Here is a 72,089-nt window from a genome sequence, read left to right as displayed (position 1 = left end):
GAGTCTGAGACAGGCACCCTCCTCAGTCAATTTAAGACTCCGCTTTGCCTAAGTACCCTTTTCAAACTTTGTTTCAAAAGGTAATTCATAAGGAGTGTTCACACCTGACTAACAGCGTGGGGTTGCTGTCTTCATGGACCCTTGAAATGTAATCACTCAGAACTATAAAATAGCTTCTACTGAGGAGAGTGGATTTGCCTGAGGGGAGATGATTTGCACACCAGGGTCAACTATCAACACCCCAAGGCAGCATGGGCTTAAACCCTCCAAAAGTAGCTGTGATGTCCCCTGTTGGCAATCTATTGAGTGGCTGAAAGAGGTATCTACTAAATCTGTGAGCACAAATGCTTCTGCATTTATCCGCAGAGAGGTTAGGAAGCAGCCACTCAAAGAAAAGCAAAGGTGCTGTTCCAACTGACCCCTTCCCAATCATATAAGCCTGTGCAAAAAGAAGACTTACAATTTACAGACTGTGTGTAGATGTGTATAACAGTGAAAACTGTCTTTAACAAACCTACCAAAAACTAGCTACAAGTGCTAACTTCCTAGAAAAATCTAGGTCTTTCTGACTTCAGAGAGAGGTTTTACATCATGGAAGGCATTGCTTGCTCCACTGCCTGCATCAGCTTGCAGGGACCGACAGAGCTGGTACAGAGCCGATGCAGACTGCTACTGAACCAGGAGGCATATTCTACACACTCAATTTGGAAAACAATTCTGTGAGAAGGACCATTCCACAGAAAAATAAATTTCTGCTGCCCCCCAAAGATAGACACCTACCCGGAGCATGCTTTAAACTCTGTATTGAAGGAGGCTGAGCAGCAAATCAAGATACAAATCCACATTTAGCCAACAGGGAGATAAAGGGCAGTCAACTTACCCAGGACTTTCTGGGCTGACTTCCACACCATATGCCAACCTCTGTGATCAGGCAACCTCCAAGTCTGCTGTGAGGAGAAAATAGATCTCTTCAGGGAAAAAAAAAATATACGAGGTGCTTAGTTACTGTGGCATGAGGCCCGTACAGGGAGGTCAGCTGCAGAAATCTCAGTATTTCTGATGCCTATGCGTTTTAAACAATTCTGTTTGAAAAACAAACTCATTAAGCAGTCGTGTACTCCCAAGCTGTCCTGCAAGGCTGAAGATGCATGGCCAAGGCCTTCATATCGTAGGATGACTCTACTGTTCCGAAATACACAGGTTTATTTTTGTAACTGTACTGAGCACTGACTGTAACACAAAAAATGCTTCTATGATTAATAGTATTTCAGATAATATCATATATTAAAAATAGAACATATTGAGAAAGACAAGAGGAACTCTGCTATGTGATTCATTCCTACATTTCTTCATTCAAATGTTACAAGCAGTTTTAAGCAGTAAAGATGACAATGAGGAACGAGACTGAACAGTACCAGCCTCAAGTATGTCATAGTCTTACTGAAGAAGGTAAAATCTGGTCTTGAAGAGCAAACAAGCTTCAGCCTTAGCTAAAGTACAGCTACTTTCTTTCCATTACCAATTTTGAAAACACTAAAGGATTTCCCCCTTGGCTTCTCCAGGTGGCCTACTCCAGATAATTGTGTTCATATTGAAATTGAGTTCCAGTGGGGAAAACCCTACAAGCTGTGAAAAAGCCTCTGACATCATTGTACTATTTTCAAAACTTTTTCTCCACCACAACTTTTCAGTTTTCTCCACAACTTCTCAGTAAATTACTCCGGTTTCACAACAGCTATTTAGCAGGATATAAACTGAGTTAATCCTGTACACAAAGTCTTTTTTCTAGTGGTTTTCCAAAGCCATTGATTACAGTATTTTCTTTATCATTAAAACTGAATGCATTGCTATCTCCAAAAGGTTTAAGCGTAAGGGATAATAAATAAGAGTAATTTCCCTGATTTTACATAACAGTGATGACTTGAAAGGATTACAACATGATTTGTTGTTTAGTAGGTATTACAAAACACATTTAAATTGTGTTATAATCAATGGAAATCTTTCCTTTGGGCTTAAATTGGCTCCATATCAAGACACATACACATAGATTCTCTCCTCCTCTCCAGTACATCAGAAGTTGCTCAGGTAAAAAAATGTGAGCCCTGTTACACTAGTTGCTGTAGCTTCCTGGTTTAAAGATAGGAGATGGAAATGGTATGACTCAAAGCAGTACAGCACTGTAAAGTCATACATACCTGCTCCCTGGGAAAAGGGCACACAGAACTGGAGAAAATGTGCATATCCTTTACAGACAAACTGGTTTAGAAGAGCTGCTATCAGGCTGCAAAACCAGGCATTCAAAACAGCCCGTGGCAGAACTGGGAGCGCTTGCGCATCCTCACAGCGGGCTTCACCAGCTCGGTGCCGCGATGTTCGCACGGCTGCTCTGCACCCTGAGCGGGGCTGGCTCCATCAGCTCCGAGGTCTCTGCCCGCTCCTCCCTGCTCTTCCAGCTCACGGCTTGGACCTCCTGGTGCACACAACTACCGCGAAAGTAAAGGCTGCACAGTCAGGCTACCTTCACAAGGCTCCTTCTTTATACGGGCACCGCTTGAACTGACTTGGCAGCTCTTTCACCAGCCCAGCAGGCAAGAAAAAGCAGTTATATGAAATGTCCTGACACCCCAAATTAGCTGTCCTCTGTTCTGACTTTGTTCCTCACATCTGTCTCTTCATGTTTTTATCCTCTTTCCACTTATCTCCTACAGCCAAAATGCCTCAAGTTTGCTTTACCTCTCTCTGGCCAAGACATCCACTATAGCATCATGATCAGAAAGTCCTGATACACTAATTCTATGTCTTTCTCTGAGAGGAGAAAATTACTGGATTTCCTTATTGGGTATTTCACACAATAAATAGCCAAGTATGATACTAGGACACCTTAGTCACTAGGATTAACTCCCTGTGTACCAGTGAAAGAGCAGCTCCATCCCACACCCATCTAGGAGGAAAGCTTCCCAGACTCCACTCTAAATTCCAAAATCCAAGAACAGCTAAATAAGTGTAATACCTATTTTGTGTTCCCCTTATACCAGGGGTGTCAAACTCATTTTCACCCGGGGGCCACATGAGCCTCGTGGTTGCCTTCACAGAATCACAGAATGTTAGGGATTGGAAGGGACCTCGAAAGATCATCTAGTCCAATCCCCCTGCCAGAGCAGGAACACCTAGGTGAGGTTACACAGGAAGGCATCCAGGCGGGTTTTGAATGTCTCCAGAGAAGGAGACTCCACAACCTCCCTGGGCAGCCTGTTCCAGTGCTCTGTCACCCTCACTGAGAAGAAGTTTCTTCTCATATTTAAGTGGAACCTCTTGTGTTCCAGCTTGAACACATTACCCCTTGTCTTACTGTTGGTTGTCACCGAGAAGAGCCTGGCTCCATCCTTGTGTGACACTCACCCTTTACATATTTATAAACATTGATGAGGTCACCCCTCAGTCTCCTCTTCTCCAAGCTAAAGAGACCCAGCTCCCTCAGCCTTGCCTCATAAGGGAGATGCTCCACTCCCTTCATCATCTTTGTGGCCCTGCGCTGGACTCTCTCCAGCAGTTCCCTATCCTTCTTGAACTGAGGGGCCCAGAACTAGACACAATATTCCAGGTGAGGTCTCACCAGGGCAGAGTAGAGGGGAAGGAGAACCTCTCTCGACCTACTAACCACCCCCCTTCTAATACACCCCAGGATGCCATTGGCCTTCTTGGCCACAAGGGCACAGTGCTGGCTCATGGTCATCCTGCTGTCCACCAGGACCCCCAGGTCCCTTTCCCCTACACTGCTCTAATAGGTCATTCCCCAACCTGTACTGGAACCTGGGGTTGTTCCTGCCCAGGTGCAAGACTCTACATTTTCCCTTGTTATATTTCATTAAATTTTTCTCTAGCCTGTCCAGATCTCGCTGGATGGCAGCACAGCCCTCTGGCGTGTCAGCCACTCCTCCCAGCTTGGTGTCATCAGCAGACTTGCTGATAGTACACTCAATTCCCTCATCCAAGTCATTGATGAATATATTGAACAGTATTGGTCCCAGAACTGACCCTTGAGGCACTCCACTAGATACAGGCCTCCAACCAGACTCTGCCCCATTGATCACGACTCTCTGGCTTCTCTCCTTCAGCCAGTTTGCAGTCCACCTCACTACCCGATCATCCAGTCCACACTTCCTCAGTTTTGCCGTGAGGATGCTGTGGGAGACGGTGTCAAATGCTTTGCTGAAGTCAAGGTAGACCACATCCACTGCTCTGCCATCGTCAATCCACCTTGTTACTCTTCATAAAAGGCTATGAGGTTGGTCAAACATGACTTCCCCTTGGTGAAGCCATGTTGACTGTCCCTGATGACCCTCTTATCCTTGATATGTCTTAAGATGGCACCAAGGATAAGGTGTTCCATCACTTTCCCAGGGATGGAGGTGAGGCTGACCCGTCTATAGTTGCCCAGGTCCTCCTTCTTGCCCTTTCTGAAGACTGGAGTGACATTTGCTTTCCTCCAGTCCTCAGGCACCTCTCCTGTTTCCCAAGACTTGGCAAAGATGATGGAGAGCGGTCCAGCAATGACTTCAGCCAGCTCCTTCAGCACCCGCGGGTGCATCCCATCTGGACCCATGGATTTATGGATGTCCAGATTGCTTAACTGGTCCCTAACCCAGTCCTCATCAACTGAGGCAAACTCCTCCATTGCCCTGCCTTCCTCTGGGGCCTCAGGGGTACGGGGCTCCTCAGGACAGCCTCCGGCAGAGTAGACAGAGACAAAGAAGGCATTCAGTAATTCTGCCTTCTCTGTATCTTCTGTCACCAGGGCACCCACCCCGTTCATCAGTGGGCCTACATTGCCTCTGGTGTTAGTTTTATCTGCCATGTATTTGAAGAAGCTCTTCCTGTTGTCCTTGACTCCTCTCGCCAGGTTTGACTCTAAGGAGGCCTTAGCTTTCCTAGTTGCCTCCCTACATCCTCTGACAACAGCCTTATATTCTTCCCAAGTGGCCAGCCCCTCCTTCCATGATTTGTAAACCCTTCTCTTCCACTTGAGTTTGCCCAGCAAATGTAGGAGTAGTAACATTTATACAATCCTAAAATTACATTCGGCCCTTTGAAGGCAACTGCGAGGCTGATGTGGCTCCAGGTGAAAACGAGTTTGACACCCCTGTCGTATACTTTTAGCCTCTCTTTGCATCTTCTTATCATATATCTAGAACTCCAAATGGTTCTTCCCAGTCTTTACTGTATCAGTCCTCATAAACAGATAACAGCAAAGGAGGTATACAGTTGTGAGATTTTTCCCCTCCTCTAAGAAAAACTGTGATAGAGAAATGTGGTTTCATTGTACAGAATGTGACTGGTCATTTCATGCCAGAAATGACCACTTTATATTCATTAACCACAAGACAATGATGCCTCAAGGTTAGCATCCAAGGTCTAGGAGCTTAAAACTCAGGTGACACCAAATGCATGAGCTGCAGAAAAGACCACACTCAGTTAAGAACCGTTTGACATGCTGCCTACGTCTGCAGGGCAGGAATGATGGCATTATGTCCAAATCCTCTGATAACATCCACATCTGAAACTGAAATCCTCCATTTAAATGATAAGACAGTGATGAAAGTTATAGACTGAATAACAAAGTGGCACCCACAATCTCAGTCTTAAACTCTGAGCTGGTGGGAGAGGGACCTGAATGCTAAAGGGACAAGGACAGTATCTATCACTTTTATATCCTGCATTTGTGACATAGAGGAAAGATACTACATCTGAACAAATATTACAGAATGATCCTGATCTCTGAATACTTTGTGACTGAAAGGATCGAGCGTAATACATTCACAGAGCTGAAGGCCACAGAGAGCAATAATTAACCCATTTTAAAAGTGATTAATGCTCACCTATCTAGTCTTGTACTGGAAACAGTATCTTGTACTTGCTAAAGTACACTTTCCAAAGAGGCAACGTGAACATCAGGATGGGGAAAAGCTGCGGGGGTTTTGTTATGTTGTTACACAGAGCTCCTAGTTCAAAATCTGTGCTTTATTTGCTGTCTCCACCAGTGTAATTTTAGCTTCCAGCTACAAGATCATGTCACATGCTTGCCTAGACCTCATTACTCTCTCTCCTTGAAGGAACTTGTGCACTGTAAAGCTGTCACCTCTTGATTCTCATTGCTGACAAAATAAACTGAGATACTTGAGTATTGTTTCAACACCAGATTCCCAAGCCCTCCAAAAAAATTCACTCTTGCTACCTTTTATGTTTCCTTTTTAGCTTTCCAAAAATCTTTTGAAAAAGGCAGACTTCAGAAGATTCTGTAACACTCTCACTGTGGCCAGACATGGCATAGGTCACAAACTATTACCTAATTAGTAAATTAGTCACAAGTATAATTTATATTTCACCATTCCTAAGGTAAAAACAACTCCTGCTTCCTTGATATGCTCTTTCTCCCTCCTTCCTTACCTGCTTTGAAAGAGGTTCTAATTTCTGAACTCTGGTGGTTTTTTGAGACTAGCACTTCACTCCACCAAAGCCTATTTATGCCTTTAATTATAACTTACTAAACCCAAAAAATTCCTAATTTTCAAAAGTGTTAAGACACACAAGTTTGACACCTGTTTCACATCTGTTTGTGTTTCTTAGCCACTTCCACTCCCATCTTTCAATTTCTCTATAACAGAACAAACTTTGCTCTTCATCAGCCAATGGTATTACTCTGGACTTATATTCATATCAATGAACTGTACTGGGTGCTGAAAAAGCTCCTGAGCTTTCATGATTTCACTCCTGAGGACAGTTTTATTCTAGATCTCAAATTTAAACTTCTTTTTGTGAATATTGTATTGAAAAAAAAGCCATTTTTATTTCATTAGCTGGGATGTTCTGAATTACAACGATAACTACTGGATGTAATAAAGCACTCAATAATCTTGATTACAGCATCTATTGAGACTCATTATGTCTCAAAATAAAGTCTTAGCCCTCATCGTAGTATTTTACAGCTCTATAAATCTTGACGTTAACAAAAGCAGTAGTCAATGGGCTTGACTGAGCCCTTGATTGCATGGATCCACAGTATGACTGAAATTAAAAGAAAGCTGAATAACTCTGGAAAAAAACAGACAGCACAATGGGACAATATCCTCACACTGATATTTGGAAGACAGAAGTCATACTGATCTTTGGTTATTCCCTTTTGGTGATGTGCATCAAAAGCAGTTGCATGTCTGGATTTTGAATACTGGTCTGAATGAGCAGCAAAAAAAATTAGATGATCATGTGAAGTTCATAAGTTGAATTCTACCACTGAGGAGTGAATTTTCCCATTACAGCAAAATTCTATGGTTTACAACATTTCCAGTGTCCAGCTCATCCTTCTCTTTTCATATGCGAATACCACCTCCGTCCTGAGGTATGGGGGTGGCAGGGGAGAGGGTGAAAACTGTCCTTTCCAAAATCTCCCTCATAAGCCTAGGAACTGAAACTGGTAGACCTCATGCAACAGAAGGAAGCAAAGACATAAGATCACTGAGAAGAGGGACTTTGGAGAAGCAGCTGACCTCCCTCAAGGCCAAAAGCTCCTTGCCATTTTCTACTGACTTTGCTAATGAGGACAAAGCAATTGAGATATAAGAGCTCATTTATAATGTCATCTGCCAGGTCAGTCTGAGACGAAGAGTGCACAGCAAAAGCACTTTTCTGTTCAATGAATCACGTTGTGGGTTTTGAATATGGAATGTGAATGAGCTTGTTGCTGAGGGAGAGCAACGGGCGGGAGCCTGAAGTGTCAACAAATGGAAAAGTAGGTATGAAAAATGAGGTTGTTTGTGAGCCCAGTGAATGGAGGATGAATGGTCAGCAGCATGAGAACGAACAAAAGTGAGAGATCACTTGGCAAAGAAGTGGTATCATTTTCTACAAAAAGCTGAAATGAATAGCTGAAGAGCAATCTACTATCTCTTCTCCCCAGCAATTACAAACTAAGTGGCCTTGAATTATTAAGTTGTAGAAACCTGCATCCAAGGCCAATATTACTATGGGAAGAGAGTGCCACTGCCACCATCTTGGGCTAGCCAAGGTGAAGCAGCCTGATGGGCAGATATGAAGAAGCTCGGTGGTTTCTGAAAATAGGATCCATTTAACACTTCCCAGCCAGAGCACCAAAACAATGAGGCTTTCTTGCTGCTGACAGACAGAAACAATCAGTCAGAGATAAAGGAACAAGCATGAACAAAGCAAACATTTATTTCCGCAAAGAAAGCTATTTTTAAATGTGGAATTCAACATAAGTGGCATACAGCCAGATTTCCTTAGATGAGGGCACGAACAAATGTGTGCACAAAAGTAGCCACTCTGATCCTGGAGGAATTTCCCCTGAACTTCACTAAAAGCAGAAATGAACCCTAAAGGCTAATTCTGTGGCCTGAATTTTTCACATTCTCTGAGCAGCTGCATTGATTTGACCTGTGAAGTATGATGCTGCTGGAGGTGAGAAATGATATCATCATCCGGCCCAGAGGACTTTGTGAACCCATCCGACTCTGAAAGAATCAAAGATAAAAACATTTTCTGAGTTCTGACTGTGCAACTGATTCTCGTAAAGCTGTCAGTGCAGAAGACTGACAGACACTGGTTGGAAGGTCACAAAAATCAATACACAGAAAGTCGACTCACGGAAAAGCTAATAGGAGAGTAACTACCCTTTGGCTCCAAACAGAATATAAAGGTACGCATCCCTGATGGTTTCTGGGTGGCAGCTTCTCTGCTGCTTTGAAAGGCCAGAGCGGTGGCTTTGTTTTTCTGCATCCAGCTTATTTTTGCAATCAGTGCAATCCGCAGACACCGTAATAAGAACAGTTCTTAAATCTGGAAGTAAGCACTCTCTTTTTTACAAGTAAGGAATGAGAGAGGTGCCATCTGATTCTTGAGCTTTCTGGATGGACTGTGAGCACTGCTCCTCTGTGCAAACTACAAATGGAGCAGGTGCCTGTGGCTGAAAACAAGCCATGCAGCTCTGGCAGGGGCAAAACCAGACCGGCTGCACGCTGAGATAAGCCCTGTGGTACAGCAGAACTCTGGAGAAGCCCCAATGTTCGTCCACTCCCACTCCACAGCTGCAAACGCTTTCAGGACTCTGCCCAAAAACTTCCAAGGACCAAACACAGCTACACAGCACTTTTCCAGTTGACAGCCTCTGTTCTGGGAAACGTCAGTGGAAGGAAGCCCATCCTCTAGCTTACAGGTGTTTTTGAGTCTGGAGCTGGACCGTTTTGCATGGTGGCCAAAACTCCATGGGCAGGATTACCCTGGAAATTATATTTTCTTCTCCTGCATGAGGTAGCAACCATAAGCATAGAAAAATGAATTGTTGCACAGCAACTGAGGGGAAAAATATGAAAGACCTGCAGAGAGGATAATGAAAGGTATGACACATAACTTGCTGTACTGTAGGAAATCTCAGCAATTCAGCTTAGGTTACAGGCACATGTGCTTAATGAAAGGGGCATTTACTCTGCTGCCATTTTCCCAGCAATATCCCTGCCTCCAAGCCCCACAAGCCCAATTTCTTTTACCCAGTAAGACCCCAGCATATGGCCTCCAACTGGATGTTTTGCACATTTTCAGGATTCAGCTCCAAGTCATGCAACTTACCTGAGTGTACGAATTATTCCTCTGCAGTGTTTCTTGTGCTCTTGGTGGGTATGGACTGCAAGTGTGAAAATGTGCTCTAGTAGCAGCTATACTTTGGAGAAGCTTGAGAGAAAAAAAGTCCAAGAAGTGTTGCAGCAAAAGAGGAAGGTCACATTAATCAAGAGAACAACAAGAAATGGGAAAGAGCCTCATTTGCATTTAGCTGGCAGTGAAAACACACTAGAAACTTCCTCATTTGCTGTGTTAACTGGGTAACAAGTTCAGGAGTGTTCACTTGTGTTTGTTTCTCTCAAATACTTAGTGAAAAGAATAGCAGCAAAAGCAACCATCTTAATAGTGCAGGGACAAACGTATTTTTTTGAGAAAAAAAAAGAAATCAGCAAAAAGAAACCAGATCTATATGATCTCCATTGAGCCACACTGAGCCACAGTTCACCATACTTCTTTCACGTGCCTCTAAGTAATTTCCCTGATGACTGCTGAGCGAAAAAGTTGAGAATACATTGAGGAGCTCACAGATAGTATGTGGTATACTATGATGTCCATCCAGCTTTATTATAAAGCATTCCTTCAGTTTTTCAAATGCACATATTACATCAATGTATAATACATATAGATTTGCATAGGATGTTCACATTAAATTATTCACAAGATTAAAGATAAGGACATGTTCTTTTAGCATTAGAGCGCTGGTATCAAGTAATTTGGAGTTACATCACATAACATTTAACTGTATTTGCACATACATGAAAGAGTGAAAGAGCAGCGAAAACACTCCTTGCAAAACTGGAAAGCTCCATGTTGAGGTGAGGTGCATTGAAGAGTCAAATCTTGCACCTTATTTTATATGAAAGGTTTTTGCAAGCTTTTCCCTATGAGTTTTTTTTTATAACCTTACAAAAACATATTCTATGCTCCTGAGGCTTCTCAGGAATGCCACGTAAAATTTTACAACATGTATATGCACACACACATGCATACACATGTATCTATACACATGTACATTTATAAAATATTTCAGCTTGTGCTATTTCTGAATTTACACATAGATTTTGGATAAATGTGAAAGAACACCTGACTGCTTTTTTTTTTTATTATTTCATACAAATATTTTCAAGGAATCATTGTTGTTAACAAACTTATCCAATTCTGACATAATACCAACATCATACTTGCTGTCTGACTAAAACCATACAGGCATACAAGAGGAACAGTTCACTAACACTGAAAACTATGTTACCAAAGTAAAGGACAAAACCATGTTTGTCTGAAATTTTTACTTCAGTTTGCCTTTGAACTTATCAACCATTAAATAATTTCCACATCAACAAAAGATTTCTTTTAATTACATTAATATACAGTTTTGATTTTGGTACATTAATATGCAATTCAAATTTGTCATGGTTCTCATATAAACCATATTCTGAAGTGTCTGTCTGCATTAAGTAATGCATGACCATATTTTAAACAAGTTTTAAGCAGTTTATTTTGAATTCGGCCATGTATTCTCAAATGATCAAGGTCAGAGCCTTCATTTAAAAACAAGGCTTGAACATATTTTTAAGAAGGTATTTTAAGATACTTGCTGCACAAGGTCTGCAGGAGGTATAATCTGGAGGGCTGGTAGTTTGGGTTTTGGTTTGTTTGTTGGTTTGGGGTTTCTTTTTTGGTTTTGTGGGGGTTTTTGTTTGGGTTTTTTTGTGTGTCTTTTTGTTTTGTTTTTTCTTGCACAATTATCCTGTGCTACATCTCAAAAAATACAGCATTACAGAACATAAAGGTAGCAGGGATTTTTAGGGCATCTAGCCTGATTCCATCTCATTTCCCAGTTTCATGCAAATATCCTGGTGCTACAGGTATGCATCACTCCTCCATAAGCCAAATTATGGGGTACCTGTAGAAGGCAGGAAAGAGGTATCATCTCTGCCTGACGGCTCTCCAGTGCCTTAACCTGTTCGGCCAATGTGTGCAGGTGACCCCAGCAGCTGAACTTCTCTGCCCATAAAAAGATGAAACACCCACCTGACCCTGGAGGGAAATTTTCTTGCTGCCCTCAGCTTTGTTGATTACCACCTGAAGCATGTGAGCAGGGCACAGTCATCAGGCATCTCAGATGATGCTCAGTGCCAGCAGCAACCTGCTACATTCAATATTCTGCCTACGAGCACTGAAAAAGGCCATGTGTTTATTGCTGAGGTCAAAAAGCAGTGCTGCTATTAGTTTCCCTACTGTGCCCAGGTGCCTCATACACTAAGGTAGTCACCTCCCAGCCTCCAAATGGGTCAGCTGAGGAAGTTTAAATCCTCCCCCACCCCTCAGAACTGGCTCTTGACAAAAGCAAACTAATCATTTTTTTAGGGCAGCAGATCATCAACCACACGAAGACACCTACAGCCTGATTTTTTCTACTTTGCTCCTGCTGGACACCTGGTAAACCAAGCCAGATGCTGGGGAGGATGAGGACAGGATCCTGACACAAGGGCTGCTGCAACAGCAGTTGTCTCCACCCTCCCGCTGCTTCAGCTGCAGCTCGCCCAACGCTCCAGCCCTGCTCCTTTTGCCCAAACACTCTGTTGGCAGACATAGGACTTCCCAGTTCTGGGAGAAAAGATAAACAAGGGCCTCCCTTGTGTGGCGTGGCAGGAGGCTAATGCAGAAGGAAGAGAGGTTGTCCTTGAACCCAATGCTGAAACAGCCTCTGGGGAAGAGCACATCAGTGAGAGCAGCCTGGGCTGGTAGGGGAGCTGTGAGACAGGACAAGGCTGATGGGGACTGACCAAGGGGCAGGTGTGGTTTCACCTACGGAGGGGGGTAAAGCTGGAGCAGCCCTGCCAGCAGCTGCTGCCCCAGCAAAAGGAGCCACCACAGAAGCCCTGGGACAGGAGAGGACTCAGTCCTGCTGGGCTGCCACCACTCTGCAATGCAGCCTTGGGACTGGGTGTCTGCCTGCAGCAACCCATGCCAAAGGGGATTTAGCAGTGCACAAGTGTTTTGATTTCAACAAGGTCGCTTTTAATACATCCCAGGGGAACCTGGCCTTGTTTCAGGCTATGTTTTGCTTATTCTAGTTCTTCCTGGAGAGGGAACTCCTAACTAAGGCATTGTGAACTTGTTTTCTTGTCTAGGTACATTAGTACTTCAAACCCAGCCGAAGACAATAATAAGTTAAGTATAGCCTTAAGATTTAACAGCTGAACTCCACCCAAGTGCTTTTGTTTTTCCTGCGCTACTCAGACCTTATCCATACCTTGGTCTCTGTGTAGACTTCTCCCCTATCGATATTTGAATAAACACATAAAAAAGAAAAAGCAAACAAAACAAACATAATTGGAGACAAGAATCTCAGGGCGTAAGTAGAGGAAAACACTTACTTTTAGATAAGTGTTTAGCACAGTGTGTTAATCTGCTGTTCAGTGATACTTACTCATGCTGAGAGTATTTTACTCACCATTAGTCCCAGTGTTTCAAACCTCTCCTTACAAGGCATCTTGCTTCTTCATGATTTATCCACCCACCGCGTAGAGCCACCACAAAAAGCTGCACGAGTTACATTGTTCCCCTTATGCAGGCATGACTGAGACTGGTCAAAAGTGATACATTAGTGCAATTACTGTCCCCATCTGTGCCTGTGACCAATTAATTAGGCTGGGGACATGGCTAAGCTGAACAGTAGCTTGGGAGCTGCTTGCACACCACAGACAATTGTCCTAGCTTTCTAACTAGGGCAGCAATGGATAAAAAACATTGGTTTGTTCATTTGTGTATTTTGATTCCCCTGAATATGTCCTAAATGACAGATTTTTTAAAAACTTATTCCTACATACAGGTAGGATGCAGAGGTGGCCCACAGACACTGAAGGAGACATCTCACTTTTTGAACTGTGGGGATTCTGGTCTGTCCTGAGCACATCAGACTTGAAAACAGCACTGAGCATTCAGATGCCTCAGCAGCAAGAGCTGTATATAAGGCTGATGAAAGGTTCAAATCAATTAGCACAAGTTAGGAGACTTGATATTGTTGTAAAAGCGTCCAAGTGAAAACCACTGTGTACTCATTGTCAGCCATACCGCTGTATTTATTCTACTAACACATTTTTCAGACGTGGCAGGGTACACAGCCAACACCCTCCTATTCAGTAAGATCTCCTGAAGGATTAATTTAACCCCTTGCATTTTGAATTCAGCCCCTGCCCTCCAACTGTTGCTCTACAGCTCTCAGCCCATGACAGGTGATAGAAACACACAGAGGATGAAAAAAAAAAAAAAAAAGTTATAACCCCAGATCAGGATGGCACCAGCAATAACCTTCATAGACTAAACCCAGCTCAGTGTGTGTATTCATCTAATGCTGACAGCAAAGCAAACCAGCTGGTCAGTACTATGCCTTCCAGTTTGGAGTTTAAAAGCTCATTTGCAGCCACATATCTGGCCTGTTGGCTTCTCTGGTGTGCTATAGAGACCCTTATGCTACATCTTCAAATGTGGATCATGTGGCCAAAAATACCAACAAAACATCACAGCCTTACCGCTCCCACCATAAAGTCAACTACTTGCAAGCATGCCCGCTCAAAGGAGCAGAGGCAACTCACTCCAGCACAGCCACAAGGGAAATAAATAACAGGCTCTTAGATAAGTAAATTGTCACAATATCGTCATCATCGTCAAGCCCACCAAAAGAAGAAAACAAAGCAAGGAACAGCATCAAGATTAGGAAGGCAGTATTCAGGGATTAAACACACACAGCTATATACTCACCTGGCTGAAGCTTAAAAATGCCACAGATAATAAGCAGCAGGCAGCGAATCAGTCCTTCAGATAGCAGGAGAAACTTTTGAAAAGCAGCCATTAATTTGGCTACTGTGATGAATACCTCTGTGGTGAAAGCAACAACTCACTTCACTGCTTCACAGATCCATTGCCTAGGAGGCCATGAGGAACACCATAATAATTTAACCTGTCTTCCTGCATAAGACTTCAGCTACCAGCAATCCTTTATAATGTCTTCAGCTGGCAGCAAAGGGGTGGTTTTGATGAGACAAAATCTTTCACACCTTTGTGTGCAGTTGTTGCCTCACTCGTCCTGGGGAGCCTCCTCCCACCTTCTCGCACGGGCAACAGAGAGAGGGCCTAGCAGCAGAATGGTCCCGTTTTGCTTTCCTTACCGACTCAGAAAAGTGCAGCAACATCACACCAAGAGGTGCCATCAGCAGAGTGAACCCACGCTGCACGGTCTCCCCATGCACCCCACGCAACGCCTGATACCCAAAGGGCTGAGCAGGTTACTGCTGGGTGGATGCTCATCCATGCTGCGGTACCGTATGCGACTGTCACGTTGTGGATGCAGCAGTGTAGCCACCACTGCAGGATTCAGGGGAGTCTGGATTTCCTAATGGTTATCTGACCCCCAGGTAAGCCTAGGTCAGTCTCTTTATTTCTTCCTTCTCATTCTCCATCTATCTGAAGCAGTGGCTGCTGAAACACAATTTCTGCTCCCCAGGTGTGTTTTCAGTGCTTAGCACTCTTTAAGGTAGTCAACCTGATAACATAAAAAAGGCTTTTTTTTTTTTTCAGTGAGTAAACTCACTGAAGCAATGCCTCAAGTCTTTGAAGAAATTTCCCTTACTTGAGATTTACAACCCTAAAAACATCAAATTCCCTTTTTTTCAGTTTCGCTCAGAAGCCCAACCTGGCATTACTGAATTTAAAGACACTGGAAATGTCCATTACACCTGTCTGTTGATGGCATAGGGGAAGATAAACCATTGCTATTTGAGAATGTTTCCATCTAGCCTGGAAATTAAGAGCTCTAGTGGATCCTGAAATTTCCTTGTCTGTTAGGCTGGGATCTACTGAATATCAGTATTTCATGCCACATTAGAAGTCTCCCTCGGGCCTTTTCTCCCTTAACCACTCAAATTTTGCACTGGTGAAATTGCCTCTTTTGATCGCGGCCTGTTCTGTTTGGCTAAGAGCTTTCCTGACTCCCAATAAAATTCCCTCTCTCCTCCACAGATCACATCTCCCTTACTCTCTCAGTACTCCAACTAAGTGACATAACCAAGGCAAATTCAGAGCAATTGTCATCTGCCTGTATCTAGTTTTGATGTCAGCTACTCTTATTGCAGGCTGGAAGAAGAAGAGCTTGTGGGCACAAAACCTCATGGGTTTTCCTCAGATTATCACTTCACCTGAAAAACCTAATTATACTCTTAGTTCATCCCAGCCAAAACAACCATATTTACTAAGCTATCATGAATGATGTAGCCTTGCTTTGGATATTAGAAAAACAATAAAACACGTAAACTTCAGGGATTTCCCTTCTTTGATGTTGCTCCTATACAGTTCTGCCAATTGGTACTTGTCCCACCACAGTGAAACCGAGTGACTCAAGCTTAATTGATTAAAGTCACTAAATGCAAAGTGCTGTCATAAAAGTTGTGTCGTGGCACTACTAATGGAGAGATTCAGCGTCTTGCAACTGCAAAACTCCACTTGCACTAGGCTGTATACAGACAAGCCGTACCACCATAATTCATCACTCAAGACTGAAATACGTATATATATATATAATGCTAGAGGAGACAGCATTTTAAAGAAAAGGAATTACATTAAAAGAAACATAAATAAAAGTTCCTGTGCACTGCTGTCTCACTGTTCACTGCAAGCTCCAATTTAAATTGGTTTTCTGTTTGAGTCATTTATTGGGGAGCATCTCCCATGTGGATTTCCTAATTTCTAATAAGATTCGAGTCCACACTGTAGCTTTTTCAAACACTGAGCACATAAAGGATCTGTCTCTCTCTTCCCTCTAGTCTTCTACCCAAACATCATCAAAACAGAAATTTAATTATCTTTTAGATGGTTATCACCATGTTAAAATTGGTTTGAAAGGTCAGTGGAAAGGTACACACAGACTTACAGCGTGAGTGTGCATGTCTCATATCCATAGGAAAACAGGCTTAGAATTGGAAGATTTACAAAGAAAATAAGCTGCACTTTTGCTCATAGCAATACACTCATTTGAAACATTAGATTGCTGAATACAAAAAATTATGTGGATCTATTTGTCCTTGCCCTGGGTGTTGTAAATCCTCTGAGCTCCTCTGAAGTAATTTGAGTTACATTAATACCAGTAACCCATTAATTTCGTGTTTATAAGGATGTGTGTCACTTAAGGAGGTAAGAGAGTATCTCTAGACCTACACACAAGCGTAGGCTTGTGTGTGCATGAGCCCACGTATGCTCAGTTACGCCAGAGCATTCACAGGGAGATGTCACAGCAGCTCCCGTCCCAAGTGACTGAGATTTCTGCCCAACTTAAGGCTAAAGTTGGATCAAATTTGCAGCGGTAGAGTTGCCCAGGGAAAGAAGGGGGGTGCAACCCATTCATTTTTCTCCCTCTCTTTCACAAGCTCATGAAAGCAGCTTTCTGATGGACCACTTGAAAGTCACCTCCACCCATCTGAAACTTGGCTGAGGATCTCAGTCCTCTTTTATTACTGTGCAACCCTATTAAAGCTCTCAGTGGAACTGATGAGTGAAAGTCCCAGCCAATTTTACTTTTTGAATTAAAAAAGAAAAGCACACACTAGTCTATTGAAAATCATTTTGAAGAATTTTAATCATAGCAAATGTGCCTGAACAGTTCTCATAATATCAGCACTTCCACATATATAAAGGACAAGACTCCAGAGAATGGCCTGCCAAAATACTATGTATTAAAACAGAGGGCAAAGGGGTGGTTAAAAATTCAGTAGTGTTTGAGATGCCTTCTGGGACAGACAAAGCAAGCAAAAAATGCTTCTCCAGACATTCAGATTTATTGACACCACTTTGATTTCACCTTTATAAAGTCAATATTTGGCAAAGTTTTGACATGGCAGACCAGCAGCTCACGGATCTGTAGGGGCTGGTTAACCCTTCACAAGAAAATAAGGGGGAAATTGTCTATAACCAAGTTATATGTGTTCTTGCTTCTGAAACACGCCAAGGACTTCAGTTCACAGCCACTGAACAGTGCCAGCCTGCTTGTTTAGCTAGAATATAATTAACGAGGGGTGGGGAGGGAGCCCAGGGAGGGCAAGGGACCATGTAAAACAGAGTGTAAAACAAGGAGCAGAGAGGGTGGTAGAGCTGTAGGAGAGTCATGTACTACCTGCGTGCCCGAGGCTAGACTCAACCTTCCTGGATTCTGGTACAACTATTAATGAGCCCGAAAGTCCAGAGGGGGAGGGAAGAGGACATTGCCACTACCAGGCAGGAGGAGGTATTTCTGCCTTCGATTCTTAAAACAAGAGCCAAACCCTCGTTCAGCTCTTGTTTTAATTAACACACTAAGTGCATGAGTACGTATACACATCTTCAGCATTGGCAGTGAGAGAGAACTAGCTCATGCTTGAAAGCTGTCCTGAGGACACTTCAGCTGACAGAGCCTGTTCAGTATTTATCCTTTGCCTTTTTTGTTTTAACACCCGTCAAAGTTTATTTGAATTCACCAAAAACATCCATCCAACCGTCCCCACTCCTTCCTATCTCTCCTAGTAATACAGAAACCTCTGCTAATAGGGGCAGTGCAAAGACAGGCGCTGTGGGATGGGCTTCTCAGGCCTGCTTTAGATTACAGCTCCACTTGCCATGCCTTTGGAGCGATTAGGGATGCCGTAGCTGAAGTAATCTAAACTGATATCAACTGCAAGTAGCTCAAAATACACGCTGGGAAGCTGACAGGCAGCTCCCCTGGAGAACGTGTGCGTGTGCGCAGCGTTGGTCGCGCCCCCCTCACTGCCGCCCCTGCTCTGGAGCACAGGCCGCGGCTGCTCCCTCTTCGCGCTCCAGCAACCACCCACCACATCTGCCCACTCCTGGGGCTCAAAAACGTTTTTATTCTCAAAGGTCCTCTATTAATACTTAGCAAGGTTTAGTCTCCGAAACAGGGAGCCTGTTGGGATTCATTTGGAGCATAGCTGAAATTCAGGGGGACCTCTGCTTTCTCCTGACAGAGTTGAAATAGATACGGAACAGATGGTATAAACGTGGCCTGAATTAGGAACAGCTTTACTCTTCTTTCTTTCTTTTTTTTTTTTTTTTTAGTGCCTGTTTCTGTTTTACCAAAACAATTATAAGCAAAACGAGGCCGGGGGAGGAAGTGGAAGAACAAGAAATGCTTTCTTAGAGCCTACTACAAACAGCACCTGAGCAGCAGGCCTGCCAGGGGGCAGCCTGCTCTGGGACTGCCCCTGCCCTGAAGCTGCAGAGAAGGAGAGGTTCTCCAGTTAACGTTTGTGACGACTTAGAAAACTGAAGGAATCTTATGGAAAGGGTCTCACGTTTCTTCTAAACCTTAAAAGTCGTATCCGCAGCAGAGGAGCCGTAAGCCCCCAGGCTCTAGCCAAGAGATGCTCTGTTGGACCACTCCAGCAAGGAGAGTACTCGCAGTGTGTCCTTGTGGGCCCGTTGTTCCAACCAAAGTTTGTGGTGGGTCATGTCCATGTTTCACCCAATTCAACACCCACCCCAGGCCACCTCCTCCCCTTGGAAATGCAGGGGGGGTGGACTGTGCCAGGCCGATTTAACCCAATCCCCATCTTTCTTTGGCAAAAGTCGGGTCACTGACCCAATCACGGATTTAACAATCTCTTAAGGAAACAATAATTTGCCCTCAAAATTGGTAAATATCTCCTTATCAAAGGCTGCTTGCTTTAGATCTATAAAATGAGAACTGGCACTGCGTATAGCACATATGACAGAGATCCTCAGAGGCCAAGCCCAGTAACAGCTTTAAATGAGGCATAAGACCCGAGTTTGATCTCAGAGAACTGACAGTCACAACTAATTACATGTACAGTGCTCCATGTGCTCGACATCCAGAAAGTCCAGGCTCTGCACATTTCAGCAGGTATTTTAAACTTAATAGGCAGCACATGACATTTCATTAAGATTTTGGTGCCATTGCAGTTTTCAGCTGTTAGGAGGTTTATGAGGTATTACAAACCAGAAGCACATATGTACATTTTGAAACTCGGCAGACCTAATCCAAGCCATGAATATGGATTTTCTTCTTCCTTATCTCCCTCTCCCACCAAAGAAAGTGGAATCGCAAAATAAATGTCACAAATACTCTGAACAAAACAAAACGAACAAACAAAAAAAGCTGTTAATGATGATCTTATCTTAAAAATCAAAAATCAGATTGTGGGAATGATTTCTGATCTCTGAGTTGTTTTCTCTCGTTTTGATACTGCTTTTTTAAAAAAATTAGGGCTATAGTAAAGAAACAATAATCCAAAATACTAATTTAGAGAGGAACTATGATAATAAGAGCAGACAAAGTAGTATCGCAAACAAGGATCTGTATTAAGCCCTGGAGATATTCTTGTTTCTTTGAAGACTTGTTACCATTTTCATCACTGAAAATGCAGTACAATTTTGCAGTCGCTAGTATATACAAAGGTAAGTTCCTCCTCGCAAATCTGCAGCGAAACAGGATGGCCAGAAAACAGGGCAAAGGAAAAGAAACAAGAGATGAGAAGCTCATAAGGAGGCAGTACAAAGTGCTTTTTAGGCTTCTTGTTATAAAACATGAAAGAAAGAACCCAAACCCAAAGACATCAGCAATAACAAACACAGACAGTATCTAGGGTATTAAAAAATATCCTCATTTATGCACTACTTCTGACAACATTTCTCTCGATCCCAGGGGTTTGCTGGAGTTGCTGCATGCTCGTTCTGCTTGGATGGGTGCCGGAAGACATTCAGAGTTACAATTCTTTGTTTATCACAAAACCACACTCCTTGCTGGTAACATTTTACAACTCTTATCACGCTGTTCAATCCAGCTACAACTGTCCAAATCTTGTCTTCTCTAAACCAGAGGAGGTCAGAAAGGAAAAGAACACTCTGTGTATCCGTTGCAGTTAGTCAGTTTAGCAAATATAATCATTAAGCAGGGATTCAGTTTTATCAGCCTGTAGGTTTAGCAAATCCCTCAGCATTTCAACATAGCAGGAAAGAAGCGATCAGAATTCGATTTATTTCTCCCGACTTTTTAAATCATCATCGCTCTGGATTTCTAGAGTGGGTTTTGGTGTGGGTTTGAACTGTAAGCTTTTTTATTTTTTTTTCCACCATGAGTTAAGAATTCTCAGCTATGTACAATGAGCAATTAAATACAGGAGTTGTAGAACCGTGGGTTTCTACACTCAAGTGCTTGCAAACAGCAGCCTTGGGGTATTACAGAGCCTTCCCTAGTCAATATGCTTATAATTTCAAAATAAAACCTTCCCCAAAGCAAAGCTTAGTACTTCAAATGTTCTTTAAGAATCGTGCAGGCTAGCCAAGTATCAGGAAAGAAACATCTAAGTCCATTTCTACTCAAGAGAGTGGTTAATCATGTGTGACCAAATCTCTTCATCTTCCTTAGATTTAATGCTTTAGTGCTTTCTCAGTTAGTATATTTTCCTGAATCATGTCTCAAATATTTGAATACATTTCTTAAGCAAATCTTTGAGAAACATCTGCAACCATTATTCCAAATAATTTAAGTAAGAAATTATTCATTTGCAGTAAAATCAGCAAATTGGCCATACTTGGGAACTGAGCTTCCTTTTATGCTCCTAGTCAGCCACACGCGTCTACCACATGACGTGCTGCTTTGAAAGTATCCTAAGATCCACCACCGTCCTTAAATATGTTGAAGTGAGATCACATACTTTACAACACCAGCCTGAATTCAAAATGTCTGGTGGGGGAAGATTTTTTTCAGATCTTGAGGCAGATCCAGATTTCTCTCAAGCAGATGCAAACTCCCACAGTTCAGACCTAGTCAGTGCACACAGGCACCTATGGAGCAATGTCTCCAAGACCCATCAGCATGGTGACAGCGCACACACAACTTTTTGTAATTCTCAAAGGCAGGCAAGTAGATAACCTTGAGCATGAAACTACTCATGTTTCTCATTTCTTTTATTTACTCCGTCTTAAAGACCAAGCCAGAAAGCTATAGATCCCTAATCTAACCCTATTGTTTAATTTCTTGTAAATTGAATGCAATAGGTATACCAAATAGCCACTTCTTTTGTTTTTAGCTTCTCAGATCTAACACGTTCAATAAATCCTGTCTTTCACCATTTGGCATTACCAACTTCATCAGTTTCATTATTCATTCTGGGAGATGGCCACCTGCTTTTGTATGCTCAGTCAACATACATGAAAATAAAACAAGTTTTCATTTTAAATATTGTGACACATCTGCATGCCCAGAGAATTCAAGACTTTGTTTTCTTTTCTATCCCAAGTTCAACCTGCTGCATTCCTGTTCAACTTGTGTCCAAGTCCTGAGCTTCAGTGATGATTCAGCACCCTAAAAAATTTCTGCACACCCATCGAGTTTTTCAGTTAGATGGAAAACTGCACTTTTGAAACAGGCAGCTTCCCAGCTCAAAGTTTGGTTGAATGAAAAAAGCAAGATCTGGAGTTTCACTGCCATTCTCGAGATACAATTTGACAGAAATGACATATGCAGGCCACTGCAAAACATGCCCAGTAGATGGTTTTGCACATACTGATCTGAATTTCAAGGCTGCTGCCTAATCCTTTGCCCATTTCCTGGTGTCCTTCTCCTTCTGCACCCTTTCTTCACTCTTTCAGGTCAAGTCCGTATGTTGCCTTCAAGCTTTCAGGTATGCTTTATGCAGCACTGTCTCAAAAGGCCTCCACTTGAACTTACAAACTCCTAATAAAGCTAAAAGCCCAGGAATCTGGCTGTTCCCTTTTGGGTGGACACTCCAGCCTGGAGGCACAGAGTGATGATGTGGCTCCTCACCTGAACCCCAGACAAGATGTCACCTGCAGAGCAGCGAGTCCCATCCAACCGCAGTAGGAGTTGGGTTTACAGGAGACAGCTCAGAGGGGGTGGCGACTCATCCCGCATGAAATCAAGTAGCGCTACCTGAGCTTCATGCTACCAAGCTATCTCAGCGCCTCATCGTCCCAGCACCAGGACCTTCCTGAGGTGCGAGAGCCCGACGCCCTTCTGCTAATCTTCCTGGCCCCTTCGTCATGTAAGCATGCGTTGTGCACATACCCCTCCCTGACCATGGAAACACGCCCCTGTGCTCATGTGTATAGGGGCTCCATGCATTTAGTCTCCATGCTTAGGTGCTTCAGTGTGATACAGACGATGAGAGTAAAAACAGACTTGTGTAGATATGAAGGGGACTGTGGGATGGATAGGGAGACAGGAAATATTTTCTTCTGGCCATGGATCTTACCTAATCCCTTGGAATTGTCTCGGATGTTCAGGAACACGCTTAGCACAAAAATTATAGGAATTATTTAAAACTAAAATTAAAATGTATTGAAACATTAACAAAATGCTTGAAAAAACCCTGCATTTTTCTGAACATTAAGCATTAAATTTCACTGAATTTTTTCATTAGAGATGCTCAGGGCAATTTAAGAAATGTCTGTAAAATCGTTCGACTTGAGGATGAAGCAAGCAGCTTTGCTTGTTGACATGAGCATGCAAGAGGTGAAGTGACAAAGAATACAACAGCCCCAGCTGTCAGGCCTACGGACAGTGTACAGCACCAGAAAGGTCACCAACACACTAAATCCATTGCAGCATTTCCAGACAATCCTGTCCTGCCGAAGCTCTTGCACAAAAACCTCTGCCTTCAGGGCCAGCAGATCCTTCAACAGCCTCCCAGATGATGCTGGGGCTCATTTGCTGCCATGTACCTTCTTCTCTCCCTCCCTCCCCGCTCCATCCACCCATAGAAAAAGTCTGGAAAAAAAAAAAAAATCAAGCCACATTTTCTGTGCAACTAGCATATGGAAGCATTTCAACCCCAACATTTACTTGAGATGTGTTCACTTGACGTAGGAACGCCTCCTGCAGTATTCATGCAAGTATCTCATACTGGCAGGCCACGCTCCTTGGGGGCAGTATTACTGGGGATGGTGGGTATAGGCTGTTTCTATGACTGGGAGGCGGCAACATCCTCCATTACGTGGCATTGCTGTGAAAAGATCGAGGAAACAGAGACATGGACCAGTTTACACAGTAGACTGGTGCCTGGAGCTTTTGATACTGGGACGCCTACAGAAGAGCTCAGAGAAGCACCTGGTGTTAGAAAGGTTGGCTGCCCAGGGCTCCAGCAATAATGATGTGACTGGGAAGCAGGGGCCTGAAGGGAAGGGGCAGCCGGTGTGCCAGTCTGTACAAAACATGCTTAAAGCCAATAACCCCTCACTTCCATAAGCAAACCATTTACTTAAAACTTTTAAGTAATCTAAAGCAGAAAAAGAAAAAAATAGTTGCGTGGCTCAGTAGTTGTCAGCTGTAATTCTGTATTCCAAGATAATTAAAACATGAACAATCTTTTACTATGTACCGTGACCCACACTTAACACTTTGCCTTAGAACGCTGAAATGTAAAATATGGAGCAAATCGGCCCAATTCCCTTGCATGCTCTTCATTTGATGGCAAAGTAACGGAAGTACCATAATTCACTTGATATCATTCTTGTCCTGCTAATGTTTTATTCAGACTGGAGTTCATTAATAAAGATGAAACTTTGGACTCATGATTACTTCATGTTTACAAAACATCCAGGCTCCTTTACATCTTGATTAAGCATGAACAATCACTGAACACACAATTTCCTAAAAAAGTCCTGCATACCAAAATTGCATATTCTGAATTTTTAAAATTCACTAAACAAAATTTCACAGAGTGAACCCTAAAGTCTGTTTGCCAGGAAAGCACAAGCCAAAACGGAAGTTGGGAGCCCCCCCCCTACATCCTTTCCATTAAACAAGCAAATAAATACACATTCATACAGAGTTATTTGCTCTAAAAATGCAGGTGCTTGAGTAATTACCTACGAGTTTTACCTTTAATTCTGGTTGCTCAAACAGTATCATGTCACAGTATGTTTCCTTTTTTTTGGTGGAACTGGGCAGTGATTTGTTATTGGACACCAGAGAACAAGAACCAGCCCAGAACCTGATGATTTTGACACAAGTCCAACAGTGTTTCTCAACAGAGAAAAATTACAAAGACAAGGCTCTTTAAAAATAATTTTTAAAAAAAGTTAGAGGTGTACATAGCAGTATCACTTTTTAATGCCGGGTATCAGACCAAGGAATGAGACAGACTGCACTGCATTTTTAAAGTATTATGACTATCAACATACTTGAGAAACATTTTAACACTGTACATTACAACAAACTATTTAGTCCACTTCTACACAAGTCAGCAAAAAAGCCAGGTGATCCAACATGATATGGCAGCTGCAAATTTAAAATGATAGTCACAGTCTAAAGCCAGAACAAAAACATCTCCAGAACTCCTATTTATAAAAGGGAATGAACATACACACCGTGCGCGCACACGCAGGCAAAGGTCTTGAGGTTCTACTTATTGCTCTTACACAAGGCCGTGAGCAGGCAAATGTCTGGATCAGAAATTAGGTCAAACATGCATTTCAGCAGGCACGAAAAGTACAGGAAATTCATATTAACGAAACAATGTCCCATGTTACGTAATATGGGATGGTATTCTGCTAATATAATACTCACATCATTAACACCGGATAAACTCCAGGTCTGCCTGTTGCATAACGTGTTATGCAGTGTGGTATTTTAACCTAATTTCTGATTTCTCTTTCCTACTGCACCCTCCACGTAGGGACAGAGAGGCGGTTTTCAAGACAGCCATTCTCCGCAGCGCTAGAGAAACGCTGTCCTCACGAGCTTCAGCCGGGCAGGTATGGCTGGAAGGAGGTTGACGTTACCAGCACCGGAACTCCAGGACATGCTCTTCGACTGCCTCGCGGTTTTGTGCAGTCATTGACAACTCGGATAAACAAATGCAGAAGCTGATGCAAAACACATCAGCGCTGCTCTTGGAGCATTTTCCAGGGATGCTCTATGCTCCTGGTACACCCAGCAGTTGCTACAGGGGATAAGGCAATAGAAGGTCGAGTCCTGTATCTGGTCACTTCCTCAAGAATCTTATAAAGGCAAGATTTATTTTTTTTTTTTGTGAACTGGCTTTCCTTTATACAATAAGCAGTGTAGCTTGGATGTGAGCAGACATCTGGCTGCCTACTGGCAACAACAGACTAGCACATTCACAAGACACATTTTGGAATACCTGCTGTTCCCTACTGCAACCAAATTAACCATGCTGCAGAGAGGTGTCTACGTAATTACAATACTCATAAGCCAGGTTAAAGGCATACTGCATGTGGGTCTTGCATGAAAAAGGCATTGAATGTGTTATTTGAGGATTTTTTTTTTTTCTGTGCTATGCACACATATGACAGTAGATAAAAATCAGCACAATGGGTCCTCTCCATATATGACCCAACACACACCATAACAATTAAGCACCGTATATGCTGTTCTTCAGTCAACAGGAATCAAGGAAGAAAATGGTGGCTTGGGAACAGGGAGGGGAAGAAATCCAGCATGAAGTTAGAGGTATGTTTCTGACAGAAGTCCTAGCTGAGAATGTTTATTGTGAACCAGCAACTGAATTTTGTGACATAACCAGAAAACCACTGAAGCCTATAGGGCCAACTCAGGCAGTGCATAGCCAAAACTATGTCCTCCGGTGTTATAATATGGCATTGAGCAATCTCTAACTAATTATTAGAAAGAGTAGTAGGTAGACAACAAGAGGTCATGCTTCAGGGAGGTCACGCTTTGAACTTGCTAAAAGCAGCAGTGCAAATCAATACATTTTTCTGTCTTATTAAAGGTCTGTCATGTGCCCCTTGATCCAATCCCTAAATCTCACACAAATTTCAGCTTCCAGACTTGCCAAATACCCAGATTCACACTGAGCTCTATTTTACTTAGGAGCAGTACTGCTAGAGCTAGCGGGACTGCTTAGAGCAAGGCGGTACTGCAGTGAAGGTAAAGGAATTTGGCTCTTTCCAAAAAGTGAACTGCAAGTGACTGGGGTTTCATAACACACTCAGGTGGAGGGAAACATTTCCTGTGTCTTTTTCAAATCTGTCCTTACAAACACGAACATTTAGAAGACTGAAATGTGGGAAAAGGCTCTGTTATGCTCACCCAGACATTTTGACACCAGGACAGCCACAGTGGTTTAGGAGGGGTAGCCCACCCAGTAGAGGGTTAGGCTGGCCTGGGTTTTCCTCCCATTACTAGATGATTGCATGTAAGGGTCCTTGGCTTCAGTTGGGATGGTGAGGCTTCCTAGAGCAACTCCTCTGTCACACCATCCATGGGAGCACAGTGGCATCTCCTAGGAAAGAAGGAGGCAAAAAAGGCCTAAATTCTTTAAAAACAATTAAAAAAAAAACAACCTCTAGGAAAAAAAAAAAAAAAAAGAAGAACAATTTGCTATCACATCCTTGCAGGAGGAGTCCTAGGACTTCTCATGACCCATTTCTTCATAATGGCTATGAAGCCCAGGTCGCCAGAAAGCCCTGCTGCCAGACTGGAAGTAAAACAGCATGACTAATGCTCACTATTCAAAGCTATCCTTGATGTGAAGCCGGTTAGGCAGAAGTGAGTGTTTTGGTTGTGTTTTTAGGTATTTCTCCCAGCCCACTTTGCTTCCCTGCTTGGAAGCTCCTTCAAATAGAAGATGCTGGAAGTGTCACTTCCCTGTATTTGAAAAAAATGGGGAAACACTGAGAGGCAAAAAACACACACCACAGAATGAAATGATTGCTTGTAAAACATTTCCTTTTAAAAACTATTGTACAACTCCCTAATTTGGCTTAATTAATGTGCAGTTTAAAACATACAAAATGCCTTACCAGCTAAATGATTTCTTGGTTTTACAAGTCTCCCTCCCCCCATTAAAAAAAAAAAGCATGGGTGGATTGGCATTGAACACCTGGTACAGAGTTGCGCACCAATTTGCCTTTAATTCTACATGGAGCAGTTTTGATTTTAATCTACTGTGTTTAGAGCTCATACCGTATACTTTACAGTACAACCAGCTACACAGATGTCTTTAATCTCGTAACACGATAAGAAAGAAATCACTGTAAGTCGCAGTCCCTTTGATAAATGATTATGGTGACACATGCAGTCCTCCTCAGAGCTGCTGCCGCCACACACGGGATGTGATTTTCTCCGCGTGCTGCCGAGGGGCCTGATGCCACAGGGCCGGGGGCTGCAGCTGGGCCAGCACACCGCTGCCCTGGTGCACAGCGTTCTGCAGTCATTGGGCAAAGCTGCGGTGAATTGTCTCACTCAATTTCACCTTCATCATCACCACCCACCGACCCGACCCGACCCCCGGGGGAGCACACCCTCCTCCCTGCCTCAGCCACAGGAGATCACCGTGAAGCGCTTGGAAATGCATGACATGTTGTGGAGGACGATGCCCAGGAGAAAGACCAGGACGCAGGCCACCAGGATCACAGTGCAAACTCCCGACCAGGTGGAGCTTTTCACAACACCTCTGCGGTCCGGCTCCTCCGCCACCCCCTCAGCGGGGAGGCCACCCTGCAGCGGCTGCTGCTCCGCCGGGATCGTCACCACCGCCAGGGACTTCTGCTGGCTGCCGGGCAGGAGGCGGCAGCCGATGTCTCCCGGCAGTAGCGCCCTCTCCTTGGACAGGGGCAAAGGCAGCATGTAGCACCCATTGCTGGGGAGTTTGATGAAGACGGGGGTGTGCTCCGAGGTGTGGGGGATCGCAATGACGGCGATCACCTCAGGGTCATCGGGCAGCTGCGATACTGAGTACCCCGGCGGCAGCTTGGTGATCCCGCGGCACCAGGGGCACCGCAGGTCCTTCTGGCTGGTCCGCATCTGCTGCAGGCATACCGAGCAGCAGGTGTGCTTGCAGTCCAGCAGCTTGGGCCGCCGGCGGGGGCTGTAGTAGTTGAAGCAAATCTGGCACTCCAGCAGAGAATCCTGGGACAGGGTCTCCATGGTGGCCAGCGCAGGGGGGCACGGCCGGCCTCACAATGAGCTTCACCCCGGCGCCCCACAGTCAAAGGCAGCACTCGCCTTCCCTCTGCTTCTCCGCGGGGCAGTGCCCGCCCTCTCAGCGTTTCTCCTCAAGGCAGAGCTCGCCTTCCCATCACCTGTCCTCAGGGCAGTGCCGGGCAGCAGCTAGGGAGAGTGCAGGAAAACCTCCAGCCTTAACCTTTCAGCACCTGAGACAAACAGAAGAATTTGAAGGAACAGGTTACTTACAGGAAGCAGCGGGAACAAAATGTCCAGCTAAGGGGGGATAAAAACTAGCGCTGACCCTGTAATCTGCTGGGAGAAACAAATTTGCAACCCTTAACCAGAAAACATCTTCCCACTGGCTTCACCAAACTGTCCAGCAGCAAAGCTACAGGTCAGCCATCACTAGATCTCTTTTTGTTTTCTCCCCCCAGCTATAAAATCCCCAACAAGCCACCAGTTCACCACTCATATTTATACCCATAACAAGCAAGGCTGTAATTCACTAAGAAGGTCCTTCAGCATCAGCCCTTCCTGCACCTTAACAATTGTTCTCATTTAATCCTTTAAACCCCTGAGGATTTTTAGCTATTTGGCTCAACTGCTAAGTCTGCTTGAAAGGTAAGGAAAAGAAAGAAAAACTATGTTTAAACAGATGCATTTCCACAGGCTCCTGTGCATGAATGAGCAACCAAGTAACTCTAGTCATATGCTCACATCTGCACACAACCAAAATGAATGGCATGGTTACCAATCAGGCTGTTTGCCTGGTTACACGAGCCGTTTGTTGAACACGGCCCTCTGAAACATACACCTTCTCACCAATGAAAACTTTATTCAAGACAAAAGGCTCTGTTTAGACCCAGGATCGCCAAACACCACAGAAAACAATCTGTTAATGCACTGAATTAAAGGCAAGTTGTTACTAGCCTTCACAGAATCACAGAATGTTAGAGACTGGAAGGGACCTCAAAAGATCATCTAGTCCAATCCCCCTGCCAGAGCAGGAACACCTAGGTGAGGTTACACAGGAAGGCGTCCAGGCGGGTTTTGAATGTCTCCAGAGAAGGAGAATCCACAGCCCCCCTGGGCAGCCTGTTCCAGTGTTCTGCCACCCTCATTGAGAAGTTGTTTCTTCTCATATTTAAGTGGAACCTCCTGTGTTCCAGTTTGTACCCACTGCCCCTTGTCCTATCATTGGTTGTCACAGAGAAGAGCCTGGCTCCATCCTTGTGTGACACTCACCCTTTACATATTTATAAACATTGATGAGGTCACCCCTCAGTCTCCTCTTCTCCAAGCTAAAGAGACCCAGCTCCCTCAGCCTTTCCTCATAAGGGAGATGCTCCACTCCCTTAATCATCTTTGTGGCCCTGCGCTGGACTCTCTCCAGCAGTTCCCTGTCCTTCTTGAACTGAGGGGCCCAGAACTGGACTCAATATTCTAAGGAGGCCTTAGCTTTCCTAGTTGCCTCCCTACATCCTCTAACAACAGCCTTATATTCTTCCCAAGTGTCCAGCCCCTCCTTCCATGATCCGTAAACTCTCCTCTTCCACTTGAGCTTACCCAGCAGCTCCCTGTTTAACCACGCAGGTCTCCTGGCTCCCTTCCCTGACTTCCTACGTGTCAGGATGCTCTGATCTTGAGCTTGGTAGAAGCAGTCCCTGAATGTTAACCAACTATCTTGGGCCCCTTTACCTTCAAGCAGCCTTGCCCACGGGATTTCCCCCAGCAATTGCTTGAAAAGGCCAAAGTTGTCCCTACTGAAGTCCAGGGTTGCAATTCTGCTTGCTATTCTGTTCCTGCCACACGAGATCCTGAACTCCACCATTTCATGGTCACTGCAACCAAGGCAGCCCCCCACCTTTACTGCTTCAACCAGACCCTCCTTGTTAGTGAGGACGAGATCCAGCAGCGCACCTCTCCTAGTCGGCTCCTCCATCAGAAAGTTATCATCAATGCACTGGAGGAACCTCCTGGACTGTGGCTGGCTGGCTGAGTAGTCCTTCCAGCAAACATCAGGGTAGTTAAAATCACCCACGACAACCAGAGCCTGTGACTGTGAGGCCACGCTCAGCTGCCCATAGAAGGCCTCATCAACATCCTCACTCTGATCTGGTGGCCTGTAATAGACACCCACAACAGCATCAGCCCTGCCAGCCTGCCCCTTAATTCTCACCCACAGACTCTCAACTCACTCTTCATCCGCCCCTGGACAGTACTCAGCACATTATAGTTGCTCTCTCACATAAAGAGCAACTCCACCACCACGCCTGGCCGGCCTGTCTTTCCTGAAAAGGACATAGCCATCCATGACCACATTCCAGTCCTGTGAGCTGTCCCACCATGTATCTGTAATTGCCACCAGATCATAATCTCCTGACCAAACGCAGGTTTCTAACTCCTCCTGCTTATTCCCCATGCTGCGCGCATTGGTGTACAGGCATTTCAGGGAGCGAGCTGAGCACACTGACTTCACCCTAGGGGTATGGGAGGCCTCCCAGTCTTCAACAATTCTAGAGTGCTGCCCCACTGATGCAAGCCCAGCTACAACCCCATCCCCTTCAAATCTAGTTTAAAGCCCTCCAAATGAGCCCTGCTAATTCCTGTCCCAGCATCCTTTTGCCCCTGCGAGGTAAACCTTTCCCACATATCACTGTCTGGACTGGTGTCTTATAAAACCAGCTGTTATCAAAGAACCCAAAGCCCTGCCTGTAGCACCAGTCTTGTAGCCAATCATTTATGGACTGAATTCTTCCATTCCATCCCACGTCAGCATCCAAAAATGGAAGGAGGGAAGAGAAAATAACTTGCTTCCCAGACTCTTTCACCATCTGTCCCAAGGCCTTGAAATCTTTCTTCATTCCCCTCAGACTACAGGATGCAGCTTCCTCCCCACCTGTCTGGAAGATCAGCAGTGGGTACTAGTCTGTTGGGTGCACCAGGCTGGGGAGCGCCCTGGTGATGTCCCTGATCCAGGCTCCAGGTAGGCTACAAACTTCCCTATGATGAGGATCAACTCTGCATATTGGGCCCTCTGTCCCTCTCAGAAGGGAATTGCCCACTACAATTGCCCTTCTTTCTTTCTTATCAGAGGCAGTCTTGAGGTGTGGAGTCAACTGCCTCTTCCTATGTGACCTTGTAGGAAGGCCTTGCACCACATCCTCTCCTACCTCTCCTTCAAGATTCAGGGCCTCAAACCTATTACACAGGGGCACCTGGGGAAGCAAAGCAGGTAGGGAGGGGGGTTGCCCGTGATGCCAAACTGGAACTTGCTTCCATCCCTCCTCATCTTTTTGGTCCCCTACCTCTGCCCAACAGCGACAGGGCAGGGGCTGTCTCGGGTTTCCCCCTCTGCCTGACAGACTTGTTCTGAACTATTAGCCTTGTTCTAAACTATTCATTATAAAGAGATTCTTCACATTTCCCCACTCATTTCTTATAGTTATGCAAAATAAGCAGCTGTGTTTACTTTCACAGTGAGTTGTTTAGCTTTGTTTGATTTTGGTCACTCCAACACACGATAAATATGTAGGTGCGACATTTTTACAGCTTTCTACCTTGCCTTCCTTGCTGTATTTGAAGAAGTATCAGCCAGAATTCGCATCCAGAGAACGCAATAAAGAAAGCCCAAAATACTTGCATGGTGACCTTTGATCTGATCTTATTGCAATGTTATTCCCAAAACAGAGTTAACACCTGAGGACCACAGTTGTCAGAGGACTTTTTTCCTTCCATCGAAATACTTCTTGCTCTTCCCTGTGGATCATTGCAATGAGGCTGCAACACGTTAATCGATGGGTGACATCAGTAAACCAGAAATAACATAGTTCAAGTAGAGAAGGCAGGCAGAGACGTGGGGTTTGCAATGCAGGACAACCTTCTGGAGCACACTGTTCCATATCCTGCTTCTGGCAGTTACCAGTGTTTGAATAGGGAAAACAAAATACACGTCATCTCTTCAGATACTAACAACTGATATCAACGACATCGGCAGAACTGGTGCTGCTGCTGATTGTGTAACAGCAGCGGATTTTGGCTCACAAGGGGCTTCAACAAACATGCAGTGACAGTACTGACTCAGGAGGGAGCAGGGGCTGCTGTTATGAAGGCAGGAGCTTGTGAAACATGGGCAATGGCACGTGCCTGAACAGCACTTTCGGGATGCTCTGCCTGAAGGAGGTACAGAGGCCACCACTGGGAGAGACCCCCACCCACATGAAGCCAGTACAGGTCCATGAGGCACCTGCTCCACACCAGCACCATACTACACATGGTGTTAACAGATACTCCACAGAATCACAGAATGGTTGGGGTTGGAAGGGACCTCTGGAGAATATCTATTCCAACCCACCTGCTAAAGCAGGTTCACCCAGAGCAGATCACACAAGAATGTGTCCAGGCAGGTTTTGAATTTCTCCAGGGAAGGAGACTCCACAACCTCTCTGTTCCAGTGCTCTGGCACCCTCCAAGACAAGACGTTTCTCCTCATGTTTAGGTGGAACCTCCTGTATTTCAGCCTGTGCCTGTTGGCCCTCATCCTGTTGTTGTGCACCACTGAAAATCACACCTAATCATCTTTGCAGCACTCTGCTGGACTCTCTCAAGTAATTCCTTGTCTGTCTTAAACTGGGGAGCCCAGAACTGGACACAGTACTCCAGATATGGCCTCACCAGGGCAGAGTAGAGGGGGAGGAGAACCTCCCTTGACCTGCTGGCCGTGTGTGCAGATGGAGCCTAATGCTGCTGCAGGTTGGGCTGTGCATACACCACCCCCGTGCAGGTCGCACCGAGGAAAAGTGGGAGAAATTGAGTAGAGGTTTATATCTTCTTTATCCTCTCCTTCCTCTTACTATCTCTGCATCAATACGGCACAGGCAGGACCAAGGGAAGACTATCAGAAAGGGTTATTAAATGACTATGGAGTAGCTAAGAGAGAAAAACAGAAGAGAGCTATCCATAATGCCAGGCAACTCCTGGCTGAAAAACACTAAGAGACAAAGGTCAAATTAGGAATTAGTTATAGGAACTCAGAAGGGAATCACTGAAGCCATCGGATCCAGTTTTCAGCCACAAGCAACCCAGCAGTTTTGTATTTTGCACAGAAGTAACCATATAAAATTTTCACAGTTACACACCACCCAAGCCAAACTTGAGCTCAGACATAACAAGAGACAACTGTCATCTGCTATATCTGCAAATCAAAAAAAACCCACCAGGTATAACAATACTGCAGTGTTATTATGAGAAAAAGCCCCAATGTCTGGAAATTCAGAAGGTAAGGCTTATGTTTAAAAATAGAGTGGAAGCACTCCTCCTGCAGATGTACATCAGTATCTCTGCATAGAAGCTCTCTGCTCTCCACATTTTGAATGTCAATGAACTGACTGAGGAAGTTCTCCGATGTCATTTAGCTGTCACCCACAACCATCTCTCTCCACTTACAGTGCTGAAGGTAAACCAGTTTCTATTGATGTGAATGTGATTGGGATCAAGATCATTTTTCAGACCTCAAATCCTTGTCCAGGAGTCGTATACTCATGTGCTATGAAGCCCCTCATCCCTGTCCCAGTGACATCCTTAGAGTAAAAGATCAGTGCTAGGAGAGAATGAGATGAGGTATTCCGAACTGCAGAAGAAAACACAAGTCACCTCCAGGCAAACAGCACCCTAAGGAAAAAGTACATCCATCCCAAGGAGAAGGTCTCAGTTGGTTTGAACACTAAGTAACGCTGTGAAGCATTTCTCCAGGAGGTCAGAGTTTTAAAGCACTAGTGTAATCTGCAATCTACAGGAAGAAAAAGGAAAAGAATAGAGACAAATTAAAAGGTTAAGATAAAGCTTACCACCTACATGACACACATTGTTCAGAACCTGTAAATATAGTCGCAACCTCACTTTGCCCTGATGCTGAATCAAGGAAACGGTCACTTCCAACTATGTGTCTTGAAGTTACTTTTTTCCTTTCCTTTTTATTTTTTTTCTTTTTCCCAAAAGAACAACTATAAAAATTATTTCGAGTAACAAGGTTGCATTGTGCATATTCCTATACTGAATTATGACATTTGTTACTTTCAAAAAATGTCTCAAATTTAACGATCAGAGGTGTATTTTGACAGATCAGTAGTAACAACAGGTGAGCAGAGAGGTTAGTATGATTCCTTCAGCATACGTCTAAAGACAAGTTAAAGAGTAGCCACAGCTATCTAACCCCTTGGCCTTTGCTGACACTGCCTTGTGCAAAGGTTGAATATGTAGCTTCATGGGAGCAACGTCACTTTATTCCCAATCGTACTGGAAGCCCCACAACCCTCCTGCATTCTGCCACAGACAACTTTCCTGCATTCTGCCACAGATCAATTTGGGGGATAAAAGAAAGTCAAGCTATCATCTAGAGTCAGAATTAAACTGCATAATATCTATTTGATTCATTTTGTAATACGTAGTTAGGAAGGAAAAAAGCCACAGGAGCTCTCTCAGTATTTCTCTACCACTTCACTTCAATAACTATGCCAAGATTTAATACTGCAGCAGACCTTCTCTTGGAATGGGGACTGAATTCCATACCAGTTGGGGGTGCTGAGCTATCACAGGTGAACAATTTGCTCAACGCTTCCTCAGACTGTACTCTTCCCAGCGCTTTGAGCACCAAGACCAAGAGGCAGTCAGGCTGCACGTGAGCGCACGGCTGATGTCAGCATCAGCCAAAACCATTTTCTCCTCATTATCTGCCCTTGTCACTCAGAGACAGTGAAGAGGGTGAGGGGACTGTTGACAGGAAAATAGGGTGCAGGGGGAAGAATCGGAAAAAACCGTCAGGGATAGCTGTAGGCCCTCGCAAGAGAGATAGCGTATGTCTGTGTGGACAGAGAGATGCGTGTCAAAGGGAGGGCTGGGGAACGCGACAGTGAAACCACCCACACAGACAAAGGCAACTGCAACTGCGAGTAGTGACTCTGCCCGGCACAAACCTGATAGCAGCTCCAAGCTCTTCAGGCCTGAGATCTAACTAATAACACAAACAAAAACTAACTGGGTATGAAAACCCACAAGCTCCAAAACTCAAACATCAGAAACGTGCAGCAGGAGCAAAGGAAGTAAGAAGAGAGAAGCCTTGCAAAGCAGCACCAGGAGACCTCTCTGCCTCCCCTGCACGCTCTTCCCCTTGCTGTGGGTCTGCCCAACATCCATGGGGCTGCCACTGGCCGGCGGGACGAGAGATCCGCAAGCAGTTACAGAGACCCAGAGAGGAACCTGCAGTGCTGATGAACCCTGCAACAGATCAAGGTACAGCTGGGTGGCTGAGAGCACGGCACAAAGGTCCTCCTTGCAGATTTGGGCTGCCCTCTGTACAAGCCAGTTTTTAAGATCTGAGAAATGATTGTGTAACTCAAGCAATAAACGTCTGGAGAAAAAAAACAGGTGTTTCAGCTCTTTGTGAACTGGGCTATCTGTTCTGCTAGTACCTTATAGGAGGCCACAGCAGAAACCCAAGCTCCGTTTTTTCAGGTGAGCAGCAGGAAGGAAGGAGGCCAGGAATTCCAAGGCATCAGCTTCCTACTCCCCAAGAAGGGGGAAGGGGCATTTGTTGCACTCTTGGAGTTCATAGCTTCCCAGCACAACATAGGGAGGTGCTGCAGGAGGTCAACAGATGAAGGTTGTGGCAGCTCAGGTACCACAGCTACAAACAGCAAGAGGAAGAAGAAAGCGCAGGTTTGCTGCAGAGAAAGCTCTGCACAAACCCTAACTATAAAGTGGTCCCCAACAGGCCAGGTCAGAAAAGACAACTATTTTTGGAACCTAGTGCAAAGAAAGACACTGAACACCCATGACAGGAGCTGGACAACAAGACAGAGAAGAAAATAATGGCAAATCCTTGCCTATTGACATAATATTTTTTTCTATGTAAGGACAACCCCAGTGGTACTAAGCAATGGAAACCATAGACTTGGAAGAGCCGCAGCCTCCACTGGAGAACTCAGAACTATCTTCACGCACACTTCCTAACTTATTAGGACTCAAAATTATATTAACTTGAAAGCCCCAAGTCTATACTTTCATGATGTCTGTGGAATCTAATACTATGCACAGAAGATTAAACATCATCTCACATTTTTAAAGACTGGCTCTGAGGCATGCTAATGTAGTTAGCTGATCACTGAAAGAAAGCCTCAAAAACTTCGCACAGACTTATGCATGTATTTCAGGCATGTTCTACTTGCTGTACGGCAAGGTTAGCAAGACTCGGCAAGGAAGTGCACTGACGATACTTCACCTTTCTCAAGGAAGATTCATTACGTAAACTCCCTAAACACATTAAGAATTCTTTGACAGTATTACCAAGTATGTATGATTTATGATGAAGAAAAATGCGTTCATTTCAGGTGTCCTTAGGCTGGAAAGGAGATGGGGGTGGGGAAGGTACTGTTCTCAATAGGGAAACTAATTGCAAGAATCATCTGCCCACAGATATTGAAGGAAATGCGTGCTGAAGTAGCTCCAAACTGATAGTGAGGAGGAAGGAACATATTTAATATTTGGAAGCACTTCTGCTACAAAATGGAGCACCTGTGTATGTTTTCAACAAATTCATGTTTGGACAAATCCCACTGGGGCTGTTGCAAATGGCAAGGACGTATTACCTGATTTCCCCTGAATAACCTTCACTAAATGATCCTATTTATTTTTAGGCTGTTCAATAGCACTAATTACCATAGTAACTGAGAACGGCACAATTAATTAATTTATTCATCACAACACCCTTGTTAAGAGAGAGGTATTATCGTCATTATATCCTTTCATCATGTAAGAAAAGAAGTGTTGAGGGATGAAGGAGTTGGTCCAAGGTCATGCAACACCATCCATATTGCCTCTAAGCTCCTGGACAACTTCAGCACAGCTCCACTTTTCACCTCATGAGCCGCCAGGCGTAAGTGACAGATTCTGGACAGATTCTCTTTTTTCCACAGTGAGTCAACAAAGCTCAGAAAAACACCTGTTTCTTCCCATCTTTCACAGCTGGCAGGATCTCCATGGTATGCCTGAGATTTTTTGTGGCTCTCATTGAACGTATCAGCTTTTCCACAAACCATGAAAATCACAAGAACTTGTGATCCAGAAGTTAAAGTATCTCCATGGACACAGTTCATTCATCATGTAGATTACAACTGACAGACTGTATGCATTTTGAAGGACATAAAGCTAACAATACAACAAAGTTAATCCATTCTTCTCTCCAGAATTATTACACCTATTTTCCAGGCACCTTCCTCTAAGCCAAGCAGCCCACACCCATTACCCTTTCTATTTAGTTATTCACAACTGCACACACAAATTGCACAATGGAAGTGTTTTAATTTGGCCAAATCTTTAGCCACTGCAAGTTAGCATTGTTCCTTCATCTTTAGCCCAGCCCTTGCCAAGATGAGAATCAGGTCTACACATTCCTAAATGTGTAAAGTCACAAAAAATAAAGCTGAGTGAAACTGTGATATATACGAGCATACAACATGCTATGAACCAGTGCCAGGGGATCCATGCTGATGGAATCTGCTCTGGATGATTTCAACAGCACTGCAGCTGTCCTGCCTCCCATCTCTCTAGCAGCTGAGCCATCGGAGGTGGATCACAAAAAAGGAGCCTAGTTGCAAGGTATCATCCCACAGCATTTACCTTAGAAATTGTCACCAGCCAGCCCTAGCAACAGAAGACACAGACAGAAAGGTCATCTGAAGAAAGGTAACTAGATGTAGAAGTTTACATTTTGGGAGCAAAAACAGATCAGGCAGAAACACCAGCCTTTGTTGTTCATAGAAAACAGAGAGAGACTCACATGCTGCTGGTTGTTCCATCTCACGTCATCAGCTACGCTGCTCCCTCCTTTTATCTGCAAACTTTGACACGTCCACATTCCCTGGCTCCAAAGACCATATTTTGGTCAAATATGACCAGGATAAGCTGCATTTTGTTCCAACAGCAAACACTACTAATCACCTGCAACGTGCCAGGTCAGCAAACAACGGGTACAGTTTCTTACTGCTGAGTCAAAACAGCACAGTCATGCTCATCACACAGTTTCATGCAAGGTGCTTTACCAGTGAGAAACACTATTTGAAATCAGAATATTCCACAGAAATGGTTCAGACATGCAGGGACAGGAAGCAGACAGCTTTCCTTTCCACCCAGCCTGACCTGCTCCTCACTGGCCCAACTCTGACCATCTGCAGGTTTTTGACAAGGTCACTTGTCAAGCTCCCCCAGAGCTACTTTTCTCCACCATTTCCCAGGCTCCCTCCAGCCTGGCAGAGCCCTGGGGACCCCCAGGTGCAGCTCTGCCCCCAGAGGAGGAGTGTGAAGATACTCCTCGTCACTTCTGCTGCCCTTAAGTCCTAGCGCTTCTCTTCCTGCATGAGGGTGCACTGACAGGATGAGAGACCTGACTGTGGTCCTAAGACATCCCAAATCTGAGAATTTCCCAGCAGAGGATATTGAAAGGTTCCCTCCCCAATTTGCAAATAAGCAAAATCTCCAGCGGTCAAAGAAAGCATCCCAGGGGATGGTGCTCATTCCTACAGCCCACTCTGAGCACAACACTTGCAGGGCCATGAGCACTTCTTCAGTTTTGCTAGCTGCTCTTAATTAGGCCTGACTGACTCCTAAACCCCAGGGTGAGAGGAATTAAAAGCCACAGTTTTTCCACTACCAAGTGAGACCCCCATTTGTCATTCAAACTGATATCAAGAGGAATGGGGGTGGGAGGAGTGGCATGAAAAGAAATCTACCTCTCACCCCCTGAATAAGTAGTTAATTGTGATCAGGATATAAGGAGCAGGTAGTTGGCGAAGCAGATTTAGAAGTTGCTTCCTGAACTTAAAGTGAAGTCACAATTTAAATCGCTAAGGCCAAAATGCCACTTCCTTACAGCAGGAGCTTCGCCCGAGCAAAGAGGAAAGCTACAAATGTTAAACTCACTCTCTGTAACAGCTGTTAAATGCAATGCAACATCTTCTTTCCAAGATATTTTCATTTATAACAACATGACGGAATTCCATGGCATTCAAAATGCTGAGAGAGGCATGAAGCACCCGATCACTTAAATGACAAATTTTGCTCTCCTATTAGAGCTTCATGCTTCATCTGCCATTGATAGAATTTGCCTGATACCTGAAGATAAACTTAATTAAAATATTCTTCCCTCCCTCCCCTGAGAATTTGGTATTAGACTTACAAAATACATCATAAAAAAAAAAAAATCTTAAATAAATCTCAAATGTAGACGTTTCTCACTGATACAGGTCACTGGGTAATTGAGTGACTGAGCTTGAATTAGTGCATTAAGACACCAATCTATAATTACAGGAGAGAGTGCTACAGCCCTCTGACGTCACTGAGCGGGTTTGATAAAACTAGGTCAAAACCTACCTGCCCATGGGCCCAAACAGAGGCGGAGAGAAAGGAATCGATCCTCACAGGTTCATACATTGTCTTACGGTGCAAAAAACTGAAAACTCAATTTCACACCCACCTCAGGAAACATAAATCCTTCAAATGCGAGTTTTTAATTGTCGCATCTCTGCTCTGTGGTCCCACCCTGTACGCCCCACCTGCTTGACGGGCTCTGCACTCACCCAGCGCGGCTGCCTGAGGACGTGATTCTGAGACCCTCGTCGCCACACGGCTGCTCTCAAGGTTTGCTAGCATGGTTTGGGGTTTGTTTTGTCTGGGTGTGGGAAGGGGTTTTTTCTTTTGATGCTTCAGAAGAAAGAAAGGGAAAGGAAAAAAAAGACAACAGAGTTAGGGGAATCAAAATAATTGGTCCTTTTACATTGAAATAGATGGGGTCAAGAAATTGGAAAATATTTTTTAGAAGCCACAAAAAGTAAGGAAATTCTCTTATTTCATAGGCCATAAAAATGCAGAATAAGGTTTGAAGAAGAATTAAATGGCGGGGAGGTGAAGCTTTTATCATCTCTTTACCTTTCTCCTGAAATCAGCTAAGTGGGCAGCACAAGGGAGTAAAGTCCCCTGTTTATCAAGAGAAAAGGTGTAACAGATGTCCTAACACAGAATAACCACTTCCAAGAGCTTATCTTCACAAGAGGGTGGAAGATAACCAACCAATACGCCTCCTCAAGGTCAACTGCTGTGTCATTTCTTAATGCAGACAAATGGTGATCTTCATGCATTTTCGGTCTCTGATAAGCGCTACAGCTACTCCAGGTCACGGCACTGGTCATCCTGGTTTGCAGACTACACCAAAAGGGACTGGAACTGGCCCAAAAGCTCCTTTCTTATAGAAAGCTAATCATTCACCCTGTAACACTCTGTCAGCTAGTAATATTAATACCACCCTCGCTTCCTGAATTTTGGGAACAGTCCAACTCTCACTGCAAATATGGATCACAAGCACAGTTAGGCCCAAGCCGAACTGCATATATATTGATGATTTCCTATTTCGTCATTTATCTTTCTGTCTTTACACCAGCAAAAGCCTCCAAAAGAGATTTACCAGGCTATACTGGATAAATAATTTCTTCCAATACTTTTCCAAACCACATGTTTCTACCCGTGACTATAAACAATCCACAAGCCCCAGTTCAGACAAGTTGCAAAGTGCATGGCCTGACATTAGCCACACAAGTTCATGGGATAACACATATTCTTAAGGTCAGTTGCACATTTACATACTTTACACACTAGCCATTAACACAACCAACACAGAACCCAGCATCAGCAGCCACAGGCAGAACAAGGTCTCTATGTGCAGATGCCTTCGCTTCCCCTACACCACCCTGAAAAATGTGTGACAAGTGGCCCCACATCATGACTTGAAGCCCCAGTACCACCAGGGAAACCTTCAGACCAGTGGTGAGACAACGAACGGACACCAGGAAAGGCTCCCAGCTCCCTCCTTCATGCCCATGGACTCGGGCATGCCCACAAGAGAAACGAGAAGACTCCCACAGACGGACTTTAGGATGAAGCTTAGAAGACAGCGAGGGGGTTTGCACGGAGTCTCTCACATGAGCAAGCACCATTTGCAGACAAAAGTAGTCTTGCAGATAAGCAACGCGGTGTTCTTGATGGCGATGACCATAATTCAGGTTAGCACCACCCCAACCCTCTCCGGTGGGCTGAGATGAATCACAGCTCTGGGAGACTGACGTCAAAGCTGCAGAGCTGGTAGCCCCCCCTGCTCTGGCAGCCACGCTATTCCAGGGACCAGCACTGGCTGCTCAAATGCTCAGGCACAGGAGGATAAACTACTCCTGCCAATATTATGCGAAATCTACTGTTGCTTTCCTTCACAATGACAGTATTTGATTCCAAGAGCCCCACACATTCTGTAGCCCCAAGAAGTTTTATCAGACCTGCCAAGCTTCGTCAGGTTGTATTTCATACTTTACAATGAGTTTCAAAGTTCAGGCCAGACATCACCCATCATTCCTCTGCCAGTCAAAGTCTGGCTGCTTTTGAAACATCCTGGTGTGAAAATACCCTCCACTTGGCAGCACTTAACTAACAGTATATGGCATTTTTGCTGTATGAAGGAGTGCAAATGCTCAGAAAGGACTGTGTTATGCTACATTTGAGCAAAACAAACAAAATGAAGCAAACTGCTTTACCTCTTAATTTCGGGCCTAGTTCTGTGGTCCTTGCAATGTAACAGTAGAACAAACTTAGAAAAGATAACTAGCATAATACTGCTAATGCTCAAGCCTTCATCACCATCCCGATAGTATACGGCCATGGCGAGTCCTAGGCTCACAGGAATATGGCAAATCAATTCAGTACTCAGCAAAAGAAAGCTGCTATCCCCACTTTTTCTGAAGAAAAGCCCAAAAACATGAACTTCAGAAGCCCCAAATCCCAGTTAGGTAGAATCCTGTAAACTTCAGTTTCTGTCTTGCAAGCCAGTCTCATGATTTCTGCATGTGAGTTCGAGCTAAACAAAGAAATGTAGTTTAAAGGTGAACAATCTCATTGGCAGTTTCAGATCAAATTAAGCAAATACTTTCTCCTTAGGCAAAAATAATCATTTCCATTAAAATGTCAGGTCATTTCAGCTTTCATTTCAGTTTGACTATTTTCTTTCAGAAGAATAAATTTATACAAAGGTAACGCAAAGGGCAAACATAACTTTTTGTAGTGACTCTGGCACAATTTTTCTTCTGATGTGGCCAGCCACTGAGTGAGCCAGAAGTATCTCTTACATTGTTCTGCTGCTGAATGTGATGTGATGTGATTTCTTTTTCTTTCCTAGTCCAGCAAAAAAGCAAATGAGATAAGTAGACTCCAACTATCAGCAGTAGTTTCATAGCAGTATATTTACAAATACTGTCATTCAGCTTTTTTGGCTGTTGGCTTAAAAAAAAAAAAAATCACAACATGGGGCATTTTCATAGAATCATTTCAGTTGAAGAGACCCTCAGGATCATCAAGTCCAACTATAACCTAACTCTAGCACTAAACCATGTCCCAAAGAACCTCATTTCTACATCTTTTAAACCCCTCCAGGGATGGTGACTCCACCACTTCCCTGGGGAGCCTGTTCCAATGCCTGACAACCCTTTCCATGAAGAATTTTTTCCTAATATCCAATCTGAACTTCCCCTGGCACAACTTGAGGCCATTTCCTCTCGTCCTATCACTTGCTATTTGGGGGAAGAGACCAACACCCTCCATGCTACAGCCTCCTTTCAGGTAGTTGTAGACAGCAATCAGGTCTCCCCTCAGTCTCCTTTTCTCCAGGCTGAACAGCTCCAGTTCCCTCAGCTGCTCCTCATCAGACTTGTGCTCCAGGCCCCTCACCAGCTTCATCGCCCTCCTCTGCACAACAGAGAAATTTTCAACAGACAAGTCACATTTCATGACATGACTGAAGCCTGAAGAAGACTATGTCATTGATAGGATTAATGTTTTTTACAGGTGTTTCTTGCTAAAGGAACTTACTTTGAAAGGGCAGGTGGTTCAGGGCTTTCTAAAATAGTCTCAAGAGTACAACCCAAAGTCATTAATCGCTTTTGAAAACTTAGATAAGCTTCACCACATATTTCCAACATGTATTCCACATAGCATCACACTGAATAGCAGTTATGAACCAAAGAGGTGCCCCAGGGGCTGATAAAAGAAAGAAGAAAAGGCCAGAAGTCTGTGTTGCCAGTCTAGAAAGTGCTGTAGTGGAAGAGATGATCTAGGAGGACACAGTGTGCATACACACAGCTTTATGCAGCTATGTAGGATTTCACCAGGTTCCACTCAGTTGAGGTCCTTATTCCATTCTTCTTATAGTATTCTATCTGTGTGCTCTACAGTGGTGCGCTGAACGCAGGAAGCATCAATGTACACAAACAAACCGATGCCAAAGGAACCACAATGACTCAGGCCCATTGAGGATTTGGCCCATAGACAGAAAATCAATGTTACAAAACAGATTCAAAAAATACCTCTTTTCTACTGCCAAAACAAGTTCTCAACTAGAATGAAAAAAAAAAAAAAAAATCAGCTCTGGACCCAGATTTGCATTGTGCCATAAACTACAACATCCTTGGCTTTCCAGCCAAAAGGTTTTTGGAATTATTTAGTTTACTGACATCATTGTTACTTTTTAGAGTTGGGTCAGTGTTTTCCTAACTTTTGCTTAAGTGACTACACTGTCAGGTGTCTTTCACTTTAATGATTACTGCTTCAAAAAGCAAACAAACACACCCTCTTTTCATCATAAGTAATTTTGGGTTTTTGGCAACCAGAGAAACAATAAAAATATTTTACTATATCAAGACAGAAAGAAAAAATATTTCATATGTTGCCAAATAACAGCATAGATTGGAAAAACCTTTCGTATACTTTAAACCACTCCTTCATACTGTGCTCTGTATTTTTTAAGCAGTGAAGACTCTGCCAGTTTATTTCACTCTCGGTTTGCATGACACCTGCCAGAGTGAGGTCTTTCCCAATAAAAACTGTCCTTAAGCGCAATGACAATCAAAAAAATAATGCAATGGTCAATACAAATAATTAGTCCTGTTATTATTACTAACATCCATGCTCTTTGGTCTAAGCTCTCACCCTCTAGAGCAGCTGCCTCCAGAAAAGAGACAGCAGAGGGAGCAAGTGCCAGCAGGTGGCACTCCAGAATATAAACCATTAAGCACCAGGGCTTGCAGGACCAAGAAAGCTACTTCTGCTCGGCTGTCCCACTAGCTTGCTTTAGCACCCTTCAGGAGGTTTGGTTGGGTTTAGGACTTCCATCTCCACTTTCCCGCTTCCAAACAGAAGGGACAAACACCGCCAGTCCCAGCTCTTAGCACCGTAAGATTATGCTGGTGCGGGATGGGATGCATCAGCAAGGTGAGATGCACTTTGTGCAGTCATGTCTGAATGAGAGGAGGGACCAGCAGACCCAAAGCATTGAGCTCAGTCCCTGCTCCTGCCAAAGGGCAGAGCTCCAGCAGGGCAGGTGGAGTTGCTTTCCCATGTTGTGTGTGCATGGAGAGGTGGCAGCGTCTTACTGCCTCCCACCACTCTCCTGCGCTCCCCCAAGCAAGCAGCAAGCTGGGATACAGCTGAAATAATGCTGGCTCCTATTGCTTTAAGACAGCAGTAACAACAGAAAACACACCCTAACCATTAAGAAACCAGTTTCCCTTCTGCTGGTGTTTTTTTTTTTTTTTGAGCTGTGCCCTACACACACATAACAGCTACCGTGCTCGCCTGCAGAAGTTATGAACCATCGCTACTCATGGTTATGTTCACTACAGATGGTTCCTCGAGGCGCAGTGAAGACTCCTGCCCTCTTTGAGCCTTCTGCCTCTCCCCAGCACTCACGCTCCTCTCACAGCAAAGTCAGCCAAATCGGCGCTTCTTCCAATCAAACACCGACTGCCAGGAAAGCCTCTGCCCAGTGGTCTTGTCAGCCAGAGGGAATAAATCCACCTCAGAGAGCTCTGGCTCAGCCGGTCTTTGCAACTGTAAGAGCAATTGCTTGTTCTGCCCCTGTTGGAAATCCTCCCAGTCCTTCAGTCTTCTAAATGAGGCCCTTTAAAACACTGTGCAATGTGGGGGAGATATGAGGAGGTACCCTTAAACCCAGGAAGACTGAGCTATTCTCTTAGAACATGAAATTTTAAAGAAAAAATTTTGAAGCCAGTTGCTTTGTCAAACTCTGGGCACTGAGCATAGCAGTCAACATTTAGAGGGGTAACGAATTGGCTCAGTTGACAAAGTTGCAATTCCCCCATCATTCTCCCCTGCAAAAGTTTCGAGTTTAAAACTCTGAAGGTCATACAACTGGGTGGAAAAAAAAGCCTGCATTTTTGTTAGAAGTCTTTATGAATTACCTAAATGCTAAACAAATATGGAAAATAACTAGCCTTCTTGCAAAAAGCACACGTATTTACTGCTTAAACTCTCCTTAAAGGCAAACTCGTACCATGGGATCCATCCACTCCTGTCAAAATAGCAGATAAGATCTGTCAGATCAGGATCTCCTATACATGTCAGTGGATCGCTGGCATTTCCCCACCAAATTGACCCCAAATATAAATAGACGCAAAACTAAAAAAAATTAAGGTCATATCTGTGGATAAGAGCAACACACAAACCAAACAAAACCAGGCAAAGCAATGTGCCCTGCTTGCAGAAGTGTTCCCACAATCAATGCCACATGATATCCATTATGTTTTAGGAAATTAATTTTCATCTAGAATTCCAACTCATTTCCTCACAAGCAATAAACACATACCTTTTTTCTTGATGGTTCTCTAACATCATCCACTGAAAGAGGCACAATTCAGCTCATGGTTATATACTACACACACTGCACAAAAGTTTGCTCAATGCATGTTTTTAGAGTATCTTTGATACACAAAGATGGGATGATGGCATGGAAAGAGGAATGGGGCGACTGTTCTTGCTTACTCTGCCTTCCTAGCTCCTATCCCAATGTGGATTTGGTTCATAAAGTACTTGCATGTGGAAAAGCAAGCCATGAAGCGTAATTGCAACTCATACCAATCTGAACGCTGAGCAGAAATGAAGCGTGTAACAACTGTCTGGTGACTATCATGAGACATCGTAAATATTTCCAAGTCAGCAAGTTGCGCAGTTGTGGCTGTACGAACTGACTTGGGTCTCTCCTGTTTCCATGGATCTCCCTGAACAGATGCATGGATCGTCTCCTTGATGTTCCACCCACCTGATCAGGAAGCAGAACTAAAGAGTGCCCAGGCTTCGGTATTCTCCTCGCTATTTGGTACAACAAACAGCCTTCTCTAATAAGCGACCTCTCTTGATAGAGGAGACTGCAATTAGCGTGGACTCTCAGGAGCTTTAATGTTCCCGAGCAGCAAAATGTAGGCAAGCACATTGTAAGCAGGTCCAGAAAGGCACACAAAATTCTCCAGCACTGAATAGTCAATAGATACAAAAAGGGCCAATCCTTTTGTAAGTTCTGAATTTAATTTTAGAAGAAAACATGATATATTTACTGGAGGTGGGTGACCAAAGAGGGAAGGCACACTAGAATGAAAGCTTCTTACTTTAAAGACGATCCTTCTATCCACCTATATTCTTTTTTTCAGCTTGATTTTTGAAAATGAGCTCAGATTTTGCAAGCAGACTTTCAGGTTCCTCAAAATAAGAGCGCAGGTGCAAAACACAGATGCTTAAATGTGAGTAGTAGCACTGTAAGAATTATAGGCATAAGACCTTTTTTTTAAGAAAAAAAATCATTAGGTATTTTCTTTCTGTCTGATTGCATAACTCCTCTAAAGAAAGCAGTAAAGGTCACTGAAATACACAGGCCATTGCTGATGGAAAAATGTTATTGTATATTGTTTAAAATTACATGAAACAAATGAGCACCAGTGTTAGAAAATGAGACCTTTAAAGGAGTGAACTGAAAAATTCCAACTCGGAATGATATCCTGATTTAAAGTTGCACGTGTACAGGCTACGGCCACCTCTGTGCCTCTCTTCATTTGAAAATGCAACAGTTTCATAATCTTATTAAAGGACAAGTTGTAGATTCTTATCACTTCATTAAATTGCCAGTGCATGATCCTTAATTTTTTTTGTTCTTGTTCCATAACCACTCATTAACATAAAAAGATAAGGGTTTCTCCAATGGACCACAAAGAGGAGTTTCAGCCAGCAGAGGAATGAGTAGCACAGGAATGTAACCCTGTAACATGGGAAAAAATGAGTCAGGTTCCTCAAAATACGAAGGGATTTGCTGCAGCTCCTCCACAGGCTACAACAATAAAGTTCCTGTAGTTGTGGGGTCACGTTTCCATTGCCCTTCATCGAACACCACCACTCATTTTTGGGTCATGCTGACTCCAAACAAGTGGACATAAGGAAGAACGCAAACAAGTTACAAAATTGTCACCTTTGTTTAAATAGCTCCTCATTACCAAGGTGAGACCATAAGTAGCCCTCTATCTCACACCTTACTGTGCCAAGATGTGGATGCATCAGAAGAGAGAAGACCTGGACTGTGAATCAGGATTCCAAGGGAGAAGCCAGCATGAGGATTTTTCCCTAAATTATTTTTGAACATGGCTATAATATCCTCTTAAAATGCACATTTCCTTACCAAAACCCTTTTCACCATCTTACCATGCCCTTCTGCAGGGATGTTCAGAAGCACCACTATGATATTCATTTATTTTACATATGAAAATAGTTATAAATTTATATATGAGTTTAAAAAAAAGAAAAATGAGAAGGACTTTGCAGGTGCATAAACAAATTCTCTACAGCCTCATTCCTTAAAAGCTGCAAAAACCAGCCTGGATCCAGTCTTATCAACATTTCTTTATGCCAGTCATCCTTCCATAGGAAGCAGGTCCACTGAGCTGGGCGAAATCTCTTCCCCGATAACTGTTCTCTAGCACCAATTTGGGCCAGACTTGCCCAGAAATCCTTCCAGTAGAGAACAGGTCACCCCACAAGCAGTCCTGTTTCCACCAAATGTCGACGTACATGAGATGCTCTGTTTGAGAGGAAAGCCTCACTCTATCTGACTTTTAGATAAAGAAGAGGGAGGCTAAATCTCAAAACATTCAGCAAAAGCTTTCAAAAAACGCAACCACTGGATTTTTAAGACCACCTCAAAAATCAACCTGGCATGCCCTAGATTTCCTGATCTATTTTAAAATTCCTTTTCAACTGCTATTACTTGTGTTTTCTGTGGAAGCCACACAAACAGAGAGAGTGGCAGCTTGCAAGAGGTTGTAAGCTGAAAAGCAGAAGACACCGTGAAATTGAGAGAACAAAAAGAACGAGTTTCTGTACACTTGAAGACTTTCAGGAGGGTCAGGGTGTTTTCCTGAAGGGCTGCTAGTTAGCCAACTGTAACAGTAGCAACAGTGTCCTTGTAAAAACAGTTCATTGCTTATTAAAAGCAAATTTGGGAGCAATACAACTTCCCTGAATTCTCACAAATTTGCTATTACCGACCAGCTTCTATACATGTTTAAACTTCATACACTGACGCACTTCCTACTCCATAGACTGACTATATAATCAGTCTGTTCAATCAACACAACCCCAGTATTTCTGCTGATTTCTATTTTAAGAAGGGAATGTACTTGAGAAAATAAAATCTGAAGTGTACTTTATGCCTGTTCCTGTTCCCAGTCTAGCTCCATTTCACACTTCAGAAATATTTATGCCAGATCAGCAAGAGAAGTGTCCTCAGGCAAATCAAATCACCATCTCCTACATGCTGTACTTTGAACTTAAAACAAATTCCAGCATCCTAGTATCGCCCTTATTTACTGCAGGGCAACCCCCTGAAAAAACTAGTATTTTGCACTTGCAAATTAAGCCAAGATGCTGATTTAAAATAAATTCAGAGAAAAGTGAGTTTTAATGGAAATTCGGGGTTTCAAGTTAACACCTTATGAATGAAGTGAAATGAACAGCTCTGTCACCTGCACTAGGGGAAGTGTCGCTTTTCGACTAAATACTGGAAATTTGGCAACCCATTTTCAGAACTGAGAAGTGCTGCTCATACAAGCTGGAGGTACTTTTGTATGGGATGATCCATGTTCCCATTCTCCAACACTGATTGAGTTTCCCAGCTAGATTACATCTCCGGTAACCACAATGGCAACTCAACATGAAAAGAGGAGATGGAAGCCAGCCATCAAGCCAAGCCCCAAGGGAAGAACAGAAAAACAAAGTATGCTAATTACAGTTCCCATGGGAGATGGTGCTAGCATTCCTAAACCTAACCCTTCAGTCCTGTTTTTCGGGTGAAAGGACATTAGAGGTTTTTTTCCCCCTCCATAAAAGAAACCAATTAACTTCAACAAAATGAGGATGCAGACAAAACTTCCAGAAGGCAATGCAAGACGAATCTCCAAACCTGCTGTAAAACCAACCGAAGAGGCAAACAGCTTCACCCTTTTACTGCTCTGAAGCTAAGGAGAAGGGATTTTTCTGCCGCAGGAACATACCTGAGGCTTTGTAGCAATATACCCCTGACTCCACCTCTCACCACACAACTCTTCCCATTTTTAATTTAAAAAAAAGCTACTACACAGGATCGGATCTTTAAACCCTTCTTCATCAAAACCCCTAAAGGATTTAGCTAGGTTGCACCAGCGTGACAGAAAGACCTTGATCTACTGTTCTCACAGTAGTGCCCCAGCACCTGACACTGAAGTGAAACAGAATTAAGAGCAGCTCACGGCTTCTGGATGCTGCAAGCACCCCATTTCCTCATGCTGCTAACATCTCCAATTAGAATATAAGTGGAGTGGGTCAGGGCTTCGCAGTGGAACAAAAAGGCCAGAACACAGTACTCATTGAATGTGGGGTGAAAAAATCCCTTTCATAACATCCAGATCCCAGTGTAAGTTACTGTAACAAAAAAACCAAAACAAAACAAAAAAATTCAGAGAATTAGATACAAACAATCTAGTCTGATGAAAAATCTCATCATTTCAACACAATTCAATGATCTGGAATATAACTAGTGCAAATTACCTGCTCTCTTCGATGGTCTCTTGTTCTTCTCCTTACCCTGAAAAAAAGCTATTCTGAGCTGCAATACGACTGAAGGAGAATGTGTTGAGCACGGGTCTGTCACAGGGCTGGCTCCCCCACATAAAGGCCTGTCTTAAAAACTGCAGCAATCTCTCCAAGAGCTGGTCAGTACTTACTCTCCTCAAGGCAGAACCTCAGGCAGAAAAGAAGTCCAGATTAACATCTTTAATACCTTCACAGATAATCCCCCAACAGAGTCTCAACAGCAAGGATCTCTTCATGCAGTGGCTGCCTCAAGGGGATCTGGGGAAGGTAACTAGAAAATAAGTCTTTCGGCTACAAGCTTAAGTTCTAAGCAAAGATTACACCACCACTGGTAAAAACAAATGGCTACTTCTTAAGAAAAAGTTTAAAGACACATAGTTGCAATACCAGGTCTGTGATCTGTAACTTAGAAAGCATCTCTGTTAACAGTTATGCACTGGGGACAAGCATCTGAAGCATTAATACTGCCACTACTAGGCATTTCAGTTTTAGCTGCATCAGGAGGATCTAAGCTGGCCTAAATCTAGCTTCAAACATGCATTTGATCCAAGTTAATCTGCCTGCAACAGGGTCAGGACTTCCCCAAGCCACACGGCAGTGACAGACCGAGTGAACCCACACAAGAACCCCTGTATGCTCATGGCAGAAGCAAACTCATTCACTAAAGGTGAATCTGACAAAATGATAATATTCTTTTCCCTTCTCCCAGACGAAATTTTTAAGTACCAGCAATTTCGCTAGCTCAGCAGAGCTTCGCCAATGCCTCCTGCTGACCCCATTCCACTTCGAAGTGCATAATTCAGTATTCAGGTCAGAAAGGAAAAGTGAGTATGAGGGGAAGGCAGAGACCTGGGTTCCTGTCCCTGCTCCAATGAATGTTTAATTATTTTATATTAAAAATTCATTTGGAGAAGGGCTAGAATCCAGGCAGTCTAATGGGTTTACCTATGAAGAGAAAAAGATCCACAAATGCTGCCAGACAAAGGTAGCTCAGACCTGACTCAGAGAGAACAACCACTAGCTCCTCCAGTGCTTACTTCTCAGCAGAAGGTACCCGACTCCAGAAAAGAATAAAAAGGAGCAGTTCAGCATGTTTTCCTGGAACAGAAAGAGGGCTGCTGGCCCAAAAGACCTTCTCTTGATTCTCCTTTTTTGTAGGCAGCACACGTTAGGGACACCAGCTTTTGTAAATCCCACTCTCAGGCCAACTTTTCTCCTGGCATTGCACAAGGAACCTCGTTATCTGCATCCCACAGTACACAGTGCCTGGAAGTTTCATGCCGCAGTACTTTAGGTCTTCTGTGGATCCAGTCTGTCGAAAATGTTGTTGAGTTGCATTGGGATTTCAAAAACTTTGAGCTGTGTGATTGACGTTGCAAATGACAGTCAAGCCAACTGAGCTAAATGCTGAACACCAAGGCTACGCGCTCCTGTCCGCTGTTTCCCCCCAAGTGAAAGTCATCAAGGGGGTACAGGGGTTTAAATACTCAGATGGTCACATCTGAAGAGCCAGTTAGCTTAAGGAAAAAATGCAGCTATTCAGAGGCATTCACAAGCAGAAGAAAAAAAGTCAGCACGTAAATTATCTGTGCCAGCAAGTAAATTATCTGTAGCAAACAGTTCGCATACAGGTAGTTTTTAGTTTAACGCTTTCCAAAACCAGGGCAACCTAGCAAAAATTTTCAGGTAAGACCTGTGAATGATTGCACCAAAGGTTAAAAAGGGTGGGTGTGAGGAGCTGTTCTCTCTGCAGAAATCCGGAGCTGCATTCTCCTGTGCAAACTGGAAGCCACCACCCGGGCTGTCCCTCCAGCCGGTTGTCGAGCAGGAGCTCCGATGGGGACGCGCTGGGCCGGCATCGCATCAGCTGGCGAGTGGGATGCTGGAAAGCTCTGGTAAAAAACCTAAGGATGGCCACCTTCCACCGGACACCGGCATATGGCTTTTAAAAACAAAGCATGTATGATTGTGCCTCCACCTCAACCACAAACATGTGTCCATCCACAGCAGACAGAAGAAAAATTCATTTTCAAAAGAAACTGCTTTATTTTTTTATTATTCCTCATTCAGCAACTGACACGAGCACTGCCTTTAGCAAAAAGCTCATGTAAAGGACAACATCCCAGGCAGCTTTTGCTGTGTGACATGAGGGTAGACAGGAGGGGCATTTCCTTTACTTCCTAGAAGCAGGTGAACTCTCACTGAATATTTCATCCAGACTCAAAGCTATTTTCACTGATCACTTGAAAGTTAAATAATAATTCCATTTAAAGAAACCTAGTAATTACATTTTGCATCCCTCCTCCAGCAGCTATTGCTGTTGTGACAATATTCATCTTGTCCATGATGACTATTATCTGCTGTATAAATATTGATGACCTGAGTAATTGCTGTTCTGTACATATGCTTCTCACAGATATAAATTTCTCTGCCTGAAGTAGGTAGCTGACAAAGTGCTTTCCTCTTTTTGGATGGCAATGAAACATTACTGGAGGTGTCACTGAGAGTTGTTTGTTCCAGGGGAAAAAAAAAAGAAAAAAAAAAAAGAAAAAGAAAAAAAAAGGCAACAAGTAACAACAGCATTTGGAGAGGTGGAATGAAGTGATGCTTGCCTGGACTGGGAAGACTGAATAGTCCCAAAGAACAACAAATTAGCTAAGCCGGTATTCAGGAGGCTTAAGTTTAGCTTAGGCTGTGCCAACAGCAGACACAGCTCTGGACTCAACGCTGGCCACCACTGCTAAGAAGGACACCAATGCGCTTGGGACATGTCAGGTATGACATGCATGTTTTACCCACCCAGTGGCTCACCGATGATGGAGGTTACTTTTTCTGCATTAAAACCCAACCAGAAAAACAAGCCAGTCTTGTACTGGAGAAAGAACAGCACACTGAATGTTATGCTGGGACAGGCATCATGTCACACAAAAGCAAAGCTTGTCTTGAGGCACCCAACATCCATTCACAGATACCACAGGTGTATGTCACAGCATCGCTTCGGACTCTTTTCACTGGTTAAATGCATCTGTCCAGCAGACTTCGTGACCAGTCAGGTATCCTGTGTCTGCCTGCGATCAGCAAAAATCACTAAAAACACCCCACTGTGGGCCCTGGCTAATCTGACCATACTGCCCCACAGCCTGGCAGTACAAGCACCTGGTTTTGGTACATGGAGCCCAACCACAGGCATTTGGCCTCATCCTTCCAGACCTGAATTTTGCCTCTGGACTTTAAACAGCCAACAGTATATGAGAAATGAAGTCTTCCCCTTAGCAGGCACAAACTTTCTAGGATATAAAACCTGAGAGTCTGAATCTCAATAAAATTACTTCTCTGGAATTAGAGGTCAGAGATGAACATTTTTTTCAGACATGGAAAGTCTGGTGAAATTTATACTGAGAGAGTTTCCTTGTAGCAATACTCTTTCTCTAAGGCCTTTTACAGTATCTGGAGACTAACACTGGACAAAGACAACCAAAAATTTTTAAAAAATAATGTTCTCTTTTAACTTTCACATGCTACAGAAATCAAGGGGAAGCTAAAAATCTGCCTGATTTACATCTGTTAGGGAAGGACTGTGTTACTGAAGACTGGGGAGGGTATGGAGAGGATGCAGAAAGCAGGAGGAGAAAAGACACCAGACTCCTCACGGGAGCTGGAGGCTGGGGCAGGAACGAGATGTGGGCAGGGACAGAGAGTGAGTGGAAAGCGAGGGCAAATACAGATATCAAGTGTGAGCAACTTCTGCAGTGCCCGGAGGTGCAGAAGGAAGAACTGAATGCTTGTAATCAGCCAAAGATATGAGAGTCTGGAAGTCTTGCTTTCCCCGTTGCCTTGTTCAAACAATTACATAATAAGCCATTACACGTAATCACAGCAGTCACTAATTTATATATATACATATGCACATGAACAGACTCAGCAAAAGTAGTTCCTGAACACTGACACAACCAATCTCCCTGCGACGCCGAGTGTTAAGCTGTTTGTTCAGCACGTCCCTCGTCATACAATTAATTCCCCTTCCGCTTCTGCAGCTTTCCTTCCCCCATAATATACAGTGCTTTGGGATTTAATATATTACAATCTCTCATGACAACTGCCAGACATCTCTGAATCTTGAAGGGAAGTTGCTTCCAGCAGAAAATTAAAGGTTGAACTCTCACCAGTAACTCTGGGCATGCTTAACTAATACTAAGCCACATAACATAGCCTAATTAGTCCAACAGGTCCCTAAAAAAAAAAAAACAAACACCAAAAAATCCACATGACCTCACTGTCAGTTCTTACACTGAGTCATTTTGGAGACCAGTTGAAACAGAGCCCTGCATAATTCTCTAACATCAACAGCCCACTGTGTTGATTGAAGAGGACTGGACCCAAACTACAACAAGCAGGTAACCCCCACCCTCTTTGCTCTTTTTTTTTCCCCCTTCTGTTTTTAAGACAAGACACAATCTAGTGGCCTCCAGCAAGTATCCAGTCTTACCTACATGGCTTCCTACAATAACATTTCCCAGACCTACTTGTTTGCATGCATATTAGTTATAACACATGCTATGTGCACACGGAATGCTCTACTGCTAATACAAATTATTTTGCATGCAAACACAAAACGCAGGTGGCCAAGCCACCAACTGCCCAATTCATAAGCACACACAGGCTTCGCACTGTCAAGCTCTTACACGCATATTAATCTGAATGCAATGAAACGTACCCATAACTTCGAAAGTCCTGTTGAAACACCTTTAAAAAACGCGACTCAAATCTTAAGTGGTCACATTCCTGAGTCGCTAAAAAGTTAAACCAGATTTTCATCAAATAATGCTCTATTTTCTAGGTAGTTATTAATCCCATTTTCGCTCTAAAACCACCATCACTTAACTTTACTAAAGCTATGTCTGTCCCACGTGCCTCTTCCTGCACAGCAATGTCAATCCAGAGTGTAGAGAAATACGACCTCCACCCATGCATTGCCAAATTTCTTTAGAGAGGATGCAGCGATACTCACAAAACTGCAGTTCTACCAGCTCAGTGTGGTTTCATCACACCTGTGCCAAAGTCATTATGTCCAGAAAATAAACGCTTTGCTGGGTTCATATACCTGTAAAGTAGCTCTCGTGGAGATGTGAAAACACAATCTTACTATAAAAATAAATACGGTGGAGTTAATAATTTCTTGCATTGCACACAGGGCCATCTGTTTTCATTGCTTCCAAATATCCACCACACTCTCAAGACCTAGGCAGCAGACAACATTCGGACTGCAGGGTCCTGCTTCTCTAGCTCTGACTGATTTGCACCAGCTCTCCTGGGGAGGGCAAGGGCTGCAAGACGGCGTTAGTGCCTCCCAGATGCCAAACACCCTTTTTTGTGAGATAAGGACAAGTGGGAGCTACATTTGCCTTCCCGTGCTGGTGTGAGATCTGCAAACAGACCACACAATTACAACCAAGGCACAGTGAAAAAGGGACTTCTGATCAGTGATGAAGGAACAACTAAATCCTGTGCACGCATCCTCCAAGTGGCACAGAGACCTGCGTGGATTTGGGAGGTGCAGCACACCTACTAGGCTTTTGCCTTTGCTAAAACAGAACTATTTTGCACCAGTCCTTCACAGGAAAGGCATTCATAGGAGGAGATTTTGCCAGTATCTGAGTCTTGTGCTTTACCAAGGTAGAAAATTCAGCCAAAAGATTGACAGCAAGTGTAGAGCACTATTCTAATGAAATTTATTTACATTATGTTCTTCTGAAACAAAACAGCAGGTACCAAATGTATCACCCAATAATTCAAAGCAACTAAATAAGCAGTCTGAGATTCCAAACAATCTCCTGAAATTGCTACTCCTACAAACCTCTTTCTTCTAGCTTTTTGGTTGCAGAAGGTAAGGTGCCAACAATCTATCTTGGAACAGGAGCTGATGAAATGGGGACATTTACAAAAAAGTAATACAATACAGTTCATGAACTGGCTTGCTTACCAAGGAAATATGCTTAGCAGTTTCCTTTTATGTAGCAGTAAAGAACTGCAACTTGTATTTCTTATGGTTTTGACTTTTGCAGTAGCCTAAGATGTTTTCTTCTTCAGCTAATGCCTAAGGGGCTCCCAGTTTTCACTTCAAGAATATTGAAGATCTAAGGAGTCTAAACACATGTATCCTGACGCACAAGAATAACCCTCACTTTCTAGGTACACTACAACCAAATCACAGTCCTCTTTTCAGACGAAGCTGATCTTTAAAAACTTAAGACGTATTAAAATAAGGATAGCAATGAATGCGAGAGTGTCCTGAGGAGGAATAGTAGTGCTCAGTCCTCTCTGTCATCATCTCCAAATGCTGGTTTGGCGCTGCTTTTTCTTTGAAGTAAAGCTCAGCTGCTTTAAACAATTGCCCCCAGTGTTCACCAACATGGGAAAAAAGAGGAAAAGCTGATGCAAGACATGTTCCTTTCAGGTAGTTCAGAGCTTTCAGTGCTCTGGCTTGTAGGTTCGTGCCTGCTCAGGGGGCTCCAAATGGAGAACACCGGTGGGATCCGCTGGAGGTCGCGGAACACTGCCAGGAATCAGACACAGAAAAGAAAGATGCACTAAAGAAGTAAAACAGACAAACCCTCAAAGAAACTAACTGCTCCATTATCCTACTTTTTTTTCTTTTTTTGCTCCCTGCCTGCACATCTTGCCTGCAATTGGAAAAGCAGCAATAAAATAAAACATTAATGTGGTAATAGAGGTAGTTATTTAACCTACAATTTCCCAATACCTTTTATAAGTACCGTCAAGGATTTTCCCCTCTGGGAAGAGACACATGTATTTCACACAGCAGCTCACAATTTCTGTCATGTGTGACACTACTGAAACATTCAAAGGTGGTTTCATCCACCTAGATGACTGCACGTGTTTCTCACGTCCTCTCCACTGCATAAGCAAGCCATGCTGGAATAAAATGGGACCTGCACATTACCCTCTTTGACTTGATTTGCAAAATGGGGAAGCTGGTATGTCTCAAGAGTAGGCAGAATATCACACCAGTGACTTTGGACCCTCTGAAAGCAGTCGCTGGCTTTTGCTTGGACCCACGTGCCGTGAACCAAATGGAGAAGGCAGGCTCCTGAATGCAGGGACAGCTGAGCAGCAGGCAGGTCAGGCCACTCAAGCTAGTGCAAGGCACACTTTGGAGCTAGGAGTTGCTACCACCTGTGGTAATAACTAATATTAAAAAAAAAAAAAAAAAAAAAAAAAAAAGCTAGTGAGCTAACGGAAAAATAATTGGACATGGCTATCCAATACGCTAGACTAGCTTTAAATCAATGCAACCGTGCTGCAGTTAGAAAAGCATAAGCAAGGACAAGAAAGTGGAGAATCACGCCTGTGGTTATATACCACCAGAAGACAAAGTTGAATAACCTGCAGAGTAACTGCAAGTTGATAAATGCATTTTTTTTCATAAAAGTAACATTATACCAATCACTGATTTTCACTAGCTTTTTTTGGTAAGTCAAAAAATATCCATATATTTTGGGTTTTCTTCCATATATACATATGTGAGTGTCCATACAAAACTTTTTCTTCAACCTTTTATTATTTTGCCACTAAGAAACATAAAAGAAAAAGGGTGAGAGAAAGGAAGCATAGAAAAGGGATCTTTTTGTATTTTGCTATTAAATTTAAAAATGGGTGAAATACGTTTTCTGGTTTGGGAAACAGCATTTTCCATTTGAACCAATTCAGTCAGCTGAGCATGCAACAAATACTAACGATAAATAGTTTCAGACCAAAGAGCCTAGTCCTTTGATTTCACCTATCAAAATAAGGATATTTCTATACAAAGGAAACCAATCATCGGCTGTAAAAATCAGATCCCCCTGCACTGTTCCTACACCAGCCCTGCAGCAGCTGCTGATCCCCGGTGACACCAGCACCGAGGAGCATCCAAGCAGCCACCTTTGTTTCCATTTGAGAGTACATGCCACAATTAGCATTTTCCAGCTTTTCTTCCCCACTGCCAGTGTGAAAGGCAACAAATGAAAAGTATTAATGAAGTTTGAGCAGCAGGCCTCATAAATTACACACACACACAAATCCTTTCTGTTTGATCCCAATCTTCCGCAGGTCTCTAATGAGAACCATGAACACCATCTACTAATCATCTCATCAGTAATGCAAATAACCATCTTGGCCTCTCATCGAGCGCCTCTCTGATTTAAACGTACCCTTTAGATTGCACAGCCCTGGGTGCAAAAGCTGCCGTGTCCCTTTGAAATAACCTCGGCGTGAACAACGCTGCACACGCCGGGCCTGAGTGACCCCCCAGCCGCCCAAACGGTGCACAAGCACTGACTGCCCTGCCAACAGTGCGGGCTGCAAGAGCTTCCAAAATAAAAAAGAAATGTGTCTGTATTAACGCCTCACGCTGGGCATCAGACCCATATTGCCGGTTCTCGTAACATTTACAGAGAAACCGGCATACAGAACAGTGCAGAAAAAAAAAAGGAAATCCTGCAAGAATCAAGTCAAAAAGTACCAAACAGGCCTTGATCCCACCAAAGCCAAGACCAGCTATACCTGGACAAGCAACTTGGAGCTGCAGTCACTGGTGCTAACAGATCTGCCATTGCAGAAGGAAGAAAACAGGCTCCCAAGCATCTGCAAAATAGCGTAGTTCAGGTTTACTCTTAAATAATTATATTTGGAAATTATTGCTAAGCTTAAGGAATTTAAATATTCCAAATAAGGCCAGCGCTTCAGCGCCCCTGTCCTGCTGTGACCATGTACATGCGCATTGCCAAGCACAGCTCAGCAGCCGGCAGGGCCATTCCTTGCTGGAGGGAGAATTGCTGGGCTTCCAGTGCCACTCTCAGCAAATTTTTACCTTCTAAGCAGCAAGTGTTTGTATAATAGAAATCCTCCTATCAGCACTACCAGCTGTGCCCAAAGCACAGCAACCGCCAGCACGTACGCTGCAAAATCACAATGTTTGCGCGTGTGTAAACAGTGCACTTCTGGAAAGGCAGAGAATATTTTCAGAGTAAACACTGCAAAGATTTCGGATCCTTTAGAACGTCAAAAGGCCATCATAACCTGATGCTCACCTTCGGCGCTTACTGCTTGCCCAGCTAAGGCACCTCTGTAACTCAGAGGCATCACACCCACATCTCACAAGCCTGTTTTACCACCTGCGAGGACATCACCTCTGAGAACGTAAGAAACGTTTCCTCTCACAGCAGTCCTCAAGCTCTTCCGTGCTTTACCCTCCCTAATGTTAGCTTGAAGCCATTAAAATACCAACCAACACCACAGCAGGAAATGGAGCAAGAGGACCTAATTTCCAAACCTCATCAGGCAGATTGCAGCTGCTGCCCCAGGGAGATAAGCAGGGGAAAAGAGGGGAGCCCCTCACGGCCCGATTGGACCCCAGAAATCCTTCCGGACCTATGAGGGAGGTGGAGAACACCAAGCTTGAAAACAGGAATGCTGAAGCACTCAGGCAGAATACCGCCTCCACCCCAAATTACTCACTTTCAGAAAGAGAGCAGCCCTGAGCATACCTCCTCTTATGCAACTTCACAGGCTGCTGATGGAAGCAGAAGGCTCGTCTGCTGAAGATACCAGGACTTCGTAAGACCGGGACTTTGATTAGGAGACTACTCCTGAACAGGAACACCTTGAAAGGTGTCTTTTGCTCCGCTTTTGACTTGGGAGAAAGCAGAAGCAGGCAAAAGAAAAGGCTGATGCTTTCTCCTCTTAACACCTACACATGTACCTTTTCAAAAGATGACCAATTAGGGCAAGTCATGTTTGGGTGAAGGGGACTGTGGAAAGAAGTTCTCAGTCAGAGGAAAGAAAGGAAAAATACTACAAAGAAAACGGTGTTTTGGTTAAAGCCTGAAGAAAACAAAACTGAAAGTATTTTGGTCCAATCCTCAATGACACATACTCCAGCAAAATACTCGTCCACAAGAAAACCTCAGGCAGCACACAAACATATGGGCCATATTTTCAAGATGGCACTCATTAGAAGCTAGCTATCCACTGCCTCCGGTTCAGCAACATCCGTTATGTCTAGTGATCATTGTTTTCTTGCTGTTCTTGCCTTCCCCTTTTCTTTGCAGACCACCTAAATATACTACTTCTGCTTAGAGGAAAATGTTAGACCACAGTGGCTATCAGGACTGCACATGCCAGTGTGGCACAAAGACACTCTTGTCATGCAAGCCAGCTTACCAAAATTATTGAATTACATTTGGCAAAGCCACTAAATAAAAAATTAACCACTGTCACATGAAGAGTCTACAAGCAGACTTCACTGCATGCTTGCTGGACCTTCACTGCACACTGCAGGGAATCAAAAGCAAGACCCACGAGGCAAATGGAGCTGCACCAGTGACAAAAGCCCAGCCACGGACCTAACTGGGGCAGAAGTAACCTCAATGGGTGTAGGCATATATGCAGCCTCCACCTCTGCTCATGAACAAGTGTCTGTATCCGATGTTCAATGCAGATACTGCTCGGGACCAGGAAGGCATTCCGCCTAGCAGTGACAAGAGTAATAACAAATAAAAATGAGAAGGAAGGAAGGATATAAACCAAAGTGCGAGACAGCTCCCATTGCAGAGCAGGCCATCCATTCAGGAGTGCTACTCGCAGACTGAGTGTGTGGCTTTGTCAGCCGAAAAAGGACCTTCCCCAGGTTAGAGGCGAGCGGGTGTCAGTGCCGCATGGGTGGCACGCAGTGTGGAGCGAACACGGACCCAGGCTGCCAGTCACCGCAAGCCAAACAGCCCCACCGTCCTCACTCCTCTCCACGGGGATGAAGGGCACACAGGGGAAATTGCAAGTCCAGCACCAAAGTGCCCTTCACAAGCCTGGGCGTCTCAACACTACAGGTAAATCTGGAGCTGTTTGCGACACTCTTTTTTTCTCTGCCTGCACAGAGACAGTATTTCAGATCTGATTTACTGTCTAGACACCGCATGCTACCACGTAGTGCAACTGAAGCAGGCTGAGAGCACCAGAGTGTGGAAAACAGATTGGCCCAAGCTCTTTCTTTAAAAACAATACATTGTGCAGTCTACATCAACATCCTCACAAAAAATGCTTGCTCTGTCCTGCACCTCAGAAGCTGGCTGCTGAAAAAAATCCAGAATGCAATTAAAACATGGATTCTGTTAAGTCTCACTTCCCTCTGCGATTTTATAATCGTCTCATCCATCAATTTGGAAAGAATATTAATACTGGCATCAGCTGGCTCTCCACTTCTTCTGCTGAGCCAGCTTTTTCGAAGCTCTGTCTCTGCCTCTCAGCATCCGACTACGGATGCTGCAAGGAAGAAGAGCGGGGGAGGCAGAACAGGGGGTGGAGAGGGGCCGGGGGGCACACCCAGCATGGAGGCCACCCCACAGAGGAGACACTTCTTTCCCAGGGGAGCTACAGCAACTTACGGTGCCCGAAGATCTGCCCAAATACGCTTACCTCAAAAGAAACACAGACACAAAAATTGTAAAGAACAAGGTTGTGCCAGAACAAGTCTACTCAAACTCAGACCAAACCCTAGGTATGCGGGCTCACTGCCACCTTCCAGGCAGGAGGTGGCTAGGCCAGTGATGTGCAATCTTTTTTTAAAAAATCACAAAATCTTTTCTCCCCCCCACCTTCGGAGAGATGTGTAAATCTCTCCATTGACACAAGCCATTTCTCCCAGTTACCTTTCACAGACTCACATCCTTGCCCACCCGCCTCACCCCCGGTATCTGTACACCCGAGTTGAAAACCAGTCCCATGTTCTTTTCAGTACCTCTCTCCTTTTCAAATATGTAAAGTCCAGTACTCAAATACCAGCTTTTGGACTTACACACACTGTAAGAGAGGGAGACACACTTGGTTGGTGCAAGTTTTTAGCATCTGGCTTATGAATTATTTTGTAAAGGTGTACAAGCTGTTGAGTGACTCATCCAAAACTTTTTAAGACACACTGTTCTGTCATTATTTTATGAAACTAGTTTGATATGGTTTATATCTATCACGGCCATGATTTATATCACAAACTCCCAAAAACACAAGTCTGACTTTAAAATCATTCTCATCCCGACTGCTTCATTGCAGGTCTGCCTGGTCTGTTCCAAGACCAGATTTTGTTGGCAACTGTATTTTCTTCACTGGTATAATCCACTTTTCCTCATCTTATTTAATGAAACAAAAAAAGCCGGAAGTACGTAAAGAAAGCTAAATGTTATGCTTATTTGAGCACAATCGGAAATTTCTGCTTCCTGCTCTCTCACTGCAGCATAAGGTTTATATTAACCACCCTCCCCTCCTCTGAACAAAGCCGTAGGAAGAAACTCACTGTAAATTGGTCAGAAGACTGACATGCAGGCCAAAAGCATCTAATGGCTTGCTGGGACTACAGACATCACCTCTCTGGGAAGCAGCTGCGTTGCACCAACTTGCATTTCAGCTGGAAGCCCAGCCTGTAGAACTTGCACACTCTTGCCTGCACTATCATGCTTCCATTCATTCCTCACTCTTTTCTGAACTGATGTAATTTCGGCCTCATGTTCAACCCCATAAAATGGCACATCCACCCAGGCTTGATTTTAGAAGGTAGGGGGAGTCAAGGAAGACTGCATACAACGAAACACTGAGAAGCAGGGCAGACTGCAGCATATTCTTTAGGTTTAAACTATTTTTATAGACTTGGCCTAAAGCAGCCATTTACCCATTGCCTGATTTCTCTCTGCGCACCACCAATGGCTCCAGACTAGAAGTAGGGAAGATGAATCCCCTAAAATGCACCATTCAAAGGTACTGGGCTGGCCTTTATCTACAGTTTCAACATGCAAAAATTACAGATGTAAACTGGAATCAAGACTGCACACAATCCTACCTGGGTATCTAGATCTGCGACCTCTGGAAAATTACAGGTGGCACCAGTAGCAACAGAAAGCGAGGGGAGAAGCAGATGTCATTTGTTAGGGATGCACAGGAAGAGCAGAGGAGGGGCAACTGAGGAGGGTGAGTTTAAAGCGATGAGAAACTAGGCAGCTACAGAGGGAAGAGGAGGACAGACACCAGGCAAGTCAGAAAGAACTGGGGAAGCACCCAGAGCTCTGCCCACATCATCCTTAAATGGGATCTGAGGGTATCCTGGCTCTGGGCTGTGAAAGCCCCTAACACAGCAGCAGATGACCTGCAGAACATGTCACCCCACTCTGGCAACTGCCACCACCCACAGCCAAACAGTGCTGTTAAGCTGGCCGTTACCTCATGGGTTAGAAATTAATGCTACAGCCCTAAGTTCTACACCCTCTGGATGACCCAGGTCACTGCAGATTCATGTGACAGGAGTAATTTTTATTTATCTCCTCCTTTTCCCTTTGTACAGTTATAAAATTATGTTAAAACTCAGCTGTTAAAAATTTTAATACAAAGCCTGCAAATTTGAACAGTGCAAAATTAAGAGGTATAGGCTGCTCACGCAACCTCCATCCAGCTACTGTATACACCTGCACTGATTCTGTTATCCAATTCAATGATCACAAATCATTTGAGCCCCAAAAATCAACTGCTTTGGGAAAAAGATAGGGTTGTGTGATAAAAGCAATTGCTGTCTCAGACCCTGCCTCAGTCAGTGGAGGTCAGAAAATTAGTGAATGAGGCAATGTAGGAAGAAAAAGAGACAACCCAACTGCCTTGTTCGAGGAAGTTGGCCTGCAGGCAGGAATTCCACGGTCTTTGTAAGATGCTCAGCAAATCCCTGAAACCAGTTTTTTGCCAGGTGACCCCTAACGGGGCAGTCCCAGGCCTCTGCAAAGCCAAGACACCCAGGGGGAACCTGCCAGAGTGCTGAGACCTGCAACTGAGGTCAGTTGTCCTGCTTCCAGTAAATGAACGGCTATATCGTGCCAGGTGTTCCGGGGTGAGTGAAAAATAAAACCACCCCTAAGTATCCTTTTAAGGCAGCCAAAATTGAAGGTGTTTCAAACATCTGAGCCTTATTTGCTCTTTTCCTCGACTCCTCAGCTACGAAAACAAAGACAGTACCTGCACCCGAGATGTTGCAAGAATAAAAACCTCCCTCTGCCTGTGAAGCCCCCAGGAAGGAATGAGCAGCACTGCTCAGTTCAAGGTTTGGGTGGGGTGTAAAATAAACAGATGTGGAGACACATGCAGAAAGTAAATGTAGGGAAGAGAAAATGAATGATGCAGTAATTACCTATCCACTGAAAGAGGGACTCTGTGAAAGGGAAAAAATGAGGCAATTATAGAATTAAAGATTGTATCACAATGCAGATGCAAAGGGGAGCTATGCAATGTTAGTCCTGGCACTTCCTTGCTTTTGTAACCCCATTGTTCTCCTAACGCCACTATTTTGTAAGTAATTTAAACGCAACATAATTATGAGCTCATATGTTGATATCTTTTCATCGTTAATAATGTGTGGAACAACTGGCAGACTCTGCTCCCGACGTGATTGATGCCTCCAGCATATGGCCGTGAACAATTCTTTTTCTTCCACCTTTATCCAAGGTAAAGAGCAGGGAGGAGAGAGGGAGACTTAATATTTAAACTTCGATTCCATGCAAACATTTGGGTATTTGGGGGTTGTTTCAGAGGAGGAAACAATGACCAATATCATTCAATTGCCCTGAAATGAATCATAATGGATCAAATTTAAAGAACGGAGGCAGTGAGCAGCTGATGTGCTTTGCCCAAGGTCAGAAGGAAACCTCCCAAGGCCTGGATCCCAAATGACCCCACTGACAGCCTTCTGCCCAAGCCACTGAATCCCTCCTGCCTCCCGCATTAAAACTTGTTTAAGTGTAATTATTGCTGTTAACTGCAGGTCAGGGAAGAAGCCGGTCACCTCCAGGCTGTGTTTACTGGTGAATGCAGCCAACGAGTGTGTCATAGAAAACACAACTGCAAGCAAACATTATGGTTGTATGTGTTCATCCTGGATAATAATTGTTCTATGGGGCTTTTTAAGTAAATTACCCTGCACACCTCAGACTTCGGGCAAATTGCCAATGCTTTTGTCAGAGTCAGACAAGTTTGGCTCACCCTGCTTCACCAGGGAAAGCAGCTGCAGTAGCAACAACCTAACTTGTTTTATTTGCGGATGATATTACCTGGCAAGAGGCAGTGTGTCTGACAGCATGCTTGCTGTATAGGCTTCATGCTTTTTTAAGTCTTATTTGTCTTTGTGCGTCCCCATTTGTAAACACACACGCATCCGCTTTCTCTTAAGTAGTATTTTTACCTTGTCTAACGGGTGCTGGCAGCTACTACCACAAGCTTTACACATTCCTTTGTTCTTAACAAAGCAACCTTCACGTCTGTCTTTCCCCATCCTCAGAGAGCAGAGCCTGAAAAACCCAGAGCTATCAAGTCCCTGAGGTGCAGCCAGTCGGAGCCTGCAGTGTCCCAGGCACTCAGGCCACACCAGCTCTCTCCAGTGCACATCTTTTGGAAAAGCTCCACTGTGGAAAAGTCCGTCGTGATGGTGGAAGCATTGCAATCCTTCCCTCTTGGCATACAACCCACTCAGCTTGGTTTAAAACCTGACAGAGAAAGCACTACACCATCATTAAATGCATATAGTTAGCACTATACAGTTAACAAGAACAGGCAGAAACATTACGGCAGCGTACCCCACGACTGCCTGTTTCAGGATTTCTCACACCAAAGCTCAGGTGGCTGGCACCATCAGAGGAGGGACCTGCACGGGATGTCTGGCCTGAGCCCAACAGCCCATTCTTAACTACCACAGTCATCTACCGAGCCACGCTGCCAGTGGTACAAGTTGGTGCCTATGCTGGGGAAACGAATGGAGGCAAGAGACATTCTCCTTCACTAAGTGCCACATCTCTAATAGCGTAGAGACTGATGCTCAGATGCCAGAGGTGCCCAGCCCCATCTCCAGAAGGCAGAGTTTGTGTGGGGGAGAGGCAACAGCACCCCCCTTTGCCCTGTTGACATGACTCAGTGCTCCACATCTTCTGCAACCCATCACAGGGAGCCAGCTACACGGTTCCTTCCTTCATCTCACCTTGACAGAGGCACCTGATCATAGCTGCATCACAAGCTGTCTGAAAAGCAGTGGCATATGGGTGTTTGAGATTCAGCTCATCCCTCTGGGGTGACAATATTCTGACATTAGAGAATGACACTGGCAATCTCTCGAAGAGCCACCCTCTAAGCCCCAGGACAACAGGCATGTATTCTCTGAAGAGCAGCAGCAACAGAGAGGGTAGCAAAACATACACGGGCTAAGGAATTACATGTGCATCCCACATGTGCTCCTTGACACCAGGACACTCCTATTTCTTATGTCACTGCCTGAACAGATGCCTGTCTTTTCCTTCAGTCCAGGACTGGAAGACGTGCCCACCACACTCAGCACAGCTATATTGAAAAGCCGCCTAGCACAGGCACAGCCTGGGTGAGAGTAAGACTGCTTTTCCTAGTACAGTTCTGCCCAGATTTCTAAAGCAGACCACCCAAGACAACCACGCCAGATCAGATGCACCTACACCAGGGCGCTCAGCAATGCAGAAGCTCGTCCCTGACATCTCACAGCACTGCATCAGCCTTAGTACACACCTGCCTAAAGTAAGCGTAGGAAAGGGGCTGCGTGGGAACTGGAGACTGGATTTGCTTACGGAAGCTATTTTGGGAGAAACGTACGGCACCGAATGTCATCTTTTCAACTCTATCAAAGGATCACTGCATTCAACAGGATGACACTGGTGAACACCCAGATAATCACGCTGCCACTGCACACAGGCAGTTTGTGCACACATACACACACACCTCTGCGTAAGTCCTGTCCGGGCTGCATGTTCCCTTCTGCTCCGATGCTCGCCTTCCTCCAGCCCAAGGTGTCCTGGAGGTCAAGGAAAGCAGGCTCCAAGCTACAGCTGTCAGCCTGCCAGCCTTCCTAAATCTCAGGTGGCTTTAGCTTGATGAACAAAAGGGCAGCCACGCTGCTAGGTGGTGTAACGAACACGCCCTACCCGCTGAAGATACACGTCCTCTGCCCCCCTGCCCCTCCATCACAGCCGCCGCAGCTCCGCTCAGCGTCACCTCACACCAGCCCCTGCCCTGGAGACCACGCACACCTCGTGAGGTGGCCAGGGCTACAAAGGTGCTGCACGTTTGAGCACCACACGTGTGACGCCTGGCTGGGCAGCTGCCACCAGGCGGAACGGCGAACATCTGAAACGCATCTCCTTTTCTTCAGAGAGAGCACTGCTTCAAAGACTTCCCAGCCAGCCACTAATCTTAACAAAAACAAGTGGGAAATTAATGGTATTCAAGACTGCCAACCATTGGTTCAATCTGGTTGAAACTGGCAAAACGCGAATGGCAGGAGACAGACAGCACTCACTTCCTGGGGAATTTAAGTTAAAATGAACTAAAATAAAACAAGAAGACGACTACAGTGCATCTGATTAGTGGCGTTTCCACGTTCTGCGACGTCCCAGGAAACAAGGGAAGAACGCCTTGCCCAAACTGCACAGCACAGGCTGCAGTTCAGCTCTGAAACTGCCCAGCTTGTGTGCATCTGGAGCAGGAAGGGGCAAATTACAAACTCATTTACATCTGAAGGTGACTCTGAAGGGGTAATTTCTGCAGCAGGAAGACAGGGAGGGCAAAGTCATTTGCATCTAAAGGGGTGAAATGCCCTGTCAGGGCTGAAGGACTATTACTCAGCTCTAAGCATGGAAGCTGCTGGGGCTCCTCTCTCCATCACAACCCCCAGCCCTGGAGGTGATCTCATCGCACAGATTTCGGCATCTCTCTCCTCACCATCCCCAGACTCCCTCAGCCCACGCTGCAGGTGCCTTTGAGGCTGGGGTCGACTCTCCTGCGGTCAGACCAGCAATTGCCGAGCCCTTGCCAGACCAGGACATGGGGAGATGCTGCACAAATAGCTTGTGCTGATGAGGGCTGGAAGGGTTTCGCTCCAAAGCAGCTCGGTTTGACAGACTACAGAGCTACATTGGTTCCAAGGGCTCCTCTGCTCCTTTCACAGAGCCCAGCACAGCAGCAGAAAAACCTATTTGTGTGGAAAACAGCATTGGAAAAGCAAGCAGGCAACTCTTGACAGACTCAGAAACAGCTGTGGAATTTCTCTGGAAGAGCTGCTCACTGCAGTGGGGAGGAAAGTCCAGCCTCCCATCTCACTTCCAGCCCACCCACCCACCGGATAGAGGCAAAGCATAAGAACAGAAGAGAATTTAAGGCATGACAGGATCCCAGGCTCTAGGAATTAGCTTCCCACATTCTCCACAAAAAGCAAGCACTCACTTAAAATCTACCGCCTTGAACTCAGATTGCACACCATTTACCCAGATTAATAACCACACTCAAGCCAGTAGAATTACTTGCCCGAATAACTACAACTCAGTGCATGGAAGGGCTGCAGAACTGGCTGACAAACAAATACAAATATACAGAACGCAACGTGAGACCACCATCCTCTAGGTCACATGCATCACTCTACACCTGTATCCATTCAGGCGCCACCAAATGATTCGGGTTACAGCCTGAAAAATATTTCACTGACTTAGAAAACTAAATTGAAAGGATGGCTTGGGCATTTAAGAGTATAAGCTTCATTAGCTCCCAGAAAGACTTCAGGTCCCAAGCTCAAACTAATCCTCCATCAAACTGCAGCAGAGAAGCACCACTAGTCCTACTCTGTAATTATTGGTCATAACTAAGGTCAGCTCTTCCATACTGAACCCAAACATGATGTGGCATTTGTTCACAGCACCATGCAAGCAAAAGACATGTGCAGTTCACACCCTGGAAAGCTTACGAGAAGCAGCCCTGAGCTCAAAACCCTTGCATGCAAACTTGCTTCTGTGTATTCCTTTTCAATTTCACTGGGACAACACAGATGACTTAAGTTAAAACTGTGCTGAAGCCTCTCCTCTGTCAGACTGTGACTGATGCAGCTCCTGCTCCAGTTCATCGAGGGGTCAAGGTATGAAGCCTGAACTGGAGCCAGGAACAGGTACGAGAAAAACACACCTATAGATTTTGGCAAAGCTGGAAGCCCAAGTGAGTCACTTGGGGTACATGATCAGCGTCCAGAAGCACCTCCCTGCTCGTTCCCTGCACGCTCTGCTATGTCATAGCATATCTTTGGATGAGCAGCCTGTCCTGAGTTATTGAATTTGCATGTATAATTTAAACACCCTGTATTAAGGGTGAAATAATATTTATTGTCCTGATGGCATTTCTAATCTGGATATTCCAGTGCTCCCAAGAAGACTTCATAAAATGCATATAAAACTTCCATCAGGTGTGGCCCAAACAAATTTTCTGCCCTCCCCAGACAAACAGCAGAAAACAAACATCATTTTAATTTGTCTTCACATACCTGGCAAGCTGTTGAAATCCTCCAACAGACCTCACAGGTGTGAACCAGAGGTTTGGGTTTTTCAACTGCACTGCCAATAGAAGCACGTGCATGGCAGGAATTCTCCACAGAGCCCCATCCCAAAAGCCATGGACACACCAGTGTCACCAACAGCACAAGGCTGTCCCAGTTCCATAGTCCTCAGTCGGGGCTACTTTTACATTTGGTCTGTCAGCAATTAACGAGCAGCTGAAATCCAGTTGCGCACTGTCATATAGCCAAGAATAGCGCTTCCAGCAGAAGGTTTTCTTCCTAAATCGCTATTATTATCATCCCATGAGCTCTGCGTTAGTCCAGACTCAGTGGGCATTTCAAAAAGGCCTGTGACCCAAGACTGGCTACTGAAAAGCTAAAAACAGGACCTTCATATACATCAGAAGTTGGAAAGTTACAAATATTTTCCAATAGCTTCAACTAGACCAAAAACCTAAGCAAATCTGTATCAAAAGATCTGTGAAATATACTATTTAAGAAATGACAATACCGGTAAGAAGGAGGAAAAGTTTCAGTGAGAAAACAAGAGAAATTACTATGTTTACAGTTCATTGAATGGGACCTTATCAAACGCCTGTTTGCGTTCCCTTTGGTTTGTCTGGGTTTTTTTTAACACCTATTACACAAACACACGCCCTTTATGCCGCCCCAGCTAACAGCCTGGTGCACACATGTCGAGCTTATCCACATTTCACCAGGGGCAGAGAGCTGCTTCCGAAGAAGTCCCTCCACCGGACGGCATGTCCGAACAAAGCGCTGGGGTGATGGATGTCGGCAGGGTTCGTAAACCACATTTTTGCAGCTCGACCTCAGCCGGGAGGCAGCACCTAACGGCGGAACGAACTCCAAATGCTGCCTCTCTGCGGAGCGGGGATCCTACCTGGCCAGCAGGCTGCACCCCTCTCCTCTTGTCTGCTTAAAAAAGAAAACATTAAAGCCGTCTTCTGAAAACCCGGCGAGATGTCTAGCACTTCATGACGGCGCCCGAGTTACCGCATATCTTCCCCGCTAACTGCCAGCATAACGGGGAGGGGGGGGGAAATCAACAACAAAAACTTGACCCAAAACGAACACCAAACCCCCACCAAAAACAAAGGACCCCCACCAAAACCCCGCCTGTAAGTTATCTGGATTTACTTGCTCACGAAGCGCCAGGATAACCCTCCTCCGCTTGAAACAACGCCGATGAGACGCAGGGGGCAACCCCGCCGGGTTTCAAAGTAACCTTCGCGCCCCGCCAGCCCCGCGGCGGGCGGCGGGCGGCCGGCAGCCCCACGCCCGTTTCGGCCGATCACCTGGAGCTCGCATCGCGCCCGCCTTTGCCCTCCCCGCAGGGGGCCGGGCGGCGCGGGGGGAGCGGCGGGAAGCGGCGGCGGAGCCCTGCTCTGCCCGCAGCGAGCCCTGCGCGGCGGGGCCAGGCGGTTACGAAACCCACGTCTCCCCCTCGGCCCGGCGGGAGGGAAGGAGGAGGGGAGGCGTGGCGGGGGGCATCCGCGGCGGCCCCGCTCCCCGCCGCCGCGCCGGGTAGGGGAGGAGGGAGAGGCGCCGCCGCTGCCGCCCTACCTACCGCACACGAGCATCGGCCGCCGCCGCCCCCCGAGCGGCCGGCGGGAGGGGAGCCCCGCTGGCGGGAAGGGGGCGCCCACTGACCTTGCCGCCATCCGCCGCCGCCGTGCCTGCCCGCGGGCTGGCAGCTCCGCACCCGCCGCCGGCGCCCTCGCCCCGGCAGCCGGCACCACCCCCCGCCCCGCCGGGGTGCGGGGCCGAGGCGGGGCCGAGGCGGCAGGGAGGGCCGGAGCCGCCCCGAACTCCGCTGCGCTCCCCACGCCACCCCGGGCCGGTCACGGCTCCGTCGTGGCCGCGGCGGTGGAGCGGGAGCGCGGCTGCCCGGCCGACAGCGCCGGGACCCCCCGCCGCCCCGGGCGGGGAGAGGCGGCAGCCCGGGGCGCCCCGCTCGTCCCCGCAGCGCGGGCAGCGGCAGCAGCGGGCACCCCCTGCGCGGCCCCGCCAGCGGGGAGAGGGGAAACGTGGAGCTCGGGG

The 72,089-nt window shown here is 44.8% G+C and overlaps 1 protein-coding gene across 2 annotated transcripts; it reads right to left on the bottom strand.

The window, feature by feature from the left end:
- Positions 1-24,280: 24,280 nt before the first annotated feature.
- On the bottom strand, positions 24,281-71,753 carry RNF152 (ring finger protein 152). 2 transcript variants are annotated; one of them, XM_065629110.1, is made up of 2 exons: positions 71,700-71,753; positions 24,281-28,788 (listed from the first exon to the last, which is right to left on the bottom strand). In XM_065629110.1, the coding sequence occupies exon 2, from the start codon at positions 28,559-28,561 to the stop codon at positions 27,950-27,952; it is 612 nt and encodes a 203-aa protein (XP_065485182.1). In that variant the 5' UTR covers positions 28,562-28,788; positions 71,700-71,753; the 3' UTR covers positions 24,281-27,949. The 2 variants fall into 2 exon arrangements, with proteins under 2 accessions (XP_065485182.1, XP_065485183.1); XM_065629111.1 differs by lacking the exon at positions 71,700-71,753 and adding an exon at positions 71,187-71,373.
- Between the last annotated feature and the right edge of the window lie 336 nt (positions 71,754-72,089).

This window comes from Caloenas nicobarica, chromosome 2, assembly GCF_036013445.1.
Source record: "Caloenas nicobarica isolate bCalNic1 chromosome 2, bCalNic1.hap1, whole genome shotgun sequence".
NCBI classification, from domain to species: domain Eukaryota; kingdom Metazoa; phylum Chordata; class Aves; order Columbiformes; family Columbidae; genus Caloenas; species Caloenas nicobarica.
This window is presented reverse-complemented; position numbering and strand designations above follow the sequence as displayed.

What these genes read in the sequence shown, in the direction of transcription:
- RNF152 (XM_065629110.1), bottom strand. Translation starts at nt 28,561, where the DNA reads ATGGAGACCCTGTCCCAGGATTCTCTGCTGGAGTGCCAGATTTGCTTC.